The following is a 72089-nucleotide window of genomic DNA, read 5'->3' on the forward strand; positions in this document are numbered from 1 at the left end:
CTCAGCTGGGCACGGATTGTACTATAAAGGGGATCACTTAAGGATCTCAGATACATTCCAATGGGAACTGCAGAATAGGGCAGGAGGCGAAGATTCTTCTAAAGAATGGAACGGCCAATAATTCTACAGATCAAGGATATTTACTATGCCGTGCTGGTAGCCATTGGTACTCCTGGTAAGTCAGTATTTCCTGCTGTCTGATAGCTGATGAATATCTCACTGTTAATGATTATGTAACAGAATGAGAATTTCCTCCTTGCTTTGACACTTGTCCAGCGGGATCATTTGATGAACATAAGCGGGAAATTTAGGTGTCCACCTCGCCGGTGAGGGGCTCTGCTGGTCCGCAAATTGGGAGAATCGATTTGCTCTCTATGATTTTCGCTACTCCATTATTTTATCAGAGCATAAAATCCAGTGACTTTATTTATTCACTCCCGGGATGTGGGCGCCGGTGGGTCTGTCTGCAGATGGCGTTGACCAAGACCTCCCCCTCCATTGTTTTACATTGTCTTGTAGTGAACTGGGACCGCACTCTCTTGGTTCAATTAGCATTGATCGATTCTTTAATGGAAAATCTTGTTCCACGAAATTGCGGTAGATTTTTTTAAAGAGCTAACAGAGACGGTTGATAAGGGCACCACTTTTGATATGGTGTTCATGGTCTTCCAAACACCATTTGACACAATATAACGCAACAGGCTTGTGAGCAAGTTTGCAGCTCGTGCAATAAAAGGGACAGTAACAAGGTGGAGATGGAACTCGCTGAGCGAAAGGAAACGGGAAGTTTTGGTGAATGGATTTCTTTGTGGGCTGGATGAAGGTTTGAACTGGAGTTCCCCAGGGGTCAGTGTTGGGACACGTGCTTTCCCTGATATGCATTAATGACCTAGACCCTCGTGTATAGGACAAAATGTTAATCCTTGCAGATATAGAAACCTTGAGGTATTCCGAAATGTGTGGAGGATAGTATAGAACATCAAAGGGACGTCGACAATTTGGTGGAATGGCCGGACAAGAGGCAGATGAAGTTTAATGCAAAGTGATGTGAAGTGATTAATTTTGGTAAGAAGAAAATGGAAGGTCATTATAAAATAAAGCGTACAGCTCTGAAGGGTGTGGAGGGACAGACAGACTTGGTTGTATGTGTTCATAAATTGGTTAATGCTGAAAAAAGTCATTTTGTCAAAGATTGTTGCCTTGCAATGAGAATGATAATGACAATCGCAAGACTACCAAAGTCAGGGAAGTAACAACTTTATACTGTCTGATAAGAGAGAGCTGAGTGACTGGCAAGTGGACTCTGATTGGTAGAGGTGTTGCCGTGGAGAAAGCACTGGTCGATGGCTACTGAATTGTTTCAAAATTTAAACCACGGGGCTTGGAATTCACCAAGGCATTGCACCGAGGAAAGAAGGAACTAATGGCTATCACTTATTTTGTTTCGCTGAAACAGGCGCATTGTGTGTACATGTTCTTTCTGGCTGCAAAGAACACTGCTCTGGGTATTGGTATATGTAGCTCTTTATACACACAGAGCCCAACTCACAGTCTTAAATTGGTTTTCAGCATAATTTTTTTCTCACTGAGGGATGTTTAGCAAATGTTATCCAATCGCAGAATCACATCTAATTTGGACACTGTGTGTTGAGTTTTGCGAGCACGGGCTGGTTGCCCGTTGTGAACAGGAGAAGGGAGATGCTGTTTGATAGGAGACCTATCAAATCGTATCAAACAGCACGTCACTTCTGCTGTCGGAACGGGCAAGGTACAGACTGTACCCTAACAAACCGTGGTTGCAGAACTCAAAATACAGTGTCCGACATTAGATGTGATTCTGTGATCGGTCAGCATTTGCTAAAAATTGCCCTGACATTGTTGTTCATGTGATTTTCCACGTGAGGGCCAGACGAAAAGCATCGACAAAACGTCTTTTTTCAACAGTACTCAAGTTCTGTATTACTAAGCGACCGATTGTTCATGAATATTGAAGGGAACTGGGCATGTTGACAGTGCTCTGTCGTATCCTGGGGTTTATCAATAGAGTACAATAGCAAGAAGTTAAAGTTGCATTTGTAGAAGGCCTCAGTTCGGCCTCAGCTACAGTATTGTGTCCAGTTCTGGGCGCCACGCTTCAGGAAGGATGAGAAGGCATTAGAGAGGTTGCAGAACAGATTGACTGGGATGGTTCCAGGGATGAGGAAATTTGGTTATGAAGATAGATTGGATAAGTTAGGACTGTTTTCCTTAGAGAAAGGAAATTGAGAGCAGGTTTGATGGAGGTGTTCGAAATCATGAGGCGTTTGGACAGAGTAAATAATTGTCCCATTCGTGAAAGGATCGAGAAGGAGAGGGAAAATGTTTGGAGTAATTACTAAAAGAAGGAGAAGTGATATGAGGAGAAATATTTTGGTGCAGCGATTGTTCGGGATTGGAGTGCACTGCCCGAGGCTGTAGAGGAGACCGATGCAATTGAAACACTCACAGTTAATTAGACTGTTATCTGAAAAGGAAGAATGTGCAGGGTTACGGGAAGTAGGGGTGGGGGTGGGGCGGGGTGGAGGGGGGGAAGGTGGGATGCGGGAAATAATGTTAGATGGGTTGCTCATTCGGAGAGCTGGTGCAGACACGAGGGGCCGAATGGTCCTCTTCTGCACCATAACAATTTTGTGATTCCGTGCGATTCCTTTTCATTTAATCACAGCCAGAGCATCGATTGCAAGGCTTCTCTTCCCTCTTCTGCGCCATTACCTCTGATAACGAAACCACCGCGAGGACCTATTCCTGTCCGCTTCCTATTTCCCATCAACATGCTGCCACTCGTCGACATTACGCTGAAACAGAGCAATTGTTTTCACATGAACAGGGACTCAATCAGGAACTCACCCAGACTCCTTCGGCCGCAGCTTCTAAATCCACGACCATTTGGAAGCACATGGACAACAGAATCGAGGGAACAACACGACGTCGAAGTTCCCCTCCAAGCCACTGATCATTCTGACTTGGAGATCTATCGTATTTCCCTCATTGCCGCTCGGTCAAAATCCTGGAACTCCCTCCGTAACAGCACTGCGGGTATACCTGCGCCACATGGGCTGCTGCCGTGCAAGAAGGCGGTTCACCACCACCTTCGCAAGCACAACAAGGGATGGGCAACAAATGCTGGCCTATCCCGGGAATGAGTAAAACAAATGTCCGCTGTTGACACCCAGATCTGCCTCGCAATCAAACCTGTAGATTGCTACACCTCGACCGATTCATCAGGCTGCTTATCACAGATCCAGCAGCGAATGATCCTAAATCTCCACCCATTAAATATCAGGAAGACAGAAGCCATTGTTACTGGTCTCTTCAAAACTCCATTGCTTAACTTTGACTCCTTTCCCCTGCTGAGAAATTGTATGGGACTAAGGAAGTTTGTTTTCAAACTTGGTGTCAGAATTTCACCATGAGGTGGCTTTCTGACCACAGTTCCAACGTATTTCGTGACCAGTCTTTGATCATCTCTGTAACATTGTCCGACTTTGCCTTGTCTCAGTTGATCTGCTGTTGAAATCCTCATTCCAGCCTTTGGCACCTGCAGACTTTGCTATTCCAATGCACACCGGCCCGGCCTCCAACATTCTGCCTTCCATTAGCTTGTGGTCATAAAATCTCTGCTCCCGAACCCTTATCCACAACGAGTCGTGTTGACATATCATGCCTGTGCTCGCTGGGGTAAATCATCTCCCGGTCAAACAATGCCTCGATTTTAAAATCCTCATCCTTGTTTGCAAATCGCCACCTCCCCCACACCCCCACCACCCCACCGGCTCTCCCCCCCTCCCCCACCCCCCCCCCCACTCCACACCGCGGCCCCCCACCTCCGCCGCTCCCCACACCCCAACACCCATTACTCCCTGGTCTTGCCCATTGTAAACCTGAAATCCCCTGCAACCCCACAGACCGCGGTGAAATTTGCAATCTTCTAAATTTGGCATCTTGGACATCCCCAGTTTTAATTGTTCCATGATTCGTTCCCGTATCTTTGGTGCTTAGGTCCCACTCTCTGAATTTCCCGCCAAATCGCCCCTTCCCCCGCCTCTCCACGTCTCGTCGGCCTTTCAAGATACTTGTTAAAGTTTCACTCTTTGACCAAGCTTTTCGCCACCGTCCTAAAAGCTCCCCACGTGTTCCCTGTCTAGTTTGCTTTTACGGCACTTCCTTGAAAGCGCTAGATAAATATTTATTGTTTAGCTGTTGCTGTTCACACCCCATATTTCCTTAATCGCACAGCTATGGAAGATATGTGGACTTTTTGCAGTTTAATTGTGTTAAGCATGGAAAACAAATCATTGTAGAAAAATGACAAATAATTGACTGATCCCTCATGTTTTACTATATCGTCCCAAGTCGGTAAACCTCCGCCGCCACCCCACAGTGAACCATCCCCCTCCCCCCGCTGCACACCACGGCCCCAGCCCCCCGACCCCTGCCATGTGTTATCAGCGTCTGGGTCTCGATGGTGTGACCGTTCTCTTTGACCATTCCCCTTCCTGAATCCGAACGAACCTGTTACCTCCTAAATGAAATGTGTTTGAAGGTAATTGAGTCTTCAATGATTTACTTGATTCAAAAGAAATGTCATCAATGCTGGACGAATATTCTAAAAGGAAACCGTGTTCCCAATTGAAAGTAGCAACAAATCTGTACGTTGCCCCACAAATTGTGACCGGAGGTTTCTGAGTGCCACCCCCACTCCCCAGCCTTATTTAACTCTTCTTCCTCTTTCTTACAGTGAATCTTTTGACAATAGTGACCCTCTGTAGAGGAAAGTGCCACCTTTCCAGAAGTATGGTGACCATGGCAGCTGTGCATCTACTGGCCACGCTCGTCTATAGGTTTGCTCATCAAATTCTCAGGGAACGTTTTCCATATTCATTCCTCTCCTACACTGTCATTTGCAAACTTATGGTGTACATGACTTGTACCAACGTCGGCTTGTCCGTGTGGTTTACTGTCTGCTTCACATTTGACCAGTTTGTAGCTATATGCTGTGAGAAACTGAAAACCAGGTACTGTACAGTGAGAACTGCGTCCATCGTCATAATAATTGTTTCTGTGATAACGTGTTTAGAGAACATCCCTTTCTGGTTTGCATTTGAACATAAAATAATAATGAACAATATTCAGTAGGGTTTCAGCCCCAATGTGGCCTTTTTCAGATCGCCTGCAGGCGGAACCTACTTCAGATTACAAGGTTTTCTATTTTCATTGGTTCCTTTTGCATTGATATCGCTGTGTAATTGTTTAACGGTCAGACGCATTGTAGTAACCAATATTGCCCGCAGGAGACTCCGGACTCCCAGGACTGGGAATCAGCGCGATCAAGAGATGGAGAACCGAAGGAAATCCATTACTTTTCAGTTCGCCGTGTCGGCCAATTTTATATTGTTGACAAAACAAAAACAGAATTACCTGGAAAAACTCAGCAGGTCTGGCAGCATCGGTGGAAAAGAAAAGAGTCGACGTTTCGGGTCCACACGACCCTTCAACAGAACTGAATATATTGTTATACTGAATATATATATTATATTGTTGAGTCTGATATCAGTGGTGAGTCAGTGGACTGGTGCCCTGGTCGTACGTATCCAACCAGTATATACAGATCCTGAATATATTGCCAATGAGACCGGATATATGCTCACCCAGTTGAAGTCTTCTATAAATACGTGCATTTATGCAGCGACACAAGCGAAGTTCGTGGAAGAGCTCATTAATGTTGTGAAATCTCCTTGGATATTTATTTTGTCCGTGGTTAAAAATATAAAAAAACAAAGCCAAACGACCTGCCCAAGTTAGAGCAGAATTACAGCCCGTGATTCCGTATAGAATGGCCACTTTCCGTTTGGATCAAAGGGATTTGTTGTCATTGAAAATGAACAGGCATCAGAAAACATTTCCTGACCTTAGAGCCGTGTGTTTCATGTCTACTCTCCGACACTGTGCAGCTCAATTTCCTGGCGAAACATTCCACCTTTTACTCCACATCCAAAGGGAACAGTCATACTTGATGTTCAGATATTGAGTCGAACACGTGGGAGTTAGCGCTTAGCGCTTTCCACTCCAGCTACAGGAATAATACTCTCTGTTATATTAAGTGATAGATTCCGTTAGAATAGAAGCAACGAAGTGGGTGTTGAAATCGTGGTTGTTTATAGTTTACCTGTAATATTGATGTGAATGTTACAAACCCTGGACCCCAGTCAGGTTTCACTCTCCATTGTTTCCAGAAGTAATAGACGAGCGTCCTGTCTCCTGATCAGTATCTAATTATAACTGTAGCAAGAACTTGGCTCATCGTATTAACTTCAACTCTCAATTGGTCGTGAACATGTTGGTATTTTGTAACAAGGAAACAGATCATTCCAACCAGCCAAATCTTTTGGGCCTTTACCCTCCAGCCAAGAAAATAGTCCCAATAAATTTTAGCCGCCTTGTAAGAACATCACCTGCTTCTTTTTAGTCACCAGCTTATTTATTTTCCTCTTTATTTTGGAATAACTTCTGAATCTGCGAATTACACCATCTCTCAGTTCTCCAGTAAAGACCTTTCTTCACCATAATTTCTAAATCGTTCTGTCATTTAATATTTTATATCTGGCGTTTAGTTCTTGATCCCTCAACTGACGGGCGCTATCGGCATCTATTTATGCAGTCCTGCTGAATATAATCCAGATGGTCACGACTCGACAAATAAAATCAACCTGATATCAATAACCAAACTAGTGAGTGTCAGGGAAGTGGAGTTAAGAGAGTTCATTCATAGCTCTGTCTTGCAGTTGGTTGTGATATTGGTTATACAGATTAATGTGAACATTAGCTTTCATAACTTAAACAGTACCCTAAACATCTGGGGAATGGAGGGCAAGATTCCAAACAAATGACTCCAGGCCACCCCCAACACCCCACCCCCACCCCCAACCCCACCCCCACCGCTATATTCTCCTAGACAGCCAGAAAGGAGAGCATTTTCTGTATTGAATATAATGATGTCCATAATCTTGAGGCTATCTATGGACACGCAAAAGTGAAACTATGATCACGAAGCGCCAAGGATGATTGAAATGTTCAAATGAGCAGTTCCAATGTAAGACCATAACTACTAAATAAAATACTTAACCTGGTTCTGAAGAGCGGAATTCACCAAACGAGCGGACGGAGGGCGCAGACATAATATAGGTCGTAGTAAGTATATGATCTTGAGGAGATCTAATTTAGTGTTGAATTTAAATACTTTAACCTCCATAACAGGCACTTAAACAAAAAGGTTGATCAGACTATCCTCAGGTGCGTTCAAGCTATAGTAGTTTTCCTTTATTTTTCAGCTATATTAACCTTAATCTTTGCCGGTTAAACGGGGAAGTAACAGTCTATAGAAAGTACTTTTGGAATGGCCTGAGCCGACCCTGCAACAATAGTCAGTTCTAGGATGAAATAATAAGGTATTTAATTTGATCCACCCATTGCCTATGATGTCAGCATTTTAAGAGGACGGAATGTCATCGCGATATTTTCACTAAATTAGTATTCAGAGACCTGGGGCAATGTTCTGGTGACCGGGGTTCGAATCTCGCTAAGGCAAATGGTGAAAAATAAACTCCTCAAAATAATTTGTAAGCAAAAGTTTGATGATGACCATGAAACCATTGCCGATCGTCATAACAACCCACCTGCTTCACTGATGTGCATCAGGGAAGGAATCTTCCAGACATTAGCTGGTGTGGCCTACGTGTGACTCCAGACCCACAGCATTGTGGTTGACACTTAAACGCTCCCTGAACAATAAATGGGCAATAAATGCTGACCGAGACCCCGACACCGCATGAACGAATAAAAAAGTCAGATTTGAGAACCGTCTTGCGTGGTTCTCCTGAGGAAACACCTGAACGGGCACCGTTTTATGTAATATGATAGATACAAAAATAAGGACAGACTTGCTGATAAAATGTTTTATTCTTGGATATTTATCACGAGTGAAATTATCAATAAATAAATATTTCAGCTTCAATGCAATCAAACAATGCATGTTAGGGGCATTGTCTACTACGCGAAAACAAACGTCCACTGACTCAAAGCTTTACTGTCTATTCGGCTACAGATGCTGAACTCAGCGCTCTGTTATGTTTGGGTAGCCCACCAACAGTAGCTCGGAGTGATTGCAATTTCAAATCCCCCCTTGTGTATTATTGCATCCTTAATAAACCTATGGCACATCACCTCAGTGTTCAAGAATGTTATTGTAAACCTTACATGTACAATGGATTTTGAACTTCAATTGTGAAAGAGCTACATTTGTTGAGTTCGGTGACCTAACCCTTTACCTGTCACACTTTAATGTTCCACATAATCGTGAGGCTCTCCGAAAGCCAAAGTTTAGATTGTTGGCAGATCCCGTGGTGGCCAGACTCTGCCAATCCCACTGGCAGTCAAATTTGGGGAACTGTTGATGAACTTCTTTTATTTCTGCGCAATAACGACATTTTCCTTTAAGATAAAAGCAAAACACTGCGGATGCTGGAAATCTGAAGCAAAAACAAAAATTGCTGGAAAAACTCAGCAGGCCTGACAGCATATGTGGAGAGAAAGACAGAGTTAACGTTTCGAGCCCGTCTTCTTTCGAACTAAAGAGGTGAAAATGTGGTGAAGTGTAAACTGTTTAAGGCGGTGGGACAGTTGAAGCTGGGTAGAAGGCCAGTGGTAGGTGGTGGCAAAGGAGAGAATGCAAAAGATGTAATAAGCATAAATCCGAAGTGGTGATACTGGCTAAAGGTGGTGCTAAAGGTGGTGCTAAAGGTGACATTAAGAGTAGAAAGCAGAATAAAACAACGAATACATTTTTTAAAAAGTAATTGAAATAGGTGGGGAGAAATCATATATATAAATTAATAAAAACATATTTGAAAAAAAGGATCAAAAAGGCGCGGGGTTGCAGGAGAGAGTTCATCATATGAAGTTGTTGAACTCAATATTCAGCCCAGAAGGCTGTAAACTGCCTAGTCAGAAGATGAGGTGCTGTTCCTTCAGTTTGCTTTGGGCTTCACTGGAACAATGCAGCAGGCCACGGACGGACATGTGGGCATGAGAGAAGGGTGGAGTGTTGAAGTGGCAAGCGGCAGGAAGGTCTGGGTCATGCTCGTGTCCAGGCCGTATTTGTTCCACAAAGCAGCCACCCGGTCTGCGTTTGGTCTCTCCAATGTAGAGAAGACCGCATTAGGAGTAACGAATGCAGTAGACTAAGTTGAAGAAAGTACAACTGAAGCGCTGCTTCACTGGGAAGGAGTGTTTGGGCCTTTGGACGTTGAGGAGGGGGGAAGTAAAAGGGCAGGTGTTGCACCTGCTGCAATTGCATGGGAAGGTGCCGTGGGAGGAGTTTGAGGTGTAGGGGGTGATGGAGGAATGGACCAGGGTGCCCGGAGGGAACAGTCCATACCAAATGCCAACAGGGTGGGTGAAGGGATGATGTGTTTGATGGTGGCATCATGCTGGAGTTGGCGGAATTTGTGGAGGATGATCCTTTGAATGCGGAGGCTGGTGGGTTGAAAAGTGAGTACATGACCTATCAAGGTTGTGGGAGGGGGAGGAAAGTGTTAGGGCAGAGGCGTGGGAGATGGGTTGGACACACTTGAGGGACCTGTCAACCACCATAGGTGGGAAACCGCGGTACAGGAAGAAGGAATGAAATGTCAGAAGAATTGTTTAGGAAAGTGGCATCATTGGAACTGATGCGACAGACTTGTAGTAACTGAGAGAATGTGATGGAGTCCTTATATGAAGCAGGCTGTGAGGAGCTGTAATTGAGGTAGCTGTGCGAGTTGGTTGGATTGTAATGAATATTGCTGGACAGTCTATCACCAGAACTTGAGACAGAGAGGTGAAGGGAGGGAAGAGAACTGTCAGAGATGTACCATGTGAAAGTGATGGAGGGTGGAAATTGGAAGCAAAATTGATACATTTTTCCAGGCCCAGACGAGAGCATGAAGTGGCACCGAAACAGTCATCGATGTACCGGAGAAAGAGTTGTGGGATGGGTCCTGAGTAAGACTGGAACAAGGAATGCTCCACATACCCCATAAAGAGACAGGCATAACTGGGGCCCATGTGGATACTCATAGCCACACCTTTTATTTGCGGAAGTGAGGTGAGTTTAAGGAGAAATTGTTGAGTGAGACAACAAGTTCAGCCAGATGGAGGAGAGAGGTGGTGGATGGGGATTGTTCGGGTCTCTGTTCAAGAAGAAGCAGAGAGCACTCAGAACAACCCGGTGGGGGATGGAGGTGTAGAGGGATTGGACGTCCATGGAGAAGAGGAGGCGGTTGGGGCCAGGGAACTGGAAATTGTTGATATGATGTGGGGATCAGGGGAATCGTGGATGTCAGTGGGACGAGACTGGAGAAAGTGAGAGAGAACGGGGTCAAGATAGGAAGAAATAATTTCCATGAGGCAGGAACAGGCTGACACGATCGGTCTACTGGGACAGGCCTGTTTGTGGATTTTGGGGAGGAGGTAGTAGCGTGCTGTCCGAGGTTGGGAGATTATGAGGTTGGGAGACTATGAGGTTGGAAGCTGTGTAGAGATGATCCCCAGAGGTGTTCAGGCCAGGCACCGCCTTGGAAAAAATGTCCTGACGTTTGGTGGTGGGGTCCTGGTCCATGTGGAGGTAGGAGGAAGTGCCTTTGCGTTGGCGCTCAGCCTCTGCGAGGTAGAAATCAGTGCACCAGACAACAACAGCGCTACCTTTGTCAGCAGATTTGATAACATAGTTAGGGTTGGGCCTGAGAGAATGGAGTGCGGCAACTTCAGAAGAAGACAGGTTAGAGTGAGAGAGAGGAGCAGAGAAATTGAGACGGCCGATGTCACTCTGACAGCTCTCAATGAAAAGATCAAGAGCAGGTAAGAGGCCGGAGGGAGGAGTCCAGGTGGAGGGACAATACTCAAGGCGGGTGAAAAGATCCTTTGAAGGTGGTGGGGGAGAGCGGGGTGGGGGGGTGGCGGGGGTTGGTGTGGGGGTGGTGGACATCCAAATGATCCTTTCGTCATTTGAACTACATTTAGGTATCCTTCCCTGCCGGCCTAATGGTTACGATTTCCGCGGTTCTGGTTCGATTTCCATTCAGAAGAGTGCACTTTACAAAACAGTTAACATGTCAGATCAGATTTGTGGATGAAGGACAATTGCATTCAGCCTATGAATAGCCGCCGCATGCGGAAGCAGATTTCAATCAAGTAATAAGGGGCCTTTCACGTGTTAGGCGAAGCTGATAACATCGACACGATGTAAAAACCCATGTTTTTGGTCTCAGCTCGAAGAAAATGTTAAGAGAGGCAGTGAAATGTTGAATCCACTGCACTCACTTCAGCAAGTGTCACAACGTTCAAAGCCATAATAGTCACAGAGGGAAAAAATATACTTTACATTTTTTTAAATTCCTGACTCAACTTCCGAATTTCCTTCCCGGAATTTTCGGCAGGAGATCACTCTCTTTCGGATACATTTGGATGGAAAGCGACCGCTCTCCGGCTCCGGAAAGCTCCGTTCCAATTCTGTGAATGGGGTAAACTTTGTTTGGACGGTGTATTACGAGTTCCCATAACCACATAAATCTTATCAACACGACCCTAGAAGACGACATTCATGGACAAATTGACCAGGATACACCGCTGACAGGTATACCCAGGCACTAGCACCTCTGAGCAGATATACACAGGGGGACCACGGATGCACACAGGAACCTAGGGCTACCACAGTGGAAGTAGGGGTTCCCACGGCTACCACAGTTGGACAGGGATACACAGGAACAACAACTGGACAGGGGTGCACAAAACCTCGCACAACTGGTTGGAATATTCAGGGGTTGGAACAAATTGGAGTCGATGCCTAAGGATTTTGGATTTTTAATTTTCTATCAACAACAAATAATTATAAGATGCAAATAAAATTTATCACATTTTTATTCATTTTACGGGATGCCGTCATCGTTGCCAAGGCGATCATTTAATGCCAATCCCCATTTTCCCATGAGGAGGCAGTGGTGAACTGCCTTCTTGAACTGCTGCATTCACTGTAGTATAGGCACATCCATAGTATTGTTAGGGACGAAGTTCCAGGATTTTGACCCAGCGACAGTGGAGGAACGGAGATGTATTTCCAAGTCAGGAATGCGAGTGGCTTGGGAGGGACTTCCAGGTGGTGGTGTTCCCATCTGTCTACTGCCCTGCCCAACTGGATGGGATTGGTCGTGGGTTTGGAAGGTGCTGCCAAAACAGCCTTCGTAAGTTTCTGCAGTGCATCTTGCAGATGGTACACACTGCTGCTGCTGTTTGTCGGTGGCACAGGGAGTGAATGTTTGTGAAAGGGGTGCCAAGCAATCGGGCTGCTTTGCCACGGATGGTGTCAAGCTTCTTGAATGTTGTGGGAGCTGCACTCATGCAAGCCAGAGGAGAGTATTCCATCACACTCCTGACTTGTGCCTTGTGGATGGTGGACAGGCTTTCGGGAGTCAGGAGGTGAGTGACTCGCTGCAGGATTCATAGCTTCTGACCTACTCTTGTAGCCACAATGGTTCGCCCAGCTCAGCTTCTGCCAGGTATGACTCCAAACAGTGAAGCATTTTCTTCCTGATTCCCATTGGCTCCAGTTCTGCTAGGGCTTCTTGCTTCCACACTCGGTCAAATGCAGCCTAGATGTCAAGGGCAGAAACTCTCACCTGTCTTTGTTGATCATCTTCAGAAATGCTTTGTCTTCACTTATACCCCCTCTATGATATCCAGAGCAAATGAAGCTTCACACAGTGCGATGACATATTCTGGTTCTATATATGTAGACATGGGCAATTTCCATTAATTACTTTGTACCCCATAACTCTAATGGCTTTGACGTAGATGCATGGTACGCCTGTTCCTTTTTCCGGTTTAATTGAAATTAATGCATCCAACAGATTGATGGGATGTGCCCAATGTGTGGGTGAAGAGAGTGAGCATGCTTTCTGCTTTTGTGCGCTGAATGTCATCTCATTTTCAGCCCACACTGCTGGCTTACAACAATGAGAAATGTGTAAATCTCCCTCTGTCGGTGCAGGGCCTCTCCATGAGCAAGTTCTCAACTGTGCATCTTCCCAGTGACCATGGAAACGGGTTCCTCGCAGCCCCAGGCTGAAGTTTCAGAGAAACACAGAGCGGGTTAGCCCCAGACATGCCGTGTCCAGGCCCACTGCCATGTGGACTCAGGAACCGAACTCGCAGCTGTGGGACAATAGCTCCACTGCGATATGGATGCCTCGGAAGAGCTAAAGAATATGCGAATAACCCCTGTCAATATATCTGGACTGGAGCCCAAAGGCAGATTGATGTCTGAATATGGCACATTCCTGGCTACCTTTGCAACCAAGTTGGTGCCAATCGCAGTCTTCTGCATTGATGCAGATTCAACCGGGGAGGTCAAGAGTCGCACCCTGCCGTTTGCGCAGCCCAGATCTACATACATTTTGCCAAACCTGGAGCCCTGGAGAGAGGGCACCCCATTTTCAATGCAGAAGGTTAACACAACACGGGAAACAGTAGCTGTGAGTGATTAGCCCAATTTGATTGCCATAATGAACGAGTGCTACAGGCAGCCTCTGGCGGTGGGATGGACAATCGTATCTCTCTGGTCATTCGCCAACCACCTCACATCGGGCAGCGCCCGACTACTAAGGTGCTGACACACCACAGCCCAGCTGCTTCAATGGGTTCTTCTAGATTTGGGTCTCTCCACAACAAGTTGATAGAATCCATTGCACCAGGCAAATAAATGAAACAAACTAAAATATAGGAGATGTCATCTCGTCGATTCGCAAGCGGGAACGTCAGGACTATGCGCACGAATCAGACACACAATTTGAAGTTGGTCGATAACAGATGCAAGATAGCTCTGATCGACATGCAACTTAATAGGCTGAACAACAACACAGCATCCCACCAAGAGAGAGGCTCGCGGAGAGTGGATCAGTGAAAGGAAAACATGGCACGTTGACCTGGTAGCGGAAGTGCTTTGTAGAAACGTGTATTGAGAAACTAGACTTTGCTGCAAGGAACTTGCTACTCTTGATAATAGAACACAGCACAAATGCGGCAGAAGGTATTCTCTCGATTAGTTCCTGTGATGGAATCTCTCCTTTCAAAGCTTGTTTTATTTTATTGAGCCAGGCCCAATCTGAAAAAGGAAACAGAGAAAGAAATCTGATCCTCCCATATCCTAAGGAAACAAAAATTAAAACTGAAATTTGGAAACCAAACCTTCTGTGCAAACTGAAACTCGTTGGGGTGGTGTGAAGGGATGCAGAGACATCCAGGTTCGGCTGTGGAAGTTGAGGAGTCAAGTGATTCAATGCAAAAAATTCTTCCCACACTCATTCCTCTCCTACACTGCCGTCGGCAAGTTAAACATGTACATGAGTAATAATGACATATAAACGTCTGTGTGGTTTATAGTCTCCTTCAGTTTTGACCGTTGTGTATCTATGTGCTGTCAGAAGGTTAAAATAAAGTGTTGCGTTGTCAAAATTGCTACAGTGACCTTAATAACTGCCTTTGTGCTGAACTATTTGGAGAATATCCAATTCTGGTTTGCCTATGAACACAAACTGATCATTAACAATGTTCACGGGGGTTTCCGCCCAAGCTGGGATTTATTTTGTATCACCTGCCGGGTAGCGGACTGTGGGATCGGAAGTATTTTCTCTCTTTGACTTCCTTTTGTTTTCATATTGTTATTCAATTGACAATCAGATGCAATTTAACAGCTCCCAGAGCCCGCAGGGAACTCCCGGCTCACAACACTAAGAATCACAATGATCTAGAGGTGGAAAACGGAAGGAAATCCATTATTTACCTGTTCATTATATCAGGCAGTTTTATAGTGTTGCGGCTGACAGCCGCTGTCTGTTCTGTAACTCACAACCTAGCCGTGCATTACCGACCCGATTATATATGTTTCACATACATCGCTCCTCAATCAGGTTAGATGCTGATGTTTTTGTGTCCCTGTACAAACACGTGTCTTCATGCAGCTACACAAACTGAATTCAGGGAAGAACTGAAGAAGGCGGTTCAATCTGTTTGGGCCGTTATTCGGGTATTGGCTAGAAAAGTGAAAAACCGAATCCATGTTTCCTGTCCTAACTCGAGTTCAATTAACGCCCCTGTTCTAATTTATATTGACTGTATTTCTACTACGGCGAAAATAAATTGTTCTTGTGAAATTGAAAACATTTCCTCAACTTCCTGCCTTGCGGTGTCTGCTGCTTTCCCGCGGTGAACATCGTGTTTTCCTGTTAAAACAACACAATAACAAACAAGATTCATAGAAAACAGTCAGAATTCAGCTTCAGGAGTGGATGAGGACTCGGGGGCAAAGTGCGCTACTTACATTGTGAGTCAGGGTCTTGAATATATCGATAACATTTATTCACAATTGTTTGCTGGAGGTTTGGCTTGTCTCAAGGCCGAATAGATTCGGCTTTTAAGCCCCGTTTATCATGCAACGTTATGAGGAGAATGTGGATTCGAGCCCTATTGCGGTCGCTTTACACAGATAAAACTGAATGAAATCAAATCCCATTAACGTACATGAGCTGAAGGCGCTGCTTTTCCTCCCAACCTGGTTCTCTATTAAAATACATTTCAACCTATTTCTGACCATGTTGTTCACCGGCTTTAGAAGTTTCTTCAGTATCTAACAAATCAACATTATTCAACTGATCTGGATAACTTATTTGTATTTCCAAGCTTTGTGCCAATGGATTAAATGAAATGCATTCTCGAGTTAAGAAGCTGGTAGAAGAAGATAATCATTTCAATCATGGAGGCTGCGGGCACTGTTTGAGCATTCACACCGAACCCCATGTACAACTCTCATGTACAACATCTTAGACCCTCGGTCACCACAGCTGGACACGTGTAACCTTGTTACATGCCGGTACAAAACATCAGGCACAATAGTCGGTACAAAGCATGGGGGAACTGCCCGGAATCACTCATGACTTCGCGTCTTGAGCCGTTTTCTAATCTCCCAGTCCGTGTAGAAATGAGACTCGTGAATCATAAAACCCTGGTGTTCCAGGAGGAGGCCTGTCGGACACTGTCAGATGGTCAGGACTGAGGTAGTGCCTAATTGTGAGGGGTCAGGAATACGGGGGCGCTGCTCTGTCAGAGATGAGGACTGCAGTTCCGCTGCATTGTCAAAGCATCAGGATTGAGGCAGCGCTGCAATGTCAGAGAATCAGGACGGCAGTACCGCTGCACTGTCAGAGAGTCAGGTTTGAGAGAGTGCCGCACAGTCAGTGGGTTAGGAATGAGGGAGCGCCCACAGTCAGTGGGTCAGGAATGAGGGAGCGCCGCACTGTCAGAGGTTCAGGAATGAGGGAGCGCCTCACTGTCAGAGGTTCAGGAACGAGGGAGCGCCGCACAGTCAGTGGGTCAGGAATGAGGGAGCGCAGCACAGTCAGTGGGTCAGAAATGAGAGAGTTCTGCAAAGTCAGTGGGTGGGGACGGAGGGCCTGCTGCATACTCAGTGGGTAATGACTGGAGGAGCGCTGCACTGTCGGAGGGTCAGCTCTGAGGGAGGGCTGCATTGTCAGCTGGTCAGGCCTGAAGGAGCACTGCATTTTCAGAGGGACAGGCTGAGGGAGCGCTACCTTGTCTGAGGACCAGGACTGAGGGAATGCTGCACTGTCAGAGGATTTCGACTGAGGGAGACCTGCACTGTGTGTGAGGATGGAGGGAGCACTGCGTTGCTAGATGGTCAGGACTGAGAGAGCGCTGCACTGTCAGATGTTAAGGGCTGAGAGAGACCTACATTTTCAGGGGGTTAGGATTGAGGGAGCGCTGCACGGTCAGAGGCTAAACTTGAGGTGACACTACAGCATCATATGGTCAGGGCTGATGGAGCGATGCACTGTCAGGGGGTCATGAATGGGGGAGTGCTGCACTGTCAGAGGGTGAACTGATCGAGCGCTGCACTGTGACAGGTTTGGGCATGAGGGAGCTCTGCTTTGTCAGAGGGACAGGAAACAGGGGGTGCTGTATTGTGAGGAGGGAATGACTGAGACAACACTGTACTGTCAAAATGTCAGTGTTGAAGGAGCTCTGCACTGACACGGGTCAAGGCTGGCGGAGCACTGCACTGTCAGAGGGTCAGGACTGAAGGAGCACTTCATTGCCAGTGGATGTGGATTTTGGGAGCGCTAAACTGTCAGATGGCAGGGATTGGCGTAGCTCTGCAATGTAAAAGTGACAGGGCTAAGGAATGCTGCACTGTCGAGCGTCAGGAATGCAGCAGCGTTTCACCGTCAAAGCTTCAGGGCTGAGTGTGTGCTGCACTGTCAGAGAGTTTGGACTGAGGGAGCACTGCACAGATAGATGGTCAGTATTGAGAGAGTGCTGCACTGTCAGACTGTCAGGACTGAGGGAGCGCTGCAGTGTCGGAGGGTCAGGACTGAAGCAGCATTTCACTGTCAAAGCTTTAGGGCTAAGTGTGTGCTGTACCGTCAGAGAGTTTGGACTGAGGGAGAGCTTCACAGTTAGATGGTCAGGATTGAGAGGTTGCTGTACTGTCAGACGGTCAGGACTGATCGAGCGCTGCACTGTCAGAGGGTTACGCATGAGGGAACTCTGCAGTTTCAGAGGGTCAAGAACAAGGGAGCAGTATGCTGTCAGAGGGTCAAAACCGATGGAATGCTGTGCTGTCAGTGGGTGAGGACTCAGAGAGCACGACACTGAGAGTGGGTAAGGACTGATCGAGTGCTGCACTGTCAGAGGGTTAGGCATGAGGGAACGCTGCACTCTCAGAGGCTCAGGAATGAGGTAGTGCTGAATTGTCAGGTGATCAGGAAAATGAGAGCGCTGCAATGTCAGAGAGTCACGGCTGCAGCACTGCTGCACTGTCAAAGGCTCAGGATTGAGGGAGCGCTGCACAGTCGGAAGGTCAGGAATGAGCGAGCGTTTCATTGTCCGAGGCTCTAGAATGAGGGAGCACCGCACAGTTAGTGAGTCAGGATGGAGGGAGTGCTGCACTCTTAGAGTCACGACTGGAGGAATGCTGCACTGTCGGAGGGTCAGGACTGATCAAGCGTTGCAGTGTCAGATGGTTAGGCATGAGGGAACGCTGCACTGTCAGAGGGTCAGGAATAAGGCAGCGCTATTCTGCCAGATGGTCAAAACAGAGAGAGAGCTGCACTCACAGTAGGCCAGAAATGAGGGACCGCTGCACTTTCAAAGCATCAGGAAAACAGGAGCGCTGCACAGTCAGTGGGTCAGGAATGAGGGATCGCTTCACTGTCAGAGTTTTGGGAATGAGGGATCGCCGCACAGTCAGTGGGTCAGCGCTGTCAGAGGGGAACTGATCCCTGGACCGAGCTCATAAACTGACCCTATTCCGCTCCTTAATAATCCCATTCTGAGCTGGAACACTGACGGCAATTTTTTGATCATAAGAGCAATAGCCAGTGAACATTTCAGGAACTAAATTCAGACAGACAGAGAGAGATAGAGGCCTAAATAGAACAACTGGTAGAAATCTGAAAGCTTTGTTGAAGTCCAAATAGACTATGTCAATTGCATTGCTCTCATCTGCACACCTGGTCACCTCTTCGAAAAATTAGCCCTCCCAACAATTAGCCCTCTCACAAACAGATTTCTGGTTAATCCATCTATTTCTAACCTATAACCTTCTTTTCCTAATTACTTGATTATAAACTGTAGATAACATACTAACGGTATTAAAATTATCAAAATCAACAACACAAACCTTTGAGCTGCCCCCAAGAATACATTTAAAACCTTTTCCAGTAAAATGTGGTAACTGTTGACTTTGATTCATCCTCTCCACCTGCACATCACCTCACACAATTCTAAATTATTGGAATGTCCTAAGTACTTAAAGTTCAAACAGAAGTTTATGCATGGACTTTAAAGATTCTCCAGCTGTCTTCAGCTGCATCCACCTTGTGGATATTTTCTAAATCAAAATCCCTTTTCATTTAAATTTTCCTCCTCCTGGTAGATACCGGTGTGTTTAATTGTACCCTGATTCTTCTAAAGTCATTTTTTCTGTGGAATATCTATTTTATGTCTTGGTGATTTATAATGTTTTATCACGCTACTGATCACATTAATCCATTCATGTGGTTCTGTTGCCAAGTATCTGAGCAAGTCTGGGGCCCATTCTTCAGTTCAGGAGCATCATACATTTCCACATGTTAGTAACTGCACATTAACATATCATATCTGCACACGCATACCGAAATGCCAATATCATGCCATCTAATACAAGCCACTCTTCACTCTTAGGTAATCTTACCAGACGTTGTTCAGGGGCAAGGGGGTGATGGGAGGAGGGGGTGGCATCTGCCTGTAGATATTTGCTTATCTCCCTCGTGTGCTGCAATGCCCGAGGGAGTGGGCAGACTATCAAAAGGAGTTTCCTTAAATCATTCAGAGGCAAAGACACAAAGACCTCAAGATAAAGCACTCAACTTACTAGTTTCATCTACCCTTTCCTGACTTTTATTAAAATGTACAGAGATCCATACGGATTGATATATTCCATTCAACTATAGCCAGGAAGAGTTGTTCATTTCCATTTGTTGGTGTTATTTCGCTCCTATATTCTAAGTGGGACATCCCATTAATTACTCTTCTCTCTTATGCATGAGCCCTGGAGGAAGTTATCTTCCAATAATATTCACATAATCCGGTGTATTACTTCAGAGACAGAAGTGTTTGCTATCAGTTTAGGGATAACTCCCATATCTCCTGTTCACAAAGTTTGTCCTGTAAGATAACAAATGGGATGAAGCCAAATCTTTAAAAGGGAAAGTTTTTAGTTCAATAATCACTGTCCTGTCAGTGGAAAGGGTGAACTTCTCTGCTTCTTTTCAAAAGGGTGGAGCAAACATTCCCAAATGTGCACAACTGTGTCAACTTTTTGTAATCAGGTAAAAGACAAACCAAAAACGATTTTAATCTTTGTTTTTTTCCAATCCTATAGGTATTTTTCTCAGCTTTGCTCAAAAGTTTTTTTTGCTCTTTCATCGGGCACATTTCTAAATGCCTGTAATATTACTGAAAAAAAAACTAAAACAGTTAGTTTGCACTGGTAGAGAAAACCTTCAACCTTGTTAGACCAATAAGAGTAAAAGCGGGTGGAACTTCACAGAGCTTGTGAGCTGCAATAAAAGAGGCCTGAATTTGATGCTCTGTGTCTGGCTGGTTTGTCGGTGGTTGGCCTGGCAGGGAAAGGGGGCCGAAGGGGGTGGCTGGTTGAGCGGGCAGTATCACAGATAGGCTTCCCGCTGCATTCACGCCTGCCCGATCTCTCAGCAATTTAATGCTGGGGTGGACGAGGTCTCAGATGGGCTGCCCACACCTGCCCCAATTGAGAAACATAGGAAATAGGAGCAGGACTGGGTCATTCGGCCTTTCGAGCCTGCTCCGCCATTCAGTATGATCATGGCTGATCCTCTCTCTCAACGCCATCCTCCCGCTCTCTCCCCAGAACACTTGGCACCTTTAGAGTCCAGAGATCTATCAATTTCCTTCTTAAATATATTCCCTTTACGGCCCTTTCCTGCCCAGCCTCAATTTTTAATCTGGCGGGAGGACTTCCCGAGTCTGGAGGAAACCCGACAATGATCCAGTTCAGGCCTTGGGCGGGGGATGGGGGCGGAGTGAAGGTTCCTCCATCAGGGGTGGGTATGGTGCTGTAGTGGTATTGTCGCTGGACTAGTAATCCTTATTCCTAGGCTACTGCTCTGGGGATACGGGTTCAAATCCCAACACAGCAGCTGGTGGAGTTTGAATTTACTTACACAAATTCTGGAATAGAAACTAGTCTCAGTGATGGTGACTATGAAACCAATGTCAATTGTTGTAAAGACCCATCTTGTGCATGAATGTCCTTTAGGGAAGGAAATCTCTCATCCGTCATCCTTACCTGGTCTCGTCTACATGTGGATCCAAACTCCTACATTACTCCAGAGTAATGTGGTTGACTCTTAAATGCCTTCGGAAGTGGCCTAGTTAGTTACTCTGTTCAGGGGCAATTACAGATGGGCAATAAATTCTTTCTTTCCTGGGACACCCACACCCCATGAACGAATAAAGAAAAACTTTGCCCCCACTCCTTAAGCCCAGTAGCTGCAAGGACGCCCCCCACCCGGCCTGAGGCCCCCAGAAATTACCTGTTGCTGGAATTTTGGGATTGAGGCTCTGGGTGCTACTTCCAGTCCCGGTCCTTTCCACTCCTGGAGCCTCAGGGACCAGAGGGCTCTCGACCAATCAGAATAGCCAGCAGCTCTCTGAGGCGGGACTTCCTCCCAGTGAGGGGCGAAAATTCCACCTGCAGCCAAATGACGCTCTTCCCAGCGTGAATTGGCTGCGGGGCAGTGGCAGTTGGCGGGAATGTGTTCACCACCAACTCTTCGGATGGCGGGAAGGGAATCCTGGCCCTGACCATATGAAATAGCGGAGCGGGCTGGACGGTCTGTGTGGTTTACTCCAGCTCCTATTTACTCTGTTCTTGTGTCAAATTTGTCTATAACCCTCCTGCAACTTGTGACATTTAACTTTGTTAAAGGCGCCCTATAAATGGAAGTTATTGTTGTTGCTGTAGTTCTGTTTCTTTTATGTTTTATTTATGGTCGTTAATGAAGTGAGGAGAGTGTCTGAACCGCCCTTGTGGATAACCATTAGGAAACGGCTGTTACTGGTCAGGGTCACTGATTCCTTCCTAACCTGGTTAATAATCTTAGAGACCATGGGAAAGAGAGCAGCAGTTCAGACCTTGTGAGTGTGACAATAAAACAGGATTAACAGGAAGAGTCCCAATCAGACAGCTCACAGGCAAGAAAGAAGCAGAGAGTTCCTATTTACTGCCTAGTGTCATCCCCAAGACACCGGGGAAGAACAACCCAGGATGTGGAATCAGGAAAAGCCTGTCCAGCTCCCTTGACCCATTGAATAAGGAAAGTCCCCGAGTCAGGACTTCCGCAAGATCCTAACACACATCTTCTCACAAACACCCCATTTCTGACCATCCGGAGACAGGAAGATTTGGGCCCATGGAATTTACAAAAGAATATTTCAATACCAAATAAGCAACTCTGAAATCAAAATAAAACATTATTTAAATAAAGGAGGCGAATGTTCAAATCTCTCCGTGGAGAAGCTGGATTATCTTTTCAGGTCCAGAGAAGGTTCAGGGCCCTGAACTGTTAACCCGAACTTCTCCACTGATGTTTCAGGATCAGCCTGTCCAGCATTTTCAGATTTATTTCATTTTATTCTGTTTGAATTTCACCCCCATTTCTTTTGCTTTTATTTCCTGTGAAGCCATCAGCTTAGTTTCTATTCTATTTGTGTTTGTTTTTTTTCAGTCATGTAAACCTGAGAAATCAGACAGAAATGGTGCTTAATGTCTAGTAAAGAATAAAATGGTAAATTCACAATAATCAAAGGAGTGAAGCAATATCGTTATTATTTCTCGATTCTATTCATTTCTCACTATAAAATGTGGAACAATACAACATAATTAACAGACAGAAACTATTTGCTTACATTGCACAGTGTGGCTGTTTTTGTAACACTGACTGTAAATGTGAATCTGAGCCGCTCTGTTATAGTTCCCAGTTCCGGCCAGTAGATGTTCCCACACTCCGGAACAATGAAGTTTACAGATTAGAGAAGAACACAACACAATAATTGTTCACATTGTATTGGACAGGGGAAATTTGGGAATAATGGGGAAGATGATTAGCTCTAGGTCCATTACACAGGAGACGCAACACACAATAATTGTTCAGATCTGACAAAGAGAAAGCGCGGGTGTAGTACATGTTTCTTACTGATCTCTATTGAGAAGGAGCTGTGCCGCAAGTGCCATTTTCTTGTGGTCTCAGCTCTTTTAAGAGAGATGTGGTGACGCTGAGAAGAACCTCCAAGCTCAGAATTCAACAACTTATATATTTTTATTTTGATCTTTTTGAGCATTGCTTTCTTTGCCTTTGCCGATTTCGGCGAGGCCTTGACCGACCATGGGGGTTGGGGGGAGGTGGTTGGTTTGGCAACAACTCATCCAAGACTCATGTCTGCAGCCGCAGAAAGGCCGGCGGTCTCCCTGAACTACAGAATTGCCAATTATTGCACCTCCTCACCCCCGGTCAGCTGAACAATCCGTGGCACCATGGGTTTGGCTCTGGCTGCACTCCCCAGTTGACCCGTCATTCTCACCAGTATTCAGGGCTGAATAAATGTTGTAGAGCGAGATGCACTGAGGGGATTAGTGCACTACTGGCCTTGTCCTCCTTGACAGCCTGGGACTCACCCATTTCCTATGAGGAAGGACTGGATCGGCTGGGGTTGTTTTCTTTGGAACAGAGGAGACTAAGTGACCATTTATTTGAGGTGTTTACAATTATGAGGGTAGAGCTGGAGTGGATCGGGAGGACCTATTCTGTATAGTTGCAGACAGGGTCACCCAGGAACATTAATTACACAATTAATAGGCAGGTAAGTAGCACAATGAATGAGAGGCTGCTAACTCAGTCTATCACCATCAAAAAGTATTCACTAGATCACTGATTATAAAATTATAGTTTAGATCAGATTGGGGAGATTCATTTATGAACCATTCAGGAATCTAATTCATCCATTCCGTAGTCTGTCGATCTAATACTGTTGATTGGAGAAGAGGTTTGTCTTGGGATTTTGCCCATAATGGGGTATATAGTAAATCGTCCGGGTTTTTTGGACTCGGCCCGATTCTCTTTTCCATTGTTTGTTGCTTTCCCCGATGAGATGTTAATCCCTGGCGCTCTCTGTCTGTTCCAGTGGATGCAACACATCCCAGCCGCTCTAATACAAGAAGATATGGGGAGCACCCTGGTGTCTGCATGAACATTTATCCCCCAACTTGCTCCTCTGGTGAGAAACTGGCATTAGAAATCAGCGGCCTCACAGAAACCTTTCAATTTCCATTTCAAGGATCTGAAACACCAGTTTTACACCCGAGTGACAAGTTCCACCCACTTCCCAGCTGTGGCTGTTGCTGGTGAAGTCACTGTAATTGTCGACTCAAATTACCCTGAGATGTCGCTGTTGGGGCATCTCCTAGAATGATCGATGTGACTGTTTGATACAACTAAGCGGAATACTCGGGCACTTCAGAGGCCGCGAACATGACAGCCAATCACATTGGAGAGTCTGGAGTCAGAGACAGAACAGGCCAGATAAGGACAGCACGTTTCCTTTACAAACACTCGGGCAGATTAATGATCAATGACAACAGTTTCTATTTAAAATCCAGCTTCTGTTAAACTGAATTAAAATTCTCAAACTTTCATCTGAACTCATGTTCTCTGGGTTATCAGCAAAACCCCAGGATTGTTACTCCAGCAACATAACCCAATACACAATCCTCCCCTGATAGTTGAAATCGACTCCATTAAATGGGCCACTTATCTCATTGCAATTTGTGGGCTATCAGCGTTAATTGGGTGTCAGTGACAACACCATAAAAGCGTGTAAAAGGCTTTACAAAGTGTGTTTTTTTGTCCCTGTTACCTGTTCTTTCCACTGTATCAGTATTAATCTCTCATTACTGTATGGTGATTATGTTGACATTTCTGAGTTGATTCCTTACATTAAACCATAGAGTCTTATCTCTCTGTCCCTTGATCTGTCAGTCTCTGGCCCCAGGAGATATCTAATGCCAGATCATCTTTCTTGTGTGAGCCTGTTGTTCGAATCTGGTTATTACTGATTTCAAATTATTGGTTCCCTTCCTTGATTTTTTGAAGCCTGATGAACACAGTAAATCTTCACCATTTATTGTACCAGAGTGAGGGGAGAATAAACAAAGTGTATATGATGGGGAATGTAAAATAAATCAGGAAATAATGTAATGTACAACAGGCCCATCAGTATCTGGAAAATAATATCAATCCAACAAAGTTACATCTTAAGGAACCTGACCCAGAACATCAAACTATCTTCTCTCTGTTTAAATGCTGGTGATCCTGCTCTATGTTCAGACCACAACCCATGCATTAGGCCCGCAGAGTTTCAGGCTGTGGGTCCCTACATGGATCCTGTCCATTTACTGCAGTGTAGTTTCCACTGGGTCACTTAACTTCCACAACTTGATACTCTTTGAGCGGGTGGGTGAATTTACCAAGTCACCATCTTTATTTGACACACTCCAGTCCTCTTTGTCATTCCAGCTGTTTAGAAACTCACCCTTCAGTGTGTAAATTACAGCAATATCAATAGGGCAGAGTCTAAATTCAACACATTGTTTCAACAACTGATGATTTCTTTCTTAGGAACGACAGAAAAGCATTGATACTTTCAGTGCAATCCCTCGGTTACAGAATCCGCTGGAACCTCCCCAATAGGATACTCTCTCTGGGCCCCCCCTTGCAGTGGGTGTTTGTCTCTATTGGACAGTGGGATCTATCCCAGCTGAACAGACCCTGTACCCACCCTGAACCCACACAGGTTCACTTCCCAGCAGGGTCACTGGGCAGTGATACTGAGCGGGTGCCCTAGGGGCTTTACCCCCAATCCCAGGAATACTGAGTGTAATTGTCAATGTCCCACTGCAGCCCAGACTGATCCCCACCCTGGGCCCTCCCTGTCTGTACATTTCCCCAGTGCCCCATTGGGGAACATTCAGCCCCGCATGTCCTGCAGAAGCAGCGCCTGTGGGGCCGGGCGGCTGAGTCTCGTGACCCTGTGGCTGGGCCTCTGACGTCACAATGGGAGATGACGCTCACTCAGCTCGAGCTGGAAACTGGGAAAGGGCCAATAGGATTTAAACCTGGAGCGCGGCCGGTTAAAGGGGAGGGAGAGAAACTCGGTTAAAAATGTTCCTATAATGAGAACAGGAATGTTTATCAATCCTGAGGTTCGCATCTCACTCTCAGTCCAGATCTGGTTCCCTGTAGCAACTTCAGCTGATTTTCTCCATTTTGACTGAACTGATTGCCCCACAACCTGAAAGAGATTAAAGATTAAACAGGAATAAACAGATTGAACAACTGTGTCAATAACAGGGAGACTGGAGTTAATGGGCCAAATCTCCTGCTCACTGGGTCATCAGAGACCAGACATATGGTTGAAGATGGGCAGCGGGTCCCTGGGATGTCCTGACCCGCGGGCCTACGTGGGAATTGCCCCAGAGGTTTAAATTTCCACTGGGCAATACCCCTGCTGCCCGGGACCCTGTGTGAATGTTTCTGACTCTGGGTAAGAATCGGAGAATTGGGACAAATCCACAGGACTTACCCGGGTAGTTACCCAGGAAATGTTAGACTGTAAAACCTGGTCTAATACCCGGGTAACTCCACAACTGAGTCCCCCAATCACCCACCCCCCACCCCCCCCACTGACCATCATACTACACCCACACTACCCGATTAACCCCTCCAACCACCTCCACCCCCCACTGACCATCATACTACACCCACACTACCCGATTAACACCTCCAACCACCCCCACTCCCCACTGACCATCATACTACACCCACACTACCCGCTTAACCCCTCCAACCACCCCCACCCCCCACTGACCATCATACTACACCCACACTACCCGATTAACCCCTCCAACCACCCCCACTCCCCCACTGACCATCATACTGCACCCACACTACCCGATTAACCCCTCCAACCCCCACCCCTCACAGAACATCATACTACACCCACACTACCCAATTAACCCCTCCAACCACCCCCACCCCCTACTGACCATCATACTACACCCACACTACCCGATTAACCCCTCCAACCACCCCCACCCCCCCACTGACCATCATACTACACCCACACTACCCGATTAACCCCTCTAAACACCCCCGCCAACCCGACTGTCTCCTGACCCTCCCAACTCTGTCCTTGACCAAATCTGACTAAACCCCCGGCTCTACAGCCCGACCCAACAACGCCGCTGACCCAGCCCCATTGGCCATCAACCTGACTGCATTAACCCCCCGACCCCACCACTCTCCCCTGACCCGACTAGACTCTGCTCAGGTGGAGCACCCCGGGGAGGGGGGGGGGTCACTGCTGAAGGTCCCGGGAGGAAAATGAAGCAGCTTCAGTTTGGGAGAATCTTGTCGAGCAGCGGCAATCCCCTTTTCATTGCTGCTGTTTAATAGATTCAGGACCATTTATATTTTAAATCCCATTTATATTTTAATTATTACACTAAAAATTAACACAAACACTCACTTGATCAGATTTGGAGTCCTACAGGTCAGGATGAGTCGGCTGAAAGCGGGGACAGATTGGTCAGTGAAGCGGTTGTATACCAGGTTCAGATCCGTCAGTGACTGGTTTGTAGTGAGAGCGGAGGCGAGATACTCGGCACAAGAATCGGTGAGACGGTTACCCCATAGACTAAGGAACAGGGGGAGAAAAATAACAGGAATCAGGGTAAATCCACAGTGTTTAAACAAATACTATTAATAATAATATACAGTAAGAGACATTCCAAAAGCACAACATCCATTTATAAAGGAAAAAGAAAACACTATTAATGCTGCAAATTAAATATAAATATAATATACTGGAAATACTCAGCAGATCAGGCAAGTATTTGTGAAGAGAGAAATAGAGTTAAATATAGAAGCATAGAAACTAGGAGCAGGAGTAGGCCATTCGGCCCTTCGAGTCTGCTCCACCATTCATTATGATCATGGTTGATCATCCAACTCAATATCCTGCTTCCGCTTTCTCCCCATATCCTTTGATCCCTTTCGCCCCAAGAGCTATATCTAACTCCTTCTTCAACACATGCAATGCTTTGGCCTCTACTACTTTCTGTGGTAGTGCTCACCAATTTCTGGGTGAAGAAATTTCTCATCTCAGTCCTAAATAGTCTATACCGTATCCTCAGAGTGTGACCCCTGGTTCTGGATCCCCTACCATGCGGAACATCCTTCCTGAATCTACCCTGTCAAGTCCTGTTGGAATTTGATAGCTTTCTTTGAGGTACCCCCTGATTCTTCTGAGCTCTAGCGAATATAATCCTAACCGACCCAATTCCTCCTCATATGTCAGTCCCGCCATCCCAGGAATCAGTCTGGTAAACCTTTGCTGCACTCCCTCTATAGCAAGAACATCCTTCCTCTGATAAGGAGTCCAAAACTGCACACAATACTCCAGGTGTGGTTTCACCAAGGCCCTGTGTAATTGCAGGAAGACATCCCTGCTCCTGTACTTGAATCCTCTGACTATGAAGGCCAACATACCATTTGGCTTATTTGCCGCCTGCTGCAGCTGCATGTTTACCTTCAGCGACTGGTTTACGATGACACGCAGGTATTGCTGCACATTCCCCTCTCTCAATTTATAGCCATTCCGAATATAATCTGCCTTCCTGTTTTTGCTACCAAAGTGGGTAACCTCACATTTATCCACATTATACTGCATCTGCCATACATTTGCCCACTCACTCAGCTTGTCCAAATCACACTGAAGATCTCCACATCCTCCTCACATCTCACCCTCCCACCCAGCTTTGTGTCATCTGCAAATGTGGAGATATTACATTTAGTTCCCTCATCTAAATCATTAACATATATTGCGAATAGTTGTGGTCCCAGCACCGATCCCTGCGGTACCCCACTAGTCACTGCCTGCCATTCGGAAAAAGACCTGTTTATTCCTACTCTTTATTTCCTGTCTGTCAACCTGTTTTCTATCCATCTCAATACACTACCCACAATCCCATGTGCTTTCATTTCACATGCTAATCTCTTAGGCTGGACTTTATCGAAAGTCTTCTGAACATCCAAATAAACCACATCCACTGGCTCCCCCTCATCAACACTACCAGTTACATCCTCAAAAAATTCCAGTACATTTGTCAAACATGATTTCCCTTTCGTATATCCATGCTCACTCTGTCCGATTCTGCCACTGTTTTCCAAGTGCTCAGCTATTAAATCTTTTATAATGGACTCTAGAATTTTCCCCACTACTGACGTCAGGCTGACTGGTCTATAATTCCCTGTTTTTTCTCTACCTCCCTTTTTAAATAGTGGGGTTACATTAGCTACCCTCCAATCTGTAGGAACTGTTCCAGAGTCTATAGAATCTCGGAAGATGACCACCAATGTATCCACTATTCTGGGGCCACTTCCTTAAGTACTCTAGGATGTAGATTATCAGGCCCTAGGGATTTATCGGCCTTCAATCCCATCAATTTCCCAAACCCATTTCCCTACCAATACCAATTTCTTTCAGTTCCTCCCTCTCACTAAATCCTGAGTTCCTCAACATTTCTGGTATGTTATTTGTGTCCTCCTTTGTGAAGACATAACCAAAGTATGTATTTAATTTGGCGGCCACTTCTTTGTTCCCCATTATAAATTGCCCTGTTTTTGACTGTAAGGGACCTACATTTGTCTTCACCAATTTTTTTCTCTTCACATACCTATTGAAACTTTTACAGTGAGTTTTTACGTTCCCCGCAAACTTACTCTCATGCTCTATTTTCCTCTTCTTAAACAATTATTTGGCCCTTCTTTACTGGATTCTAAACTGCTCCCAATCCTCAGGTCTGTTGTTTTCTCTGGCCAATTTGTATGCCTTTTCCTTTTATTTAATGTTGTCTCTAAATTCCCTTGTAAGCCATGGTTTGTCCACCCTTCCTGTTTTACTTCTGCGCATGCCAGGAATAAACAATTGTTGCAGTTGACCCACGTGCTCTTTGAATGTTTGCCATTGCCTATCCACCGTCACCCCTTTAAATAACGTTTTCCCAATACATCACAGCCAACTTGCGCTTCATACCATTGTAGTTTCCTTTATTAAGATTCAGGACCCTAGACTCAGAATCAACATCATCACTCTCCATCTTGATGAAGAATTCTATCATATTAAAGTCTGAGCTGTTATTAGAACTGGGAAATAGGAGTGAATTGACAGGTTATAAGCTACGGCGTTTGGGGGATCTGCGGGCAAGGAGAGATCAGAATGGGATCTGCGATGTGATTAACTGACAGAAGGGATGATGGTGCAAGACAGCAGCACAGTATCTCCATGTCACTCGGGGGTGGAGGGGGACATGGGATGGTCCGTGACTCAGGAATGAAGTTTGTGGTCGGGTTGTGGATAATGGCTGTGATCTTGCTGGAAGCTATGAAGGCAACATCCCTGGTTTACTGATGTCTCCCTGGAGGCGCTTCTCCAGGCTGCTCGGGCTCGGAGGGAGGTCTTGTTCCCTCAGGACAGGAGGAGGAGATCGGCCCAGTCAACCCAAGCAAGCCTGGGTGGAGATTGCCGAGGGGGTGAGCAGGTGCGGGGCTCGTGGTTGCAGTGACACAAAAGGATCAAAGTCCTGATGTGTTCTGGCAAGGTGAGTGCAGCACCAATGTTAAACGTACGACCTTATACGTGACTAAGGATGCCCAGGTAGCAGCATTGACTGTCAGAGACATGTCAGCCTCTCTGTGGAAGGCCCTGGCCAGTGAGAGTTGACCCTGCACTGCCGAGACTGAGTGTCCACATGCAGGAGGCATCTCTGTGGTGAAATGATGGACAGCCAGGCTGACATCAGCATAGACTAATGTGTACCTTTGATGGGTGAGTAACCATAGAAATGTATGTGCTTGTAGAAGAGAGCACATGATGTCAGGGAAGGAGCCACTAAGAGTGCTGGCGTCCAGATCTTGCCATCCTTACACCAATGGAAGATGAAGTGCTGCAGCTGGGAGTCCTGAAGGCAGGGAGGATGGTTGGTGGAGGTGAGAGATCGAGTGGCCTAGTGAACGGGCACAGGAGAGCCTCTGGGGTCCACAAAACATAATGCTTCTCTATCCATCACTGGCCACAGATTGTAGTCTGAAGAACGTGTTGGAATAAGAACAGAATAACTAGGAGCAGGAGTAGGCCATTCAGCCCCGAAGCCTTCTCCGTCATTTGATAAGATGATGGCTGATCTGATTCTGGCTGATCTGATTCTGGCCTGAACTCAGCTTTCCTGTTGGTCTGCGTAACCCTCAATTCTCTTGTCAATCAAAAATCTACCTTAACTCAGCCTTGAATATATTTAATGACCCAGCCTCCACTCGCCTCTTGGGAAGAGAATTCCACAGACTAACTAAATTTCTTCTCATCTGAGTCTTAAATGGGAGACCGCTATTTTTTAAAACAGTGTCCCTAAGTTCTCCTCCCACAAGAGGAAAAATCCTCTCAGCACAAACCCTATCAAGTCCCCTCAGGATCTTCTGTGTTCAATAAGATCACCTCTCAGCCTCCTGAACTCCAACGGGGAAAGGCCCAATCTGCTTAACTTTACATCATAAAATAAACCCCTTCATCCCAGCAATCAGTCGAGTGAACCTTCTCTGAACTGGTTCTAATGCAATTATACCCTTTCTTAACTAAATAGACCAAAACTGTATAGTTTACTCCAGATGCTGTCTGACTAAGGCCCTGTTTAGCTGCAGCAAAACTTCTTTTACATTGCATTCCCCTTGCAATAAAAACATATGAAATAGGGGCAGGAGCCAGCTATTCAGCCCTTAGAGCCAACTCCGCCATTCACTGAGATCATGGTTCATCTTTCACTTCAACAACATTTCCTTTTATTAACCCCATGTTCCATGATGCTTTCAATGTGTAGAAATCTATAAATCCCAGTCTTGAACATACTAAATGACTGAGCCTCCTCTGGGGCATCAATTCCAAATATTCACCACCCTCTGAGTGAAGAGATTCCTGCACATCTGAGTCCTAAATGGCCTGCCCCTTATTCTGAGACTGTGTCCCCTGGTTCTAGACACCCCCAGCCTGGGGCAACCTCCTACCTGCATCTACACTGTCAATCCCTGTAAGAATTTTGTATGCCTGAATGAGATCACCTCTCATTCTTCTAAACTCAAGAGAATAGAGGTCCAGTCTATTTAATTTTTCCTCAGCACGCATTGCTCCAGGAATTATTTTAGTGGAACCTTCATTGCACTCAGTCTAAGACAAGTATATCTTTCCTTAGGTAAGAAGACAAAAACTGCATAGAATGCTCCTGTTGCCGTCTCACCAAGGCAGTGAGACATCTTTACTCCTAAACTCAAATACACTTGTAATAAAAGCCAACATACCATTTACCTTTTTAACTGTTTGCTGTACCTGCATGTTAGCTTTAAGTGAGTCATGAACAAGGACATTGAAATACCTTGGAAGATCAACGCTTCCCAGTCTCTCACCATTTAACAGATGTCTGTATTTGTTATTTCCTGCCAATGTGGATAACCTCACATTTCTCCATATTGTATTCCATCTGCCAAATTTTGGCCAATCTCTTATCCTCTCCAGATCCAATCGAAACATCTTTGCATCCTCCTCACAACTCACACTTCCACTTAATTTCCAGTCACCCGCAAACATCTAAATATTACATTTAATCCCCACATCCAAATTATTGATATAGATTGTGTATAACTGCGGCTGTGATCCTTGTGCTACCTCACTGTACCACATCCATGGGTCTCCCCTTATCTATTCTGCTGACTGCATCCTCAAAAACCCCAACAAGTATGTTAAACATGATTTCCCTTTCATAAATCCATGTTGAATCTGCCCAATGCTACCATTATTTTCTAACTGTTCTATTATCACATCCTTTATTGCAGAATCTAGCATTTTTCCTACTACTTATGTCAGGCTAACAGATCTCTAGTTCCCAGTTTACTCTCTACCTCCTATCTTAAACAACGGGGTTATATTTCCCACCTTCCAATCTGCAGAAACCATTCCAGAGGCTACAGAATTTTGAAATATGATCAACAACGTATCTACTATCTCTGCAGCCACTTCCTTCAACACTCTGGGATGTAGAACATCAGGTTCAGGGGGTTTATCTACTTTAGGTCCCAGTAATTTTTCGAATACTTTTTTTTTTATCAAATATTAATATCTTGCAGTTCCTCGTTTACACTAGTCCCTTGATTCTCCTTTAAATCTGAGTGATTTTTTAGTATTTTTCTCTGTGAAGACAGACACAAAGTATTTGTTTAATTTCTCTGCCATTTCCTTATTCCACATTGTAAATTTTCCTGACTTTGCTTGAAATGGAACCACATTTATTTTTACTAATATTTTCCTTTTTACATACCTACATAAGCATTTACAATCAGTTTTTGTGTTTCATGCTAGTTTACTCTCATATTCTATCTTTTCACTCTTATTCCATTTCTATGTCCTCCTCGGCAGATTTCTAAAATGTTCCTAATTCTCAGGCTTTCCTTTTTCTGGCAACTTTATACATCTCTTCCCTTGATCTAATACAATTCTTGATTTCTTCCGTTGGGACACTTTGGTTGCTGGGTTTTTGTGCATCAAAGTATTTTTGTTGCAAACACATCACATTTCAAAGCCTTGAATGGAAATTTGGGTAAAGGCACCACTGAGATTCACACTCAGGATCTTCGCCTTACTAGACAGTCGTTGGAACTGCTTCAGCCACAGCATCCACAGAAACGCCAAAAGACCAATTGTCTCCCTAATCACTTGCTCCACTACATGCCTAGAGATTCATGGACTGGGGCTCCCAGATCCCTCAGTACCGTACAGTCTGCAGTCTTTCTCCATTCAGGTAAGACACTGCTTTTTTATTCTTACAGCATAAGAGAACAAATTCACATTGTCCCACATTAAACTCCATCTGCAGATTTTTTGCCCATTCACTTCACCTCTAAATCCCTTAATAGACTCTTTATGTCCACTTGACAAGTTACTTTCCTACCTTGGCGCCATCAGCAAATTTAGCTACCATGCATTCAGTTCCTTCACCCAAGTAATATACACAGGTATTTGAGGCCCCAGCACTGACCTTTGCGTCACTCCACTAGTAGCAGTTTGCCAAACCGAAAATGACCCTTTACCCCAACTCTCTGTTTTTTGTTAGCTAATCAATCATCTATACATACTAATATGCTACTACCTATATTACAAAATCTTATCTTGTTATCTTTTATATCTTTAATGTCACACCTTATCAAATTGCTTTTGGAAATCCAAGTGCACCAAATCTACAGATTCTCCTTTATCAATTTTCATGTTACTTCCTCAAAGAAATCTAATACATTCTCCCCATGTGATTTCCAATCTGCTGGACCTTCCATGAATCTAGGGAATTTTGGAAGATCACAATCAATGCATCTACTCTGTCTGCAGCCACTTCCTTTAAGACCCTATGATGAAAGCCATCAAGTCAAGGGACTTGTCAACCTTTGTTTCTAATAGTTTCCCTAATACCTTTTCCCTCGGAAGCCTGATTGTTTTAAGTTCCTCCTTTCTTTTTACCTTTTGATTTCCAAGTATTCTTGGGATGTTTCTTGTGTATTCTACAGTGAAGAGGGACACAAATTGCCTGTTCAACACTTCTGCCATTTCCTCCTTTCCCAATATTAATTTCCCAGCCTCATTCTCGAAGAAACCTGTGCACACTTTAGTTCTCATTTCCTATATAAATATTTCGAGAACCTTTATCAGGTTTTATACTTCTAACTTGCTCTCATACTATGCTAATTATAGGCATCTTTACTAAGATGTCATTAATTAATCCAGTCTCATTGAACATTCCCAGGTCTAAAATAGCCGTTCTGTGGTGGGTACTAGGATATACTGACTAAGAAGTTGTCTTGAATACACTCTACGAGCTCATCTTCCAGGAAACCTTTGCCATTCTGCTTCATCCAACATGTATGAAGATTAAAATAACCCGCGGTTATTGCAGCACCATTCTTACAGGCGCACATGTTTTTTTCTGTATATTCTGTCCGAAAGTGTGAAGGTATTAGGGGCCTATAAGCTACTCCCACATGGACTGCTGTGGTTCAAGAAGGCAGCTCACCACAACTTTTCCAAGGACAATTAAGGATGGGGAATTAATGTTGGCCTAGCCAGTGATGCCTGGATCCTATGATTGAATAAAAAAGTGACATGTTACCTTTGCTAATTCTTATTTCTACTCAAACTAATTCTACATCTTGATCTTCTGAACTAAGGTCATCTCTGACTACTGTGCTAATGTCATCAATTATTAACAGAGCGACCCCAGGACCTTTTCCTCACTTTTGCCATCTAATCACTTTTTTCCTTTTCGCAAATTAATGGCCACAGTGACCGGGGACAGACACCCCACTCTGAGGAGGAGGGGAGACCTCGCAATATTCCCCTACACCCGAGACACAATGATCTTTGGGACTGGTATCCCATAGCCTAGGGTTCAGAGAGAGAATTAACATGAATCAAACTAAATGTTTCCTTTTATTCATAGCTAACACTAATAATAATGGACAGTGTTTTTTAATACTAGTAACAGTGCACAAATATATTGTTAAATATTCAGTTATTCTAAACACAATCTCACACTGTCTAGTACTTACTCCAGTTTCTGTATTTTACAGTCCGGTCTCCTCAGAGCTAAAGACAGTCGTTTCATTCCTGAATCTCCCAGTTCGTTAGCAGTCAGGTCCAGATCTGTCAGTGAGCGATTAAAAACAGAGGCAAGATCCTCAGCACAAGAATCTGTCAGATTGTTGCCCCATAGACTGGGGGGTGGGGGGAGGGTTCGAAAGAGAAAAAATAACAGGAATCAGAATAAATTTCCAGTTTTTTTCAAAGAATGTAACTAATTAAAATAATAATATACAGTGTGAAACATTCAAGAAACACAATTTCATACCATAAAAGCAATCTATAATTGATGCTGTGGATGTGAAATATAAAGGAATGTTCTGTAAATAGTCAGCCTGGAAGACTGTATCTGTGAAGAGAGAAACAGAGCCCAGTGTCCCGCAGGCGGGCGCGTGCCTGACCCAAGCAGGCGGGGAATCGGGCGAGATGATGTCGGACGAGCGTCCTGACGTCATCGCGCACTCGTGCGATATTTCGCGTGGCAGGCACGCGCAAATGTTGAAGAGCTCCCGCGGACAATGAAGCTGGAAATTAAACCCATTAACGTCCCAATTGTTCTATTGGGTGTTGAACCACGTCATACTCGCTGTAATTCTAGGGTCACGACATCAAAGGGATAATTTCCCTGCTTGCAAGACACATCCACAGTATCCCCAAGTCCTTGCCCGGGGTCGCTAGAGGACATGGGACATCAGTGATCAGGGGATGGAGTTTGTGGTGGCGATGAGGATAATGGCCGTGAGTGCTCCACACAGGGTGAAGCTTACAACTTCACTTATGGCTTACGATAAAAGTGAAATTGGTAGAAAGGTCATTCCCTCCCAGCCACTGGCAATGCCCAGGCAGCAGCATTGGCTGTTAGAGACATGTCAGCCTCTCTGGAGGGCCCAGTCAGAGTTGATTTGTGATGACCAAATGGCTCCATGCAGGACCCATCCCTGTGGTGTCATGATGTACAGTCAGGCTGCACCAGCTTAGGCTCATTCCGGACTTTGATGGAAGGTGAAGCGCTGGAGCTGGGAAGCCTAGAGGCTGGGCGGCAATTACTGATGGTGAGATGGGTTGTGGAGCTGGGAGAGAGAGTGTTTAAATAGATGGACAGAGGAGAGCCTCTGGTGACCACAAAACATTGTGTTCATGTGTGCATCACTGTTCACACACAATAATCTGAAGGGTGTGTTGTAATGTGCATTGCCCTCGAATCACTCTTCTCGCTCTCAAAAATCAAGGACTCCTGTGACCGAGGGACAGCCCACCTCTGAGGAGGAGGAGGGGTCCTCAGAGGGTGCACCATCGCTTTATTCCCCTGCACCCTCAGCACAAACATCTGTCGAACTGACATCCCATAGATGGGATTAGAGACAGAAATTACATGAATCAGATTTAATGGAGATTTTTAAAATTAATAACTTTATCACCGGCACTAGTAAAATTGGACAGCGTTTATTTATTATACCAGTAACAGGGCTGACATTGTTTTGTTTTCTATCCTATTATAAACACAATATCACACAGTTTGTACTTACCCCAGTTTCTGTATTTTACAGTCCGGATCCCTCAGAGCCTCAGACAATAGTTTCACCCCTGAATCTCCCAGTTTATTAAGATCAAGGTTCAGATCCGTCAGTGATCGGTTTGTACTGAGAGCAGAGGCGAGATCCTCGACAGCAGAACTTGTGAGATCGTTACAACACAGGCTGAAGATCAGAGGGAGAAAGATAACAGGGATCAGTGTAAAGTCAGTGTTTTAAAAACCATGAATGGCAATAATAATATATAGTGTGAGAAATTCAAGATACAACTTCCATTGATCTAGTAGGTAAAACGTTGGTGTAAATCTGAAATCTAAATAGAATATGCTGGAAATACTCAGCAGGTCAGGCAATATCTGTTCAGAGAGAAAAAGAGTTTAATGTTTCTGTCAATGCACTTTCATTAGAATTGAAAAAAAAAATCAGCGAATCAACAGGTTTTAAGCAACAGGGAAATGGGGATGGGAGGGTGGCAAGGAAAGGACAATATGAAAAAGGATGATGATACAAAACAAAAGCACAGGATTCCCATGTCCTTATCCGGGTTGCTAGGGAGGGGCTTGTGATGGCCAATGGCTTGGCAACGGAGTTTGTGATGGGGCTGAAGATAATGACTTGAATTTTACCGGAGGCGGTGAAGGCCTGATCAGATTGTAAGTGGGTGTTTGGACGGAGGATCAGGGTAGTCAGAGTTACGAATGCGATTTAATCAGAGCTGACAGGTGGGAGGAGCCGTCCACTTCGGTGGTGCAGACGGGGGACGTCCTGGTTCAGACAATGCTGGCGCCATCTGTAAAGGCAGCCAGCAGTACTTTCAAGCACAGCAACTCTGGAGGGAATAGCAAGGGAGCCCTGGTTACTGAATGAAGAGCTGGAATGGCAGAAGACAGATCAAGGGTTGCACGCTGATGAGTGCTGCATGCAGGAGACATGCATGTGGTGCCATGCGAGGCAGTCAGGCTGCCACCAGTATAGGCTAGTGTGTGTCTTTGATGGGCGAGTTACATGAAGATTTCTATGCTTGCAGATGAAACAGCTGACGAGAGGGCCTGAGCCAAGATGGGTCGCTGTGTCCCAGATCTCCTCAACCTTACACCCATGGAAATTCAGACACATGAACTGGGAGATCTGGAGGCAGGGCGGCCAATCACTGATGTTGAGGTGGGTTGTGGAGTTGAGAGAATAAGGTCCCTAATGGATGGACACAGGAGAGCCTCTGCTGACCACAATACATCTTGTTCATTTGTCCATCACTGGTCACAAACAATAATCTGAAGGATGTGTTTTAATATGCATTTCCCTCCATTCACGATTCTCGCTCTCGCAAATCAAGGACCTTCTGTGACCTGGGGCCAGCCGTCCACCTCTGGGGAGGCGGAGGGGTCCTCAGAGGGTGAACCATCACTTTATTCCCCCGCACTCTCAGCACATCTATCCGTGGGTCTGACATCCCATGGACTGGATTAGAGACAGAAATAACATGAATCTGAGTAAATGTAGATTTACTCAAAAATTAATAACTTTATCACTGGCACTAATTAAATTGGACAGCATTTATTTATTATACCAGTAACAGTACTGACATTGTTTTGTTTACTATTCTGCTATTAAAAAAACAATATCACACAGTCTGTACTTACCACAGTTTCTGTATTTTACAGTCCGGATCCCTCAGAGCCTCAGACAATAGTTTCACCCCTGAATCTCCCAGTTTATTATTATCAAGTTTCAGATCCGTCAGTGATCGGTTTGTACTGAGAGCAGAGGCGAGATCCTCGGCACAAGAAGCTGTGAGATTGTTATAACGCAGGCTGAAAATCAGAGGGAGAAAGATAACAGGGATCAGTGTAAAGTCAGTGTTTTAAAGACCATTAATGACAATAATAATATATAGTGTGAGAAATTCAAGAAACAACTTCCATTAATCTAGAAGGTAAAATACTATCGTTGGTGTAAATCTGAAATCTAAATAGAATATGCTGGAAATACTCAGCAGGTCAGGCAATATCTGTTCAGAGAGGAAAAGAGTTTAATGTTTCTGTCAATGTACTTTCATTAGAATTGAACAAAAAAATCAGCGAATCAGCAGGTTTTAAACAACAGGGAATTAAAATCCTCGGAGGAGAAAGGTCAGCACCCTGCCTCCACCTCAGCTGACAGCGCAGGGGGAGTGCAATGTAAGAGCCCCCATCATCACTTTAAAAGGTTCATCTCATTGCACTTGGGTTTCACAGGGTTATATTTTATTGTGAGATATCACCTTGCTGTTTATGTGTCTTCAATGAATTTTAAGATGGTGCATCACAAAATTAATCTTTCACCATTATTTTAAGGACATTACTGGGCCTTTAATAGTTCACTGCCTCCTGCAAAGGGTGACAATGGAGGGACAACACAGAATAAGTTCAATTCATTTCCAGAATTTTTGCCTCATGTGCTAACGGTGCAAGGGAAATGTTAAAGACATTCAAAGAAACAGCAACAGAGCTGCACAAGGTGGAATATTAATTATATTAAATGGGTGTCTAAGTAAAGACTCATATGGAACACGTCTGTATGTTGAATCTCAAGCTTCACTTGCACGTTTTGACCAGGTGACAGTGCAGGGACGGGGATATAGTTCCAAGTCAGGATGGTGTGTGACTTCGAGGGGCACTTGCAGTTTGTGATGCATCGACTGACCTTGTCCTTCCAGGTGGTAGAGGCCACGGTTTTGGAATTTGCTGTTGAAGGAGTCTTGGTGTGATGCTGCCCCCAATGTGGGTCGGTGGTGGAGGGAATGGATGTAAGATGGTTAATGGGATTCTGTACAAGCATGCTCATTTCCCCTGGATGGTATCGAGCTTCTTGATTGTTGTTAGAGCTGCGCTGATCCAGGCAAGTGGAGAGCATTCCTTCATATTCCTGACTTGTGGCCTTCTAGATAGTTAAGAGATTTTGGGGTGTCAGGAGGTGAGTTACTCACTGCAGAATTCCCAGCCTCTATGGGCTGGGAGGTGGGTGGAGGTGGTGGTGGAGCGGCGGTGAGGTTAGATTCTCTGTTGTTGGAGATGGTAATTGCCTGGCTCTTGTGTGGTGCTTTTGTTATTTGCTACTTATCAGGCCAAGCCTACAAATTCTCTAGGTCTTGCTGCACAAGAACAAAGAAATAGGAGCCGGAATAGCCTGCTCAGACAATATGATCATGGATGACCGAGGGTTTCAACTCCACTTTCCCACCCACTCCCCATGTTGCTCAATCCCATGAGGGACCAAAAACCTGTCCATCTCAGCCTTAGAATTATTTATTCAAAGATGGGCATCCACAACCCTCTGGGATAGAGAATTCGAAAGATTCATAACCCCTTAAGTGAAGCAGTAGCTTCAGTAGCCTATACTGAGACTGTTTCCCTGCAGACAGAAGTTAGGGAGCTAGGTAAGAAATTAGCAAGCGCAGCCTGAAAAGCAGTAATCTCTGGATAACTCCTAGTATCCCGCACAAGTGAACACAGAAATAGGAGGGTAAGCAGATGAATTAGTGGCTGGAAAGATGGTGCAGGGGATAGGGATTGAGAATTGCTGGGACTTTGTAAGCAGCTCTGAGGGAGCTGGGACCACTACAGGTCAGATGGATTGCACCGAAACAGAGCTGGAGCTGAGTTCCTGGTGATTTGCTCCTGGTATTGGGGAGGGTTTAAACTAACTCGGCAGGAGTGTGGGAACCAGCAGGTAATAACAGAGAGGAATACCAAGGAATACTGCGAGAAATATATAGCACTAGAGTAGGAAATAATAAGTTATTAAGTGTGTACAGAGTAAGGGAGAAGACACTAAAGTCTAAATCAGCGTTACAGAGCATGTTTGTGAATGCATGGAGTGTGGTAAATAAGATTGGTCTGAATATAGGGTATTCAGGAAAGATAGGAAAGGGAGAAAATGGAATGGGGTGGTTGGAATGATTAAGCAGAATATTTCAGTGCTGGAGAAAGGGGATGATCCAAAGAGGACAAGGACAGAATTTATATGGCTCGATCTATGGAACAAAAAAGGTGCAATTACATTGCTAGTCTCTAGGCTACCAACTAGGGGAAAGATGGAGAAGAACAAATTTGCAAGGAAATTCCAGAGAGGTGCAAGAATTATAGAGTAGTTATAATGGGGAACTTTAATTTTCCAAATATAGACTGGGATAGTATTAATGTGACAGGCAGAGAGGGGCAAGAATTCCTAGAGTGACCAGGAAATTGTTCTACAGCAGCGTGTTTCCAGTGTGAGAAAGGATGCACAGCTTGACATGATTCTTTGGAATGAGATGGGCCAAGTGGATCAAGTCTAAAGGAGTGATCACTGTATCATAAGGTTTAAGCTGACTATGGGATAAAACAAAGAACAGTTCAGAGTAAGAATAATTAATATGGGGAAAGCCAACTTTAATGGTCTAAGAATGGGTCTGACCCAGTTAAATTGGACTGTTTGAGCCAATAATCGTCAGACGTGTCTGGCCTCCCACATTAAGGATGGGAATATTGGTGGAGCCTTTTCCTCCAGTGAGCTGTTTAATCGCCCGTCACCATTCACAACTGGATGTGGCAGGTGTACAAAACTTTGATCTTATCGGTTGGTTGTGGGATCATGTTCTTCTCCCATTAGTTGGCATGCAAGTTGTCCTGGGTTGTAGCTTCACCAGTTTGGCGCCTCATTTTTAGGTGCACCCAAGTCTAAGTCATTAGCATATATCAAGAAATGTAATACTGCTCGTCCTGAAGCAACCGGTGGAGAGCTCCACTGTCTGCTTCCTCGAACTGAAAAACAACCATTAACAACTATTTTCTGTTTCCTGTCACTCAGACAACTTTATATCCATGCTGTCACCGTCCCTTTTATTACTTGGGCTTTAACTTCGCTGCCAAGCTAATTATGTGCCTATTAATAAGTTTTATTTTAAATAACACTATTCCCAATACTAATAATAACAACGTGTTTATGTTTCAGATTATTAAATATGGAAATTATTGTCATTGGCAGCTGCGCCTTGAGCTCTTCAGCCCCAAGCTTTGGATTTCCCTTCCTAATTCCATCCACCTCTCTACCCATCTCTTCTCCTTTAACACTCTCGTTAAAACCTACCTCCCTGACTTGGCTTTTAGTTGCCTGTCCTAATATCTCATTTTCCACGCTGCCCAAGTCTGTTCGATAACACTCCTGTGAAGTGTCTTGGTACAATTAACTATATTAAAGCTGCTATATGAATGAAAGTTGATGTTGCTGTTGATGACACCATGACTGATACTAATGATACCGTACAGTGTTCGACATCCTGTTATCAGAAACAACATCTCACACAGTTTCTGAATTTTACTGTTGGGTTATTAGGAGCCACAGACTGTCATAGCTGATTCATTTTGATAGTTTATTAACTGCCTTACGAATATATTTGTGAATGTTTTACACTTTTATTACAAACTGAGAAACTTTCTAGTTTAAAGATCTATAATGTGAATGTCTAATTAAGCTAAGCTAAAAATGTAAGAATACAATATGGGGGGGAATTTTACTGCACGGGAGGGGCTGTAAAATAGGATGGGCCCTTCACAATCCATTGACTTCCGCGGGGTCTGGAAAATCCCGCTGGCGAGAGGGACCATAAAATTCCACTATGGGAATTGTAGAAGCAATAATCGTTTTGTCCAGTTTTTAATTCTGATTCATGTCTTTGAGAATGACTTTAAATGATTTTTAAAGGTATTATTCCTGAATCTTACAGTTTGATGTAACTCAGGTCCAGGCTCATCAGTGCCCAATTTGTGCTGAGAGGGGAGCTATGAATATGTGAGGCTTTTACTATCCGGCTGGAAATCAGAGAGAGAAACATTTCATGAATCAGAGTAAATCCGGGGTGTTTATTAATAACACTAATACTTGTAGTAATGATAATGTGCAGTGTTTATTACTGACACTATTACTGATAATCATAATACTTTACAGCATCAGACATGCAGTTATTATAAACATAATTCCACAGCCTGGTACCTTGCTGGGAGACAGAGCAGAGCTGCGGGAGACAGTTAGGTTCTGAGAAGCGCCTGTAAATAAAGACCAGGGATTGCAGAGCGGCCGACCTTGCTGGGAGTGGGAGCGGAGCTGCAGGGGCCAGTCGGGAGCTGAGGAATGCCTACAAATAAAGACCAGGGATTGCAGAGCGGCCGACCTTGCTGGGAGTGGGAGCGGAGCTGCAGGGGGCAGTCGGGAGCTGAGGAATGCACCGTTTCAGCTGCTGTCAGGCAGCAGTGTGGGGGAAAGGCGATTGTGACGTCACAGGAAGCCAGTGCGTTGATTGGCCGGTAAGTGCCCAGTGGGAGGGACAGTGTGCAGGCTTAGACTGGTGTGGGAGTTAAGGTAGATCTATAAATAAAAATAACTAAGACTTTGAAATTAAATAACAAGAAACTTTAAAACCTTGAGCGAGGCACAGAACAGGAAACTATAGGTATTTGTGGTGGGGAAGTTGTTAAAATTGATCACTAAGGGGGTGATAGCTAAACACTGAGAAAAACTCGGGTAATCAGATAGAGTCAGCATGGTTTTGTGAAAGGAAAATCATGGGCAGAAAGGGATGGGGTTTGGGTGGGGTCGGGCGCGATCCCGATGGGCGCCCCAGATCGAGGCTGTGCCGCCATTTTACGTGGGCGGGACAATTAAAGCCCATCCCGCGTGACGCACGCCCCCGAAGCGCTGAACACTCCCTTGGGGGCAGCGGGAGTGGGGAGGGGGGATTCCCTGAGTCGGGGCGTGCGATCTATCACACATGCGCGGGTGACAGAGGCAGAAATCTCCCTGAGGCACAGAGCGGCCTCACCGAGATTAATTGTGGAATGAAAGTTTTTATTAAAGACACAAAATATTATTTCAACATGTCCCCTCATGAGACAGTGTTTATCAAATGTTTTAAAATGTTTTATTTAATTAATAAACCCTTCATGAAACCTAATCCCGCCCATGGATGAGGTTTTATGAAAAATGTGAAGGCCACCTGAACTCTTTGCCTGCCCTCCAACCTTAAGGTTGGACAGGCAGCATTCTGAACTACTTTCATTACTTTCTTAAAGGCCTCAATAGGCCTTTGACAGTTTGGCTGCACACCCACCAAACTGAAAATCTAAATAGCGCGCGGTGACGCTGAGACTCCCGTCCGATGTCACCGTGCGTCATTTTATGTGTCGGTGAGCAGGCCCCACTCACGCTCACCAACCCGAAAATTCTGCCCATATTTAACCAGTTTATTGGGAATTATTTGAAGGAGTAATATGCACTGTGGATAAAGGGAGCTTGTAGACAGACTGTACTTGAATATCCAGAAGGCATTTGATAAGGTGCCATGCCAAAGGTTACTGTGGACAATAAATGCTGGTGGTGTAGGGGGTAACATATTAGCATGGATAGGAGATTGGTTGGCTGGCAGAAAGCAGAGGATGTATAAATGGATCTTTTTTCTGAAAAGCAGGATGTGTCGAGTGGAGTCCCGCAGGGATCTGTGCTGGGGTCTCAGCTTTTTACAATTTACATCAATGATTTACCTGAAGGGAGTGATGGCACGGTCACTAAATTTTCAGATGATACAAAGAATAGGTTGGAAAGTATGTTGTCAAGAGGATGGAAGGAAGTTGCAGATGGATATAGATAAGTTGACTGAGCAAAAATCTGGCACATGGATTATAACGTGGGAAAATGTGAAGTTGTTCAAATTGGCAGGAATAATAAAAAAGTAGAATATTATTTAAACAGAGAACGACAGCAGAATTCCGAGGTGTAGATGCATCTGGGTGTTCTAGTACATGAGTCATAAAAAGTTAGTTTGCAAGTACAGCAAGTAATTCAGAAGGCTAATGGAATGCTGTCCTTTATTAAAGGGGAATTGAACAGAGAAGTAAGGATGTTATGCTTCAGTTATATGGGGCATTGGTAAGACCGTATCTTGAATGGTGTGTAGTTTTGGTCTCCTTATTTAAGGAAGGATGTAAATGCGTTGCAGGCAGTTCATAGGTGGTTTCCTGGATTGATACCTGGAATGAGTGGGTTGTCTTGTGAGGAAAGGTTGGACAGACTGTGCTTGTTTCAATTGGAGTTTAAAAGCATGAGGGGTGATTTGATTTCAGTATAATAAGATACTGAATGGTCTTGATGAGGTGGACATGGAAAATATTTTTCCTCCTGTGGGTGAGTCCAGAACTCGGGGTCACTGTTTTTAAAATTAGGGTCTTTCATTTAAGGACAGATATGAGAATTTGTTTTCTCTCAGACAGTTGTGAGACTGTGGATCTCTCTGCCTCAGAAGGTGGAGGATGGGGGGTTATTGAATATTTTTAAGGTGGGGCTGGATAGATTATTGTTAGGCAAGGCAATCAAAGATTATCAGCAGCAGATAGGAATGTGAAATTCAAAACACAAGCAGATCAGCCATGATCTTATTGAACAGCAGAGCAGGATTGAGGGTCCAAATGACGAACTCCTACTCCTATTTCTTATGTTCTTATGTACTAAACTCAGTTTCTGAATTTTACTACCTAGATTCCTCAGAGCTGCAGACAGAAGTTTCACTCCAGAATCTTTCAGTTTATTATTACTTAGGTCCAGGTTCGTCAGTGACCGGTTTGTACTAAGAGCGTAGGCAAGATCCTTAGCACAAGAAACTGTGAGAGTGTTGTTACACAGTCTGGAGATCAGAGGGAGAGAAAACAATGGAAATCTGGACAAAATACAGGTGGGGGTGAAATTGGACATGAATGGAGCTGCAGAATAGTCAGCACTGCATCGGTCATCTGCGATATGGATCTACTTCAATAGTCCTCAATATCAGGTGTTCCTATAGACACCAGAAAATGTGATTTTACCTGTTTTACATCCCTGCCATTTCCATGTCCATTTTCACCCCACTGATTAATATTAATCCTGTTACTAATACTCATAATAACGTACGTAGTGCTATTAATAACCAAAATCCTGAAACCAATAATAAAATACAGTGTCAGACATCCGGTTACTATAAAGACAAACTCACACAGTCTGGTACATACTCCAGTTCCTGAATTTTACAGCCTGTATTCCTCAGGACCGCAGACAGTAGTTTCACTTCTGAATCTCCCAGATTATTATGACATAGTCTAAACAGAGAAGTGAGAAACACATTAAAACAGGCTGAATTTTCACAATGGAGGCAAGGAACAGGATTATTTTGGGTCCAAAACCCACAACCGGTGGGAAAGTGATTAAAGTTATGATTTTTAAATGGGGACATCATTATTTGTCATGGAGACAGATTTCCTGTTCACTTGGCAGCCATCACTGAGGCTGCTGGTTGTCCTGAGGGAGAGATCAGGAGATTGTACCAAAGCCTCCCACAGCACCAGAGGGAGGTGAGATGTCACAGGGAAGCCCGAGGCTTGGTACCCAGGGCAGAGAATCCCCTCACTTTATCGCTGCCAAACTGGAGGCCATGAGGGAGGGGCCGGGGGCGAGTTCCTCTTCCCCGAGGGGGGGCAGGAGGAAGCCACCTCATCATGCAGCAGGGGCTCCACTTTGTTCAGCGTCCTCTCCCATCACCTCCTCTCTCACAGCCTGCTGTTCCCTCGATGAACTGTGTCATCCCAGTGCCTCATTCTCCTCAAGGTCCACACCTCTCTGGAGAGCCATGTTATGGAGAATGCAGCAGATTTCCACACTGACAGAGACACTTGCAAGAGGGGATTGGAGGTCACCACCCGACTGGTCCAGGCACTGGAATCACATCTTCAGAAACCTGATGTCCTGTTCAATGGTGGTCCAAACATTGTGCCTCTTTTTGGGACTCCCACAGAGAGCTCAGGAACATCACTTCGAGGAATATCCGTTATCCTCTAGGACACAGACTTTGGAGGATGAAGTATCATGGCAGCTGCCAGGAAAGTGAGTGCACACATGGAGGAAGTTTTTGTTGTGGTCACAGACGAGTCATTGAGGGAGTGGAAGCCCTTCCTGTATGGATCTCCCTGACCAGTCACTGGGTGCCTTGATGGCCAATGGGTACAATCAGTGATACCATGCCCCTGGGGGAATCCCTGTGTCCCTGCAAGGGCTCCCTGTTATTAAATGAATGCGCTGTCCAGCTCTGGCTAAAAGTGAATCCATGACCTGTGAGATGGCCTGGTGAGCAGCCACATGTGACATGTCTCTAAGGTCCACACCCGATCCTTGGAAGGAGCCAGAAGTGAAGCAGTTCAATGCCACAATAACTGTCACCAGCGCCGTGAGGTTTTCAGCATTGAGGACACAGATGTATGTGGGCACAGCCTGAAGGGTCACAATATCCACCATCACTGGGCCTTGATAGCTCCGTGTTCAGCAATAGTTCCTGTATTGAATGTTCGGCCTCTGTTACCTTCCTGCCCCTCTTTCCTCTCCCGTGCCCTTCTGATGCCTGGTGTTCTGCCCTCCCTGCGGAGGAGTTGCCCCTCATCCAACATCTGACAGCTGGAGCCTTCCTTCTGGGAAGGTGGCCTCTCAATTGTTCTTGGCAGCCTTTCTCCCTCTTTTACCCCCACACTGCTGGGAGTGCCAACCCCATTCAAATCCTGAGTTTCTCTCCGCAATGCTGGGAGTGACAACCCCATTAATATCCTGAGATTCCCTCCGCACTGCAGGGAGTGCCAACCCCATTCAAATCCTGAGTTTCCCTCCGCACTGCTGGGAGTGCCAACCCCATTCAAATCCTGAGTTTCTCTCCGCACTGCTGGGAGTGCCAACCCCATTCAAATCCTGAGTTTCCCTCCGCACTGCTGGGAGTGCCAACCCCATTCAAATCCTGAGTTTCCCTCTGCACTGCTGGGAGTGCCAATCCCATTCAAATCCTGAGTTTCCCTCCGCACTGCTGGGAGTGCCAACCCCATTCAAATGTTGAGTTTCCCTCCGCACTGCTGGGAGTGCCAACCACATTCAAATCCTGAGTTTCCACCCTCCCTGCCACCTCCAAAGCACCAAGGCACCTCCTTACTAAGTGCCTACCCCACTGACCTTCTTATCGGGCTGTGGCAGCCATGTGTGGCTCCCACTTTGTGCCCACTTTCCTTCAGATGAACAGGTAAACTCTCCACCCCTTTAGAACTTTAAATCTCAAACCTTATTATCTGCTGAACAAAGTTCTCAACTGTCTTACTTGACATTCCTGTCCCAACCCGCCTACTCTTGGTGATTCACGATGAAACGAGCATCAGCATCTTGAAATTGACACACTGCCCGTGCCAGTATTCTTGGAAATTTCGCCTCCTCCCTCCGCTGCCTCTGTTTCCCTCCTTCGGGGAGCCCGAAATGTAGTTACATTGAATAAAAACTCAGATCAGATTCAATTGTTTTTCCCAATGTCACAGGAAACATGGAAGCAACATCAGAAATCAATGCAGAGATTTTACTATTACTGTAAGTTAAATCTATTGGGGGTAATTTGATCTTTTGTTGATAGTGTATGATGGGTGATATTGGATCACCCGCCCATACTACAGCTCACCCGATTTTCCTTTCAATTGAAGGGAAAAGGAAACAGTGAGCAGTGTAAACGGGTGAACAATTCACTATCACTAACTTAACTACTGGTGAATACCACTTTCACCCCTCTCAATATTTATTAGACAGAGAGTTGTCTGTGTGCAGCATCTAAATGTACCCCTGTTTGGCCTCAATCCCTGATGATCAGAATTACTCTCCTGAAGCTCAGTGACTGGCCGGCCAAGTTTGAGGAAACTTGTCTCATTTCTGTTCTTCGTTAATTCTGGGGCTTTTATAAGAACGGTCCAATTTTGCAAGAATTAAAGCAGTGATTCCATGTCCTTCATAACTCTGTGCATGACATTACTCTGTATAACACCTCGGAGTGAATTATATTGTGAAACTCTGCTAACTGTTGCTTTAAAATCCATCCCCCTGGATTTTATACAACAAGGAAATTTTATTCTCTCCCCTTAACAAAGTTGAAGTGTCCCTGTTCTCCTCGTTGACAGGGAAGGGCTGTCCCCCACTTTATTTAGCATTAAACAGGCTCTACCTTTACCGCAGGTGAGACTATTGCTATAGTTCAGAGAAATTTCCGGAGTTTTCCTAATCCCATCGATTTTATGCAATAACCTTTGATGTGGCACTTTAACAAATCTCTCTGGAAATCCAAGCACAGTATGTCTACAGGCTTCCCTCTATCCACTGCACATGTCACTCCTTCAAAGAACTTCATTAAATTGGTTATACATGATTGCCCTTTCACAAAACCATGTTTACTCTTCCCGATTACATTGAGTTTCTCTAGATGCCCAGCTATAACCCCCTTAATGATCGATTCTAACACCTTCCCCACTTCAGACGTCAAGCTAACTGATTTGTAGTTTCCTGCTTTCTGCCTCCCTCCCTTCTTGAATAGAGGGGTTATATTTGCTACTTTCCAATCTGATGGAACCTTTCCAGAATCTAGCGAATATTGGAAAATTAACACCAGCTCATCCAATACCTCATTAGTCACCTCTTTTAAGACCCTAAGATGAAGCTCATCAGGACGCGGATTCTTGTCAGCCTGCAGCTCCATCAGTTCACTCAGCACTGCTTCCTTAGTGATTCTAATTTCACCAGGTTCCTCTCTCCCTTCCACATCTTGATTTCCAGCTATTACTGGATATTGTCAAAGTGTGCTAACTGCTGCTGTAAAATCTATCCGCTGGATTTTATGCAACAAGGAAAGTTTATTCTGTCCTGTTACAAAGTTGACATGTCCCTTTTCCCCTAGATGATCTGGGAGGGATGTTTCCCACATTATTCCCCATTAAATAACCTCTACATTTACTGCAGGTGCAGATTTTATGATATTTCCGGGAATTTCCGGGAGTTCCCTGCTTGCAGCAGTTTCACAGATGTGGGGTGGATTATCAGAAAATCCTGTTGTAACTGTCCAACTGTCAGTTCTACCAGAGACTGTCCACTCTGTGTAAGAACCAGTCAATGGTACAGATTCCTGAAAATACCTCCCAGTTGTCTAGCATGTCTGCCTGCCTTCTGGGTATGAACATGCAATGGGGGAATTCGAACTTTTAGGTCAGCAGCAGGTTTCCTCATTAAATGAACAGAATTGAGAGTAAATTTAAATAATTTGAATTTGAAAGGTCTTTTTTCGTAATTATCTAAATTTAAGATATTTCACCTGCCCGCCAGAAACAATTTGATTAATTATGATGATATATAGGACTTATTTTCCTTGTGATGAGTACAGCTTACAGTTGATATGGTTTATAATTATTATTATTTAAGTTATTTTTATCTCCACTGGTGTTTATTATCCTTAGACTAACTATATTATTTTCCCTTTGTATATAATTAGCACTATTTCTTATCATCAAAATCCCACGCTTAAATTATTTGATTCACCATTAAGTATCCCAACAATTTGTTCTCAAAAGTATTATTCTTATTTTCTAATTTGGAATTTTACACTCATCTTATGTTGTAAAGTTTTTTCTGACTCTGCCTCTTTTTTCTTGAACTGGAAGTTATTTATTTTTTCATTTATAAGATAGTAAATTTTACTTCAATAATCAAAATACGAGCTCCAGGACCAAACAAGCAATTACCTCAAACTCTGATATTTGTACTGAACGTTTTCCAGCCGCTGGAGTCCTTCACACTGAATGTAGCACCTCTGTAGATTGAGGTGTTTTATTGTATCACAGAGTCCAAGGACATGAGACAGGACCGCACAGTCAATCGGGGTCAGTCGCAATCCACTAAATGCAAGTGTTCCAACAGATCCCACTGTGGCCTGAGCCAGTGCTTTATTCTGAGACTCAAACAGGTAGTGGAACGCGTTCAGGAGGTTCCTTTTAACAATTTTAGTCCCTCCATTTTGAAGCTGACCGTGAACATTCTCCTTCACCCAGTCAATCAAACGACAGGTTGTTTGATGAAGAAATAGACTCAGAAACTCCTCCAAGGGCCGAGCTGACTGTGGGGAGGAGAGACCAGCAACAAAACGGAAAAATATCTCAAATCTCCCATCTTCTTCACTGTCCGCTTCACTGAGGAGTTTCTGTATGTCCTTGGGATCGGGAGTCAGGAATTGAGCGAGTGCAGCTACAAACTCTTGGATGGTGAGGTGTGGGAACGTGTAAACCACACTCTGGACAGAATCATCTCTCTCCAAAAGTTCCATCAGGAACCCAGGCAGGAACTGGGAAGTTTGCAGATTGTACTTGATCAAATCTCCATTTCTAAACACAATCTTCTTCTCAGAGACTCCTGTGAAGGCCATCTCACCAAACTTCAGGAACACATCACGGGGGCTTTCAATCTCTCGGCCATGGTTTTTCAGAATGTTGTAAATATAATAGGCATATAGCTGGGTGAAGGTCTTGGGAACTTGCTGCTGTTTCCGGTCTCTTTGTGTAAAGAAGGGGCCCAGTGACAGACCGAGGATCCAGCAGTAGGAAGGGTAGTAGCACATGGTGTACAGGATCTCGTTCTCCTCCACGTGTTTGAAAACAGCTGCTGCCACTGCCTGATCTTCAAAAAACTTGTTGAAATATTCCTTCCGTTCATCACCAACAAATCCCAGGATTTCAGCCCAGACACTAATCTCAGCCTTTTCCAATAAATGCAATGCAGTGGGGCGGCTGGCCACTAGCACTGAAAATCCTGGGAGCAGCTTGTGCTGCATTAAACTGTACACAATGTCGGACACTTTACACCTGCATTCAGGATCTGTACACATGAACTGAGGCTCTGTATTTCTCCGATTGTCAGCAAAATCAATCCTGTCCTTGAATTCATCCAAACCATCGAATATAAACAGCAATCCCTCTGGGTTCTTCCAGAGCTCTCGCAGAACATTCCCAAAGTAAGGATAGAAAAACAGTATCAGATTCCTCAGGTTTATTCTGCAGTTAATGGTGTTCAAATCCCGGAGTTTAAAACTGAAAACAAATTGAAAGTCTGGGTATATTTTCCCAGTGGCCCAGTCATAAACCATCTTTTGTAACTTTGTTGTTTTTCCGATCCCTGGGACTCCACTCACTGCTGCTGAACTCCCAGATTTGGATTTTCTCAGGGAAAAACTGCTCTGGAACAATTGATCAGTTCGGATTTTTTCCAGTTCTCTCCGGAGATCTTTCTTTCTCCACTCTTCATGGTCCCGGCCTCTTGCCAACAGTTCATGTTCTACAAGTGTCCGATCTCGAACATTGGAAATGATCGTTAGCTCAGCGTATCGATCAATCAGCTGGAAAATCTTAACCTTCTCCTTTATTAGGATACTGTTCACTCTCAATGCTTCAGTTTGTAGCCGGAGGATCTCCTTGTGTTTCTGTTCAACACCTTCAATTAAAGTAGACAGTAAATGTTAGTTGTAAAACATAAAAGGCTTCTCAATATGATTTTGCTGAATAGATTGATTCATTTTATGGTTTCAATCAAAGTTTCTGCTGGAATTAAAGCTCAATTATTGGAAACCTCGCTTGAAAGTGAGCAATGACCAAGAAAAATTTAAAGTCGTCACTTGGTTCTAATATTTACTGAACATGGAGATTTTACAAAGATGATATTTTCTGTCTGATGGTTAACACTCTCTGACCTGCCTTTACTCTGGACACTTCATTACAAATCCACAAAGGCCCTGGTTATATGGTGGTAGATGTTCTTGTCAATCAGTTTATGAAATCCTCAGCGAAGCCAATCTTCTGCAGCAATGGTAAATAGGACATTGGGTAGGAGTGGGAGAGGGAGTGAGTGTAATTGTTCAGGAGTCCCACTGTTATTGTAACCTGCCTTCAGCAAGTTATCTTTGATATCACTGTGCACTTGGAGAGCAAGATTCCTTCTGGTATTCTGTCAGGCTGTGGGCAGGTTATCTGAGATATTAGGGCCGATTGGCTCAGTTTTCTGGGCGGCCAGTGTGGATCAGGTTGGTGCCAACAGCATGGGGTTCGATTCCATTCCAGCTGGGGTGGATCTTGGACCTGCCTCCTTGCCCTACCGTGGTTTAGCTGTGAGTCGGACCTGCCTTCGGACTCGAGAACTCAAAAAGAATAATCCTTTTCCTGTTGTCCTGCGTTTCAGAAATCGCTAAAAAATTTTCAGGAGTTTTACACATGCATACATTGGTTGTGTTTTTATAATAGTCTTGTCATCTTACTGATCAGAACTTGAAATAGAACAACTACCTACTTCACTCCATGTAACATTACAGCAGTAACATTCACAGTTCATTTGAACTGTTTACAAATAATTAGTTTTGCTTCTAGTTTCCCACAATGTAGTTTTGGGAAATTGAAAATATATTTATTGTAATTATTACATTGGGTTCAAACACAACCCGTGAATTGTAGGATTATTCTTTGAGTAGAATAGTGTGCTCTCTTTCACCGCCATGAGGAAATGGGTCAGTAGATTCACAGTCACCCTGAATATTCCCTTTTCCTCACATTTCTCCACATTAATGTTCTGTTGTGTGAATATCTGTAGATATTCTCATTTCGGATCAAAGACTTTCTGACCTCTCATCCTGTTCCGTGAAATAATAAAAATGTAATGTTTCAAATTTCATTAACATTATCCATACCATTTAAAAAGGGACAAATAGTGGAAGGGATAATAAGGAATGTTCTTTATGATCACTGGGAAAGGGAAGAGGCCATTAGAAATTCACAACACAACTTCAAAAAAATTAGCTTGTGTCCAACAAATTCGGAGGAGTTTATAGAGGAAGTCACTAGGATAGGACATGAGAGAAATCTGGTGGACATTGTCACTCTAGACTTTCAGAAAGCCTTCGATATGCATCCGCACACTAGGTTACTTCATTTGATGGAGTGTGAGTTGAAATTTGAAGCTCTGGATTAGGAAATCTCTTCAATCCCAAACCTCAAATTTAATTGGAAGATATGTGACAAGTGATCTCTCCCGAGGGTTGGTCCTACACCCATGACTTTAACAATCTGTATTCATGACCTTTACCAGGGAGAAAATATGAATCAGGAGCACAAGTAGAAGGGTGTTAGGAGTACAATATATACGTTTTCAGCTGACAAAAACATCGATTTGAAGATTAAGATAGTAGAGGGCGATCAAATCCAATAAAACGTTTAGATGTGCTACAACTGTGGACACACATTGGCAAACAGTGTTCCATTCAGATAACTGTACCTCATACATATTTATTGGGCCAATATTGAATACAAGCATCACTTGCAGGGAACAATACTGAGACAGGGTGAGATAAAAACGATCTTGGTGCTACTGTGTACAGATCACTGAATGTTCATGATCAGTGCAGAAAAACTGTAGTTAAAGCTAACAAAGTATTGAGTTTATATTGATGGAACAAATCAGTGTTAAACAAGGGCTATCACATTGCCTGTACAGGTTCCTGGTCAGACCACATCTCAATAGTATGCACAGTTTTGGTTACCCCTACGTGTTAGATAATATAGTGTCATTGGAAAAGTTCCAAAGGAGAGCTGCAGGAATGATTCCCAGCTTAGAGAAGCTCAGCTACTCAGACAGGCTCAAGGGTTTTAATTTGTTTAATTTCAAGCAGCAAAGATTTACGCTAATTTACAGAGGCCTTGTAAATACATGAATGCCTGGATAGAGTCCCTAATTGATAGATGTTGCTAATTTATCAAATTGGGGAGGACTAGTTTAAACTATGTAAGTGTAGGAATAAACAGCATGTTCAGTGTTTCCTTTCTCTGCCCGGAGAACTGAGAACCTTTTGGAATGAGTTTCCAGTTGCTATGGTGGGTGCTGACTCTGAAGAGGGAGCTGGACCAGTTCATGACTTGGACAGAGATCGCATCATGTAGAAAGTAACAGGCTTATAGCTATCAAGTGGACAACGCGATTTCCTGAATTGGATTCGATGAACTGAGGAGGTCAGAGAAGAATACGAGCAGAATTGTACTCAAACACAATCTGTAACCTCATGGCCCAGCGTCTCCCCCACTCTACAAATACCATCAAGCCAGGGGTTCAATGAAGAGTGCAGGAGGGCACGGCTAACAAGGAGCAAGTAACATTCACGCCGCACAAGTGACAGGCAATTACCAGCTCCTACTAGAGAGAATCCAACCATCGGCCCTTGATGTTCATTGATGTTACCATCATTGAACCCCCCCACTACCAACATCCTCGGGGGTTACCATTGACCAGGAAGTGAACTGGACTAGCCACAAAAATACTGTGGCTACAAGAGCAGGTCAGAGGCTAAGAATCGTGCAATAAGTAACTCACCTCCTGACTCCCCAAAGCTGTCCACCATCTGCAAGGCACAAGTCAGGAGTGTGATGGAATACTCCCCACTTGCCTGGATGAGTGCAGCTCCCACAACAGTCAAGAAGCTGGACACCGTCCAGGACAAAGCAGTCTGCTTGATTGGCACCACATCCACAAACATTCACTCCCTCCACCACTGACGCACAGTAGCAGCAGTGTGTACCATCTACAAGGTGCACTGCGAAACTGACCAAGTCTCCTTAGACAGCATCTTCCAAACCAACGACCACTACCTCCTATGAGGACCAAGGCAACAGATAGATGGGAACACCACCACCCAAGTCGCTCACCACCCTGGCTTGGAAATATATCGCCATACTTTCACTGTCGCTGGGTCAAAATCCTAGAACTCCCTTCAAACAGCACTGTGGGCGTACCTACACCACATGGACTGCAGTGGCTCAAGAAGGCAGGTCACCAACACCATCTCAAGGGCAACTAGGGATGGACAATAAATGCTGACCCTGCCAGCGAAACCCACATCCCGTGAATGAATAAAAAAAAGTGAAAGGGTTTTAAATGTCCATTTCATCTCTTACCTTTCAGGTGACTGGGTACTTCAGATAAGCCTCTTCCAATGTTCATGTAATCAAATGGATCAGAACCTGTTTAAAGCAATTAACTGTCATGAAATCAGATCTGTGTAATGTTATTGCAAAATCTGCAATGTTTGAATCTGAAATTGAATTCACTGTGTGATTTTACCGTACCAAGTTCCTGTATGTCTTTTATTATTTTATCCAACTTTGGGACCCCATGATGCACTTTCACAAAGGATTCCCACATCACCCTTCGGGCCCGAGAGCCTTTCTCCATCACCAGACTTAGGAGAAGCTTGGAACTCTCCGCCCGGTTTCCCTTATCCGTGAGCTCGGTGACTTTCTGCAAAGAATAATAATGAATATATTGAGGATCAGAGTGAAAGATAAACACTGAGAATGAGAAGGAAAGGATCTGCTCAGTGATGGCATTTCCAATTGTTTTGAGCCCAATAAACAGTCACTGGGCTGAGAACTGATACATAATGAACATTCACTAAAAATCATCTTCATCTCATTTCAGTCATTAACAGCAAATAAATGTGAATAAACTAAGCCAGAAGTCTGAAATACATTTTGGGGGGAGTGAGGAATCATTGACAATCTGCAGTATTTTAATGTGATCAGTGTGATGAGTTTTCTTTGTCAAATTAGTGATTGACAATATGATCCACTTGTTTCCTCACACTGACTTCTTACTGTTACAGTTTCTCATTTACTCAGCAAGAAAATAGCAGCAAATCAGATCTCTGGTGGAGGGGAAGAGACAATTCTGGTCATTAAGTTATTTTTACAGAAGAATGGGAATCTTAAAACGAAAACTGGCAGAGAAATCACCATTGACTGAGCCAAACCAGTACTGTTGATTTATTTGTCAGGAGAATCGACCAATAATAATGGTGAAAAATCCAATCAATCCGATCAATTTCCCCCTCAGTAACTGAAAGTTCAGAAGCTTGATATTTTTGCAAATTTGCTACGAGTATGAAAACTTGGTAAGGAGTGGGAAGTGGATAGGTTTTGAGAGTGAGTGGGACCCAAGATAACTGAACACTGTGGTGGTGTGAAGTAGAGGCTGCTCATAAAGCCAGAGTCAGAGCAATGGAGAAATTCCAGTGGGAGGTTTCAGGACTCGAGCAGCTTACAAGGATCGAAAGGGTCAAGGTCATTAAGTTATTTAAACAGAAGAATGGGAATTTTAAATTGAAGGCATCTGAGTACTGGGAGATATGATAGGTCTGTGAGCACACAAGTGATATCTGGGACCTGGAGTGGTTCAGGGTAAAGGCAGCAGAATCTGAGTAGCTTAACATTCCAGAGGTTGCAAGGTTACCTTGGTTACCTCCACACTCAACTGTTCCAAATCCATGGATGAAGGTTGAGGAGAAGTGTTGAGATAGGGGTAGAGACTTGTAGTGTTATGCGGAGAGAAATAGGACATTTTTGTGCTGGCAAGTTTGCAGCAAATTGAGTTCAGCTTGAAGCTGGACGCTGAAATCCCAGATAGCCTGGCTAAGCTTTAGTCAGTGACCAGGGGGAGAAATCCAATCAAATGGTGAGAAGATGGAGTTTGTGACTGGGAAAGCAGACAATGGGGTCAATTTTTCCAATGTCTAACAGTAGGAAAAGGGAGTTACGTTCCACACCAAGGGCATAGAGGCAGGAAATTACACAGTGAATGAACTCAATTACCTGATGTTCACCCATGAGGGGTGACTGTCAGAGCGAGAAACAGGGACAGGAGTTTTAAAATATTCTTTGACGAGATGTGGGCATCACTGGCTAAGTCAGCATTTGTTACTCATTCTTAATGACCCTAGAGAAGGGGATGGTGATCCCACTATACCCTCCCTGTTCTCTCCTTTTCCCAGCCTCATCAAACTCTTTCTTTTTATTTATAAAGATAAACCTGAATCATTCCCCTATCATTTTACAGATAATGATGGATCTGCTGGGTGCTTTCAGTTTCATATCATTGTGTCAGATTCACAATATTTGCAGTTCAATCCATTTTCCCATTTCTATTCTGTAAGATTTGGTGATTCCGTTATCTAATATGGGAACAATTCTCAGTGGCAGCATGGAAAGCAAATTAGGTGTTGGGATTTATTAAGAGGGCAATATTGAGCCAAAAGTGTGAGGTAATTTGCAACTTCCTAAAAACATTGGAATGACCTTACTTAGAATACTGTGTATAGTCCTGATTGCCTCAGTACAACAAGGTTATGAGAGCTACTGAAGAGAACAACTAGAACGTTTGAGAGGATGGAGGGGTTGGGTGAGGATCTATTGTGTAAACTGGCATGTCCTCACTGGAAAAAGAGATTGAGAAGTAATATGATTGCTGTTTCCCATTGACTTCAATTTGTGAGGACACCATGATGCCACATTAGCTCAAATGCTGCCTGGATGTGAAGGGAAAGCACCATCACCTTTCCTCTGGAATTCTTTTGGCCATGTTTGAGCCAAAGCTGCGATGAGGTCTGGAACAGAGTGGTCCTGGCAGAACCCAAACTGAGTATGGGTGAGCAGGTTATTGCTGAGTAAGGGCCAGTTCAAAGCACTGTCGATGATACCTTCCATTGTTTTGCTGATGACTGAGAGAAGGCTGATGGAATTGCAATTGCTTGCTCAGATTTGTCCTGCTTTTCATGGATAGGATATTCCCGTGCAATTTTACACATTGTCAGGGAGATGCCAGTGTTGCACTGAGACAACTTGACTAGAATTGCGGCTAGTCCTGGAGCACTAATCTCCAGCATTACAGCCGGGATATTGTTGGGGACCTTGTATCCAGTGAGCTCGGTTGCTCCTTTACATCATGTGGAGGGATTTAAATTGGCTGAAGACTTGTTTCAGTGCTGATGGGAACCAGATCCTAGTGGATGAATCATCCACTAAACACTTCTGACTGAAGATAGTTGCAAATGCTTCAGTTTTATCTTTTGCACTCGTGCTGGGCTCCCCTTCATTGATTATGTGAATGTTTGTGGAATCTTCTCCTCCAGTTAGTTGTCTGGCTGTTCACCACAATATTACTGGTGTGGCAGGAATGCAAAGCTATATGCACTATTGGTTGTGGGATCACTTGCTTCTGAATATCACAGGATCACAGGGTGCAGAAGAGGCCCTTCAGCCCATCGAGTCTACATCGAAACGTGAGAAACACCTGCCCTACCTACCTAACCCCATTTACCAGCCCATAGCTTTGAATTTATGATGTGCCAAGTGCTCATCCAGGTACATTTTAAATGATGTGAGGCAACCCACCTCCACCACCCTCCCAGGCAGCGCATTCCAGACCTTCACCAACCTCTGTGTAAAAACGTTTTACCTCACATCCCCTAAAATCTCCTGCCCCTCACCTTGAACTTATGTCCCCTCGTAACTGACCCTTCAACTAAGGGGAACAGTTGCTCCCTATCTATTCTGTCCATGCCCCTCATAACCTTGTACACCTCAATCAGGTCACCCCTCAGGTCTTCTCTGCTCCAACGAAAACCACCCAAGTATATCCAACCTCTCTTCATAACTTAATTTTTTCATCCCAGGCAACATCCTGGTGAATCTCCACTGCACCCCCTCCAGTGCAATCACATCTTTCCTATAATTGGCGACCAGAACTGCACATAGTACTCCAGCTGTGGCCTCACCAACGTTCTATACAACTCCAACAGGACCTCCCTACTTTTATAATCTATGCCTTGATTGATAAAGGCAAGTGTCCCATATGCCTTTATCACCACCCCACTAACATGCCCATCCTCCTTCAGAGATCTATGGACACACATGCCAAGGTCCCTTTGTTCCTCAGAACTTCCTAGTGTCATGCCGTTCATTGAATACTTCCTTGTCAAATTACTCCTTCCAAAGTATATCACCTCACACTTTACAGGGTTAAATTCCATCTGCCACTTATCTGCCGATTTGACCATCCCGTCTATATCTTCCTGAAGCCCAAGACACTCAACCTCACTGTTAACCACCCGGCCAATCTTTGTATCATCTGCAAACTTACTAGTCCTCCCCACATTGTCATCTATGTCATTTTTATAAATGATGAATAATAGGGGACCCAGCACAGATCCCTGTGGTACACCACTGGACACAGGCTTCCAGTCACTAAAACATCCTTCTGTCATCACACTCTGTCTCCTACAACTAAGCCAATTTTGAATCCACCTCGTCAAATTACCCTGTCTCCCATGTGCATTTGCCTTCTGTATAAGTCTCCCATGTGGGACCTTGTCAAAGGCTTTGCTGAAATCCATATAAACTACATCAACTACACTACCCTCATCTACACACCTGGTCACCTCCTCAAAAAATTAAATTAAATTTGTTAGGCATGACCTCCCTTTGACAAAGCCATGCTGATTATCCCTGATCAAACTTTGCCTCTCCAAGTGGAGATAGATTCTCTCCTTCAGAATTTTCTCCAATAGTTTCCCTACCACTGACGTGAGGCTCACTGGCCTGTAGTCCCCTGGCTTCTCTCTACAACCCTTCTTAAATAGCAGAACCACATTCGCTGTTCTGCAGTCCTCTGGAACCTCCCCCGTGGCCAGAGAGGAATTAAAAATTTGAGTCAGAGCCCCTGCGATCTCCTCCCTTGCCTCCCTCAGCAGTCTGGGACACACATCATCCGGACCTGGAGATTTGTCCACCCTTAAGCCTGCCAACACCTCCAATACCTTGTCACTCCCGATATCAATTTGCTCAAGAACCTTGCAGTCTCTATCCCCGAGTTCGATAACTTCATCCTCATTCTCTTGGGTGAAGACAGATGTGAAGTATATATGTTATGGTGATGTGTTGTGGCCTCATCAGGTTGGCATCTCATGTTTATATACCCCTGATGCTGATCCTGCAATGCTCTCCTACACATTAATTGAACCAGGGTTGAGCCCCTGGTTTGATTGAAATGGTGGAGTGATGGATATACCTTACCACAATTCTGCAGCTGATGGCCCACAGCGCTTTGTGGATAGTGAGTTTAGAGACAGTAGATCTATTGTGTATCCATCACATTTAGCACGGTGATACTATCGCACAACACAATGAGAGGTGTCTTCAATTTGAAGACAGTACTTCATTTCCTACGAGAACTGTGCGGTGGTCACTCCTGTCGTGTCATAGACAGATGCATCTGCAATAGGTAGATGGGTGTGGACAAATAAGGTTTCACCTCCTGTTGGTCCTCTGGCCAACTGCTGCAAGCCCAGTCTGGCAGATATGTCTTTCAGGACTCAGAAAGCACTGTCATTAGTGTTGCTACCGAGCCATTCTTGATGGGAGAAATTAAGTTCCCACCTATAGTGAATTCTCTGCCCCTGCTTTTTCTAATTAACCTGGAGGAGTCCATATTCATCAACTGAAGGAGGGCAATAATCAGCAGGTGGTTTTGTTGTCTATCTTTGGCCCCATGCCAAGAGATTTCCTGGGGTTCTGAGTCTATATTGAGGACTCTCCCTGGTTACTGTATACCCCTAGGCTGCCATCTCTGGTGGATCCATCTAGTGGGAAAGGGCATACCCAGGATTGGTAGCAGAAGAGTCTGGGATGTTGTTTGATGGTCATATTGACAGGATTATTCTTACGTCAGGCTGTTGTTTTATTAGTCACATTTGTTACAAGTCCTTCAATGTTAGTGGGGACTTTGCATATTCGACTGAGCTGTGACTGAATCCAATGCTGGGAGCTCTTATTACACCTTTTTATAGCTGTGTTGCATGTTGATCGAGACCATTTCAGAGGGCAGTGAAGAGTCAGCCATGTTGCTGGGTGTATGGAGCCATATACAGGTCAGGATGAGTAAGGACAGCAGGTTTCCTTCCCTAAAGGACATGAGCCACCCAGATGGCTTTTGACGACAATTCAATATTATCTTATTACCTTAGATCAAATTCACAAACTGTCACAGTGAGATCTAAGTTCAGGTCTCTGGGGTATGAGTCCAGGCTACAAGTTTGTTAATTCAGTAACACATCCACAATGCTGCTGTATCTGTATGTGGTAAGTGTTGTATGCTTGGAAGAAACAGATCACTTTGGGTCTACGGTTCCCAAAGCACTGAGGCTTTCCTCACCTCATGCTTGGTTCTGTTGTAGGCTAATTATTGGAGGTTGATTTATCACCATTATCAGCATGTGACTGCCCGGGTGTTAGAAGATGATCTAGATAGCTCTTGGTCTTCTATCATCCTTACATTCTGCAAGTTCTGTAATGTTTAAATAACCCAAACTCATTGCAACCCTCCCACTTACCCGATGTTATTTTCCATTGAAAATCTTCTCGTATGTTAACAATGGGCTGACTCGATCCACCCCTTCTTCAATCGCCTGTTCTAGTCTGTCCTAGTAAAACTTTGTCAGCTGGAACAGCTGGAAATCATCCCACTTTGTCGAGAACTCAGTGATTCTGGGGTTTGGATCTGTGAACACAAAATGGAGAAAAACAAACATCATTGAATTTCTAGCCACGTTGTTCTACTTCCTTTACAGGAAGCGACTGAATCCTCCTGTGAGCCACATAATCAAACAAAGTGTGAAAATCCAGAAACATTAAGTGATAGCATAGCTGATTTGTGACCTAATTCCTAACCTTGCCCCAAATCCCTTCATACCCATGGTTAACAAGAAGCTATCAATCTCAAATTTAAACCCAGCAATTGTCTTTATTGTTTGCTGGATGTGGGAGTCGTTGGCAAGGCCAGCGTTTGTTGTCTATCTCAAATTGCCCCAGAGAAGGAGGTGGTGAGACACCTTCTTGAATCACTGCAATATATCTGGTGCCTGTATGCCCACAGCGCTTCTGGGAAGGGAGTACCAGGATTTTGACACAGTGACATTAAAGGAACAGTGATTTTATTCAAGGTCAGGATAGTGTGTAGCCTGGAGAGGAACTTGCAGGTTATGGTGTTCCCATGCATCTGTTGCCCTTATTCTTCTTGGTGGCAAAGGTCATGGATTTGGAAGGTGGAGTCAAAGGAGCCTTGGTAAGATGCTACGGTGCATCTTGTAGACACTACACACTGCTGCCACTGTGCATAAGTGGTGGAAGGAACTAATGTCTTCACATTGAGGATACCCTCCATCATCGTGCTAATTGGGATAGATTTCAAACAGATCTATCAACTCAAGGCAGGGCAACCATGAGGTGCTGTGAGCGATCAGCAGCAGCAGAACTGTACTCAGCCACAATCTATAACACCATGGCCCGGTATTTCCCACACTCAACCATTACCACCAAGCCAGGGGATTTATCCTCGTTCAATGAAAAGTGCAGGAGGGCACACCTGGTGCAGCATCTGGCATACCTAAAAATGAGGTGTCAACCTGGTGAAGCTATAACACAGGACTACCTGTGTGCCAAACAGCATAAGCAGCAAGTAACAGACAGAGCTAAGAGATTCCGCAACCATTGCATCACATCTAATCTCTGCAATCCTACCATGTCCAATCATGAATGATGGCGGACAATTAAACTACTCACTGGAGGAGGCGGCTCCACAAATATCCCCATCCTCAATGATGGGGGAGTCCAGTACTTCAGTGCAAAACATAAGGCTGAAGCATTTGCTACAATCTTCAGCCGAAAGTGCCCAGTGGATGATCCATCTCGGACTCCTCCAGATGCCCCCAGCATCACAGATGCCAGTCTTCAGCCAATTCAATGCACTCCACGTGATAAAGAAACAGATGCAGGCACCAGGTACTGCAAAGGCTATGGGCCCTGACAATATTCCAGCAACAGTATTGAAGACTTGTGCTCCAGAACTTGCCGCGCCCCTAGCCAAGCTGTTTCAGTGCAGCTACAATACTGGCATCTGCCCCTACAATGTGAAAAATTGCCCAGTTATGTCCTGTACACAAAAAGCAGGACAAATCCAACCCGGCCAATTACCCATCAGTCTACTCGCGACCATCAGTAAAGTGAAGGAAGGAGTCAGCAACAGTGCTTTCAAGCGGCAATTGCTCAGCAATAACCTGCTCACTGACACTCATTTGGGTTCCGCCAGGGTCACTCAGCTCCTTACCTCATTACAGCCTTGTTTCAAACGTGGACAAAAGAGCTGAGCTCCAGAGGTGGGATGAAAGTGACTGCCCTTGACATCAATGCAGCATTTGACTGGGTGTGGCATCAGGGAACCTTAGCAGAACTGTAGTCAATGGGAATCAGTAGGAAAACTCTCCAGTGGGTGGAGTCAGACCAAGCACAAATATGGATGGATGTGGTTGTTGGAGGTCAATCATCTCAGTTCCAGGACATCACTGCAGGAGTTACTCAGGGTAGTGCCCTAGGCCCAACCATCTCCAGCTGCTTCAGCAATGACATTCATTCCATCATAAGGTCTGAAGTGGAGATGTTCACTGATGATTGCACAATGTTCAGCATCATTCACAACTCCTCAGATACTGAAGCAGTCCATGTCCACGTGCAGAAAGGCCTGGGTGATATCCAGGCTTGGGCTGACAAGTGGCAAGTAATATTTGTGCCATACAACTATCAGACAATGAGCATCTCCAACAAGAGAGAATCTAACAATCGCCCCTTGAGATTCAATGCCATTGCTATTGCTGAATTCTCCACCATCAATATCCTGGGGGTTACAATTGACCAGAAAGTGAACTGAACTAGCCACATAAATACTATGGCTAGAAGAGCAGGTCAGAGGCTAGGAATGCTGCAGTGAGTAACTCAACTCCTGACTCCCCAAAGCCTGTCCACCATCTACAAGGCACAAGTCAGCAGTGTGATAGAATACTCTCCACTTGCCTGGATGAGTGCAGCTCCATGAATACTCATGAAGTTTGACAGCATCCAGAACAAAGCAACCCAGTTGATTGGCACCCCATCCACAAACATTCACTCCCTCCACCACCGACAAAATGGCAATAGTGTGTACGATCTACAAGATGAACTGCAGGAACTCACCAAGGCTGCTTAGACAGCACCTTTCCACCCACAGACGCTACAATCTCAGAAGGCAAGGGCAGCAATAGATGGGAACACAACCATCTGGAAGTTTTCCTCTAAGCCACTCAGTATCTTGGCTTGAAAATATGTCACCATTCCTTCACTGTTGCTGGAACTCCCTCCATAACAGCACTGTGGATATACCTGCGCCATATAGACTGCAACAGTTCAAGGCGGGAGCTAACCACCATCATCTCAAGGGCAATTTAGAACTCAGGATGGGCAATAAATGCTGGCCTATCCAGTGAAGCCCACAACCCATGAATTAATTTTTAAAATGTTATAAGTGGTGGATGGGATGCCGATCAAGTGGGCTCTTTGTTCTGGATGGTGTAGATTTTTGAGTGTTGTTGGAGGTGCAGACATCTAGGCAAGGGGAGAATATTCCATTGCACTCCTAAATTGTGCTTTGCAGATGGTGGGCAGACTTTGAGAAGTCAGGAGTGAGTTACTCTCCTCATAATTCCCAGCTTCTGACATGCTCTTGTAGCTACAGTATTTATATGGCGAATCCAGTTCAGTTACTGGTCAATGGTAACCCCCAGGATGTTGAGAGCGGGCGATTCAATGATGGTGATGCCATTAAATGTCAAGTGGAGATGGTTATATTCTATCTTGTTGGAGATCATCATTGCTTGGCACTTGTGTGGCATGAATGCTACTTGGTACGAGGTCGCTCTCGGAGGTGGGACATCCTTTCTGATAGCAGCTTAAGTCTTGTTCTGAGCCAATTAATGGCCCTATGGCTGTTAATTTGGCTCGGACACTCCCAGTCACATGGAGCTTGGTGTAGCCTAATTTTAATCCAGGGAGGTGGTGCGGGTCACTGCACAGCCTTGGTGTAGAATTCTCCCCATGGCTCTATGACTAGGGAGTTTAGTAAAAAAGATTGGAGCCAGACCTTTCAGGAGTGAGACTAAAATAAAAACTTCAATACAAGGGAACCCTCTTCTGTAAGCAGCCTATTGATTCAAGATCTGAGATGAGGTGACTGTCCCTGCCATCATGGCAGCATTTGACCACACATGGCACCAATGCCAGGTATCTACTCAACAGTTCCAGAACTCAGGGGCTCCCTCAACCTGTGACTGTGATGTCCCTTTAGAGGAAAACTCATTTAACTCCTTCTACTAGGTCTCTGTCCTGTTCCCTCTTCCTGTATGAGCCGCAGGTCTTGCACAAGATATGGTCAATCTGTTAGCATAGAAATTTTATTCTGAAGTATTTTATGAACATACCTGTGCCCATTCTCATTCTTTTTGTAGTTGTTGGATATTCTGTCTCGTTTGGACCTTCAGCCATGGTGCTGATAGATGTTCCCAGATTAGGATGTTCAGTAATAAATCTTAGACGAATACAAGGATTAGATGGATATATTAAAATCAGAAGAACATTGGCAGCTTCAAACAGTGAGGCGACGCACAGCATTTATTTGCGGGATACCGTTAGAGATTTTACAATCTCACAAATGTCACGGTGATACAGATGGTAGATTTTTTGGCTGCTAGACAATGTGCGACCTGCTCTCATCCTTCTCCTCAAAAAATCCACGCTTGTCCCCTGTGTCCTTACAAACAACTGACCTCCAGTCTCCTTTTCCCTCTCAAAGTCCTTGAACATGTTATTATCACCAAAATCCATGCCCATCTTTCATGGAATTCCATGTTTGAATCCCTCCAATCAAGGTGCAACCATTCCACAGGATCAAAACGGCTCTTATTGAAGTCACAAATAACACCCTTCCTGGCTCTGACAGTAAGAAATGAAGCATTTTCATCCTTCCCGACCTGTCTACAGCCTTTGACATGGTTGACCACATCATCCTTCTCCAAATCCTCTCTGCTGTCACCCAGCTGCCTGAAAATGCGGCAAAAGTTCCCAGATCAATTCTTATCTATTAAATTGCAGCCAAAGAATTTCTTCCCACTCCCACACCATTATCTCTGGAGTCTCCCAGTGATGTCTCGTTAGCCCTCTTCTATTTCTCATCAATACGCTGTCCCTTGGCAACCTGGTTCCACATGTAAGCTGAGGACACCCAGCTCTACTTCATCACTGCTTCCTGTATCCTGACTCTAAACAAGTCTCTTTTATCCATCATCTGTGCCTACTGGTCCACGCTGGCTCCTAGTCTCACAACATCTCATTTTAAAATCCCCAACCTAGCATTTCAAATTTCTCCATGGCCCCTCTCGTCCTATCTATGTAACCTCGAACAGCTCTGGAAGCTATCGACACCTCTGCCCTCCATCTCTCCAAGTTTGACATGTCTCACGTCCGGATGATAATCGTCCAAAACTGGGGGCCAAGTTCTGAGCTCTGGAATTCCCTTCCTTAGCCTCTCAGCCTCTGTTACTTTTCTCTCCTCCTTTCAAATTCTCCTTTAAAACACTAACTCTCTGACCAAAGTTTTTGGTCACATGCTCTGGTACTCCTTCAGTATCTCGGTAGCATTTTCAAAAGGAACTGCACTGCTTTTGTTAAACAGCAAGGGATGTTTTGTTAATGAAAGTTGCTATACAAATGCAATTTGTTGCATTTTCTCCACTTGTATGTCTCACTGAATGTCTGCCCATACCCTTGTGCCGAATCAAACTATCAGCCAGTGTCCTATCATTTCTCCACTGTCGAAGTATAAAAATGATTCAGTCTCGGAACAGTCTTTTCTCCAAATTACAAATTAACTTATTCTCCACGTTAATTTGTAAAGAAGCTTGAGACAATGTAAAATTTAGTTATCAGCTGTTTAACCCACATTACACCCACCCCCCACTGAAACAACCCTGAAACCCCCACTGACCCAGCCCCGCACCCCCCACTGACCCAGCCCCACACCCCCTACTGAAACATCCCAACACCCCCAACTGACCCAGCCCCGCACCCCACAATGACCCGGATACGCACCTCCCACTGACCCGGCCCCGCACCCCCCATTGACCCGGCCCCCCAACCCCCACTGACCCGGCACCACACCCGCCACTGACACGGCCCCGCACCCGCCACTGACCAGGCCCCGCACTCCCCAATGACCCAGCCCCGCACCCCCCACTGACCCAGCCCCGCACCCCCCACTGACCCAGCCCCGCACACCCCACTGACCAAGCACCGCACCCCCCACTAACCCAGCCCCGCACCCCCCACTTACCAAGCCCCGCACCCCCCACTGAACCAGACCCGCTCCCCCCACTCACCCAGCCCCGCACCCCCATTGACCCAGGCCCGCACCCCCCACTGACCAGCCCCGCACCCCCCAGACCAAGGCCCGCACCCCCCACTGACCCAGCCCCGCACCCCCCACTGACCCAGCCCCGCACCCCCCCACTGACCCAGCCCCGCACCCCCCACTGACCCAGCCCCGCACCCCCCACTGACCCAGCCCCGCACCCCCCACTGACCCAGGCCCGCACCCCCCACTGACCCAGCCCCGCACCCCCCACTGACCCAGCCCCGCACCCCCCCCACTGACCCAGACCCGCACCCCCCACTGACCCAGCCCCGCACCCCCCACTAACCCAGCCCCGCACCACCCACTGACCCAGCCCCGCAACCCCCAGACCCAGCCCCGCTCCCCCAACTGACCCAGCCCCGCACCCCCCTTTGACCCAGCCCCACAACTCCCACTCACCCACCCCACACCTCCCACTGACCCAGCCCCACGCCCCCCACTTACCCAGCCCCGCACCCCCCACTGACCCAGCCCCGCACCCCCCACTGATCCAGCCCCGCACCCCCCCACTGACCCAGCCCCGCACCCCCCCACTGACCCAGCCCCGCACCCCCCACTGACCCAGCCCCGCATCCCCCACTGACCCAGCCCCGCACCCCCCACTGACCCAGCCCCGCACAGCCCACTGACCCAGCCCCGCACCCTCCACTGACCCAGCCCCGCACACCCCACTGACCCAGCCCTGCACACCGCACTGACCCAGCCCCGCACCCGCCTCCCACTGACCCAGCCCCGCACCCCCCACTGAACCAGCCCCGCATCCCACTACACAGACCCGCACCCCCCCACTGACCCAGCCCGACACCTCCCACTGACCCAGCCCCGCACCCCCCACTGACCCAGCCCCGCACCCCACACTGATCCAGCTTTGTCCTATCTTCATTCCATTTGCCTTCCTAATCACTGGCTGAACTAACGTGCTAATCTTTAGTGATTCATCTCCCAGTGCACTCAAATCCCTCTGTACACAGAGCTCTGCAATCTCTGTTAATTTAAATAATATTCTGCTTTTCTGTTCTTCCTGCCAAAATGGACAAGTTCATTTTTTTTCTATATTGTACGCCATCTGCCAAATTTTTGCCCATTCACTTAACCTGTATAAACCCCTTCGTAAACTCTGATGTTCTCTTAACAACTTATTTTCCTACCTATTTTTGTGTCATCAGCAAACTTAAGCTACCATGCATTCGGTTCCTTCATCCAAGTTATTGATATAATTTGGATATAGTTAAGGCCCCAGCACTGATCCCTGTGGCACTCCACTAGTTGCAACTTGCCAGCCTAAAATTGAACCACTTATTCTGACTCCCTGCATCTTGTTAACTAACCAATCCTCTACCATGTTATTGTGTTACCCCCACCATCATTAACTCCTATTTGGTGCTGTAACATTTAATGTGGCACCTTATCAAATGCCTTTTGGAAATCCAGTGCACCACATCTACAGATTCCCCCTTATCATCCTTGCTTGCAACATAGAACGATTATAGCACAAGAGAACAAAAACAAAAATACCTGGAAAAACTCAGCTGGTCTGGCAGCATCTGCGGAGAGGAACACAGTTAACTTTTCGAGTCCGAATGACTCTTCGTCAGAACTAAGGAAAATAGAAAAGAGGTGAAATATAAGCTGCTTTAAGGGGGAGGGGGGTGGGGGGGTGGGGGGGGGGGGTGGGACAGGTAGAGCTGGATAGAGGGCCAGTGATTGGTGGAGATTGCCAAAAGATGTCATAGACAAAAGGACCAAAGAGGTGTTGACGGTGGTGACATTAGCTAAGGAATGTGCAAATGGTGACATTAAGGGTAGAAAGCAGGACGAGCAAGGTACAGGGAGCCCTAGTGGGGGTGGGGTGGGGGGAAGGGATCGAAATAGGCTAAAATATAGAGATAAAACAATGGATGGAAATACATTTAAAAATAATGGAAATAGGTGGGAAAAGAAAAATATATGTAAATTATTGGAAAAGGTGGGATCGGAAACTGGGTGGGGATGGAGGAGAGAGTTCATCATCTAAAATTGTTCAACTCAATATTCAGTTCAGAAGGCTGTAAAGTGCCGAGTCGGAAGATGAGGTGCTGTTCCTCCAGTTTGCGTTGGGCTTCAATGGAACAATGCAACAGGCCAAGGACGGACATGTGGGCATGAGAGCAGGGTGGAGTGTTGAAATCGCAAGCTACATGGAGGTCTGGGTCATGCTTGCGGATAGACCGAAGATGTTCTGCAGAGCGGTCACCCTGTCTGCGTTTGGTCTCTCCAATATAGAGGAAACTGCATTGGGAGCAACGAATGCAGTAGACTAAATTGCGGGAAGCGCAAGTGAAATGCTGCTTCACTTGAAAGGAGTGTTTGGGCCCTTGGACAATGAGGAGAGGGGAAGTAAAGGGGCAGGTGTTGCACCTTCTGCTTTTTATGGGAAGGTGCCGTGGGAGGGGGTTGAGGTGTAGGGGGTGATGGAGGAGTGGACCAGGGTGTCCCGGAGGGAACGATCCCTGCGGAATGCCGTCAGGGGGGGTGAAGGGAAGATGTGTTTGGTGATGCCATCATGCTGGAGTTGGCGGAAATGGCGGAGGATGATCCTTTGAATGCACAGGCTGGTGCGGTGATAAGTGAGTACAAAGGGGACCCTATCATGTTTCTGGGAGGGAGGAGAAGGTGTGAGGGCGGATGCGAGGGAGATGGGCCAGACACGGTTGAGGGCCGTGTCAACCACCGTGGGTGGAAAACCTCAGTTAAGGAAGGAGGAAGACATGTCAGAGGAACTGTTTGCCACATTTCTGCCTTCACCCCTTCCCCTGTCACCCACAACCCTGATAGGGTCCCACGTGTCCTCACTTTTCACCCCACCAGGATCCATATTCAAAGGATCATCCCCCACTATTTTTGTCATCTCCAACATGAGGCCACCACAAAACAAATCTTTTCCTCACCCCCTGTCAGCGTTCCATAGGGAGCATTCCCTCTGAGACACTCTGGTCCACTCCTCCATCACCCCTCAAATCCTCATCGCCTTTCAATGGCACCTTCCCATGCAATTTCAGATGGTGCAACACCTCGTCATTTACTGCTTCCGTTCTCATGATCCAAGGCCCCAAATACTCCTTTCAGGAGAAAGGGCGCTTCACTTTCACCTCCTTCAATTTTGCCGACTGTATTCGCTGATCCCGAAGCAGTCTCCTCTATATTGGTGAGACTAAACGCTGACTGGGGGATCCATTTGCAGAACACCTTCACTCAGTCTGCAAGCATGACCCAGACCTTCCGGTTGCTTGCCAATTCAACACATCACCTTGCTCCCATGCCCACATGTCCGTCCGTGGCTCCTGCAATGCTCCAGTGAAGCCCAAGGCAAACCGGAGGAACGGCACCTCATCTTTTGATTGGGTATTTTACGGCCTTTTGAAGTGAACATTAAGCACAACAACTTCAGACCATGAACTTTGTGCTAGTGAGTATAGGAATAGGAGATAGAAAGGATGAATGCGTGGCTGAAGAGATGGTGCAAGAGGGAGAGCTTTAGTTTCCGGAATTATTGGGTCTGTTTCTGGCGAAGTTGGGGCCTGTACAAGTCGGAGAGTTGCTCATGAACTGGGAACAGGACAAACATCCCAGGGTGTAAAAGAGGAGGTGCCATTGCCCTATTGATCAAGGGTCAATTGCTGCAGTAAAGTGGGATGATATCATAGAAGATTCCTCAAATGAAGCCATATGGGTGGAACTTAAAAAACAAAAAGGGGGGGCAATCTCTTTGCTGGGAGTGTACTTTCGGCCTCCAAACCTTCAGGGGGAGAGAGAGGAGCATATATGTAGGGAAATCTAGGTGAAGTGTAAAAGTAATAGGATAATAATATGAGATTTCAAATTCCCCGATATTAACTGGGCTGGTCATGATGTGAATGGTGGAATTCTTAAAGTGGATCCAGGAGAGCTCTTTGAGCCAGCATGTAGAAAGTCCCACAAGAGAATGGGTAGTCCTGGCCTTAATCTTTGGGAATGAAGCCGGGCAAG

At 45.2% G+C, this 72089-nt stretch overlaps 1 protein-coding gene across 1 annotated transcript; it reads right to left on the bottom strand.

Moving 5' to 3' along the window:
• Positions 1 to 25499: 25499 nt before the first annotated feature.
• On the bottom strand, positions 25500 to 56234 carry LOC144691330 (NACHT, LRR and PYD domains-containing protein 3-like). The gene is made up of 10 exons (XM_078559331.1): positions 56051 to 56234; positions 55880 to 55945; positions 50645 to 52382; positions 46085 to 46171; positions 45548 to 45723; positions 38675 to 38840; positions 37029 to 37199; positions 35472 to 35636; positions 27307 to 27474; positions 25500 to 26070 (listed from the first exon to the last, which is right to left on the bottom strand). The coding sequence occupies exons 1-10, from the start codon at positions 56154 to 56156 to the stop codon at positions 25971 to 25973; spliced, it is 2943 nt and encodes a 980-aa protein (XP_078415457.1). The 5' UTR covers positions 56157 to 56234; the 3' UTR covers positions 25500 to 25970.
• Between the last annotated feature and the right edge of the window lie 15855 nt (positions 56235 to 72089).

The sequence above is a fragment of the Cetorhinus maximus genome, chromosome 16, assembly GCF_964194155.1.
Source record: "Cetorhinus maximus chromosome 16, sCetMax3.hap1.1, whole genome shotgun sequence".
Taxonomy (NCBI): Eukaryota; Metazoa; Chordata; class Chondrichthyes; order Lamniformes; family Cetorhinidae; genus Cetorhinus; species Cetorhinus maximus.

Bases quoted from the DNA above. Each gene is read 5' to 3' on its own strand.
- LOC144691330 (XM_078559331.1), bottom strand. From the start codon at position 56,156: ATGGAGAAAGGCTCTCGGGCCCGAAGGGTGATGTGGGAATCCTTTGTG. The intron at 55,946-56,050 runs GTACGGTAAAAT...TGCTTTAAACAG, and splicing joins AAAAGACATACAGGAACTTG to GTTCTGATCCATTTGATTAC. The intron at 35,637-37,028 runs GTAAGTACAAAC...CCCACCCCCCAG, and splicing joins TGTAAAATACAGAAACTGGG to TCTATGGGGCAACAATCTGA.